This window comes from Somniosus microcephalus, chromosome 16 (genome assembly GCF_052327205.1).
Source record: "Somniosus microcephalus isolate GS21.2 chromosome 16, FLI_Smic_1.0, whole genome shotgun sequence".
NCBI classification, from domain to species: Eukaryota; Metazoa; Chordata; class Chondrichthyes; order Squaliformes; family Somniosidae; genus Somniosus; species Somniosus microcephalus.
In genome coordinates this window covers 95,748,151-95,809,098 of record NC_141002.1, presented here as the reverse complement: position 1 = coordinate 95,809,098, position 60,948 = coordinate 95,748,151, and the positions used below count along the sequence as shown (strand labels likewise).

General features: G+C 45.3%; 1 protein-coding gene across 3 annotated transcripts; it reads left to right on the top strand.

Annotated features, from left to right (window-relative positions):
- The first annotated feature begins 14,719 nt into the window (after positions 1 to 14,719).
- Positions 14,720 to 37,580, top strand: LOC147106404 (uncharacterized). Of its 3 annotated transcripts, XR_015081450.1 has the most exons (4): positions 14,720 to 15,666; positions 17,529 to 17,689; positions 18,771 to 18,970; positions 37,083 to 37,580. XR_015081450.1 is itself a non-coding variant. In XM_086009489.1 (2 exons), exons 1-2 carry the CDS (start codon positions 15,237 to 15,239, stop codon positions 17,582 to 17,584), a joined length of 486 nt encoding a protein of 161 aa, XP_085865615.1. In that variant the 5' UTR covers positions 14,720 to 15,236; the 3' UTR covers positions 17,585 to 18,601. The 3 variants fall into 3 exon arrangements, 2 of the variants coding, with proteins under 2 accessions (XP_085865615.1, XP_085865614.1); XM_086009489.1 differs by lacking the exons at positions 18,771 to 18,970; positions 37,083 to 37,580 and having other exon boundaries at positions 17,529 to 18,601; XM_086009488.1 differs by lacking the exons at positions 17,529 to 17,689; positions 18,771 to 18,970; positions 37,083 to 37,580 and having other exon boundaries at positions 14,724 to 14,811; positions 15,234 to 15,961.
- The last annotated feature ends 23,368 nt before the right edge of the window (positions 37,581 to 60,948 follow it).

Genomic DNA, 60,948 nt, shown 5'->3' with positions numbered 1-60,948 from the left:
ATTCAGGAGAGAAGTTAGGGAACACTTCTTCAGGCAAAGGGTGGTAGAATTGTGGAACTCTCTCCCACGAAATGCAGTAGATGCCAGCTCAACTAATGGCCCAGAAATTCGGGTCTCCACGGGTGAGTACGCACGGGGTACTCACCCGTAAGCCTAATGGAAGTGCCGGTTTCCTGCATGCACTGCGCATGTGCGGGAAACCGGCACTTCCGTTCCCCTGAAAGAAGGGGTTGACAGATGGAACGCATGCGCCGGAGAGGCAGCGCGTGTGCATCAAACTTACGTTTTTTTTGCAGGTTTTTCCCGGGAGGGTAAGTCTCCACAGTTACACTTTTAAAAAGTAGGCGCAAGGCCTGCTTTTAACAAGGTAAGTGGTGAATTAATTAAAATTAAAACATTTTTTCCACAGGTTTATTATTTTTAAATACTTTAAAGAAAGGTAGGTTTATTTTTAGCCCCGTTAGAAAATGTAATTAATCAAAAATTTAAATTATTGTTTAAAATAGTTATTTCATGTAATTTATAGTTTATTTTAAAAATGTGATGTTTTTTTAAAATGTATTTGAAGATTTAGTGATGTTTTGGGGCTTATAGTATTTATAGGTTTGACAGGCGTGAAGCATTCCCTGCTACCATTGGCTCTCCATGGCCCACGTGATCCCAGGGGGCGTATCGAACTAACCGCGCCCCTGGGATACGCAAGCATTGCACGCCGGCAGTTGGTGGAGGCCCAGGATCGGAATCCCACGTGGGCCCACAGCTCAACGGCCGGCGCACAAGGTAAGTGCAGGTCGGAGGCTTGCACCCGCGGGAAGCCTCCAACCTGAATTTCTGGGCCAATAATTTTAAATCTGAGATCAATAGATTTTTGCTAGCCAAGGGTATTAAGGGACACAGAGCCAAAGTGGGTAAATGGATTTGGATACAGATCAGCCTTGATCTCATTGAATGGTACGATGGGCTCGAGGGGCTGAATGGCCTCCTCCTGTTCTTACATCAGTAAGGACAGGAGTGATGGGTGAGTGGGAATTGTTGCGGGACAGGATATGAGCAACAGCATTTTAAATGAGTCGAAGCTTAGAGAGTGAAATCTGCTGCCGAAACCCTCATTCATGCCTTTGTTACCTCTAGACTTGACTATTCCAACACACTCCTGCCAGGCCTTCCATTTTCTATCCTCTTGAGCTCATCCAAAACTCGGCTGCCCGTGTCCTAACACGCCCCAAGTCCCATTCGCCCATTACCCCTGTGCTCACTGACCTACATTGGCTCCCGGTTAAGCAACGCCTCGATTTTAAAATTCTCATCCTTGTTTTCAAATTTCTCCATGGCCTCGCCCCTCCCTATCTCTGTAATCTCCTCCAACGCTACAACTCTCTGAAATAGCTGCGTTCCTTCAATTCTGGCCTCTTGAGTATCCCCGATTTTAATCGCTCCACTATTGGCAGCCATGCCTTCAGCTGCTAAGTCCCTAAGCTCTAGAATTCTTCCCTAAACCTCTCTACTTCTCTTTCCTCCTTTAAGACGCTCCTTAAAACCTACCTCTCATCTGCCCTAATTTCTCCTTATGTGGCTCGTGTCAATCTTTATTTGACAATGCTCCTGTGAAGAGCCTTGGGACATTTTACTTCATTAAAAGCGCTATATAAATACAAGTTGTTGTTGTCATTGAAACAAGCAGAGCACTGGAATAGTCGAGTCTGAAGATGACAAATACTTGGATGATAGTTTGAGCAGAAGATTGGCTGAGGCAAAGGCGGAGGTGGGCAATAGTACAGAGGTGGAAGTGGACAGTCTTTGTGATGTTGAAGATACAGGGCTCAGAAGCTCAGCTTGAAGTTGAATAGAATAAGGTTGCAAACAGTGTGGTTCAACCTGAGGCTGTGCCCGGGGAGGGGGATGGAATCAGTGCCAAGGGTATGAAGTTTGTGGCAGCACCAAAGACGATGGCTTAAGTCTTCCCAATATTTAACTGGAAGAAACTGTGGCTCATTGACGACTAGATATCGGACAAGCACTCAAGCAGCACAGAGGCGGAGGAGGGGTTGTGAAGTGGTGAAGAGAGCTGGTCTATATCAGTGTTTATTTTTCAATATATGAGCCACGCTAGCCTAATCCCAATCCTGTTCTCTCTTCATACATACTTTTTAATCCCTCTTTGTCCAGCAACAAATTTCCAAGTACTTATGGATTCTGTTTTAACAACAGTTTCTGGCAGAAACTTCCATATTCTAACCATCCTCTATGTAAACAATTTTTTCAACTCCCCCCTGCCCCCCTTTAATTCTTTATTCTTAAATCTGTCCCCTCTTGCTACTGCCTTGACGACCAATAAAAACAAATCTGTCGCTATCCTCCTTATCACAGCCCTCATAATCTTGAAGACCTTAATCAGGTCACCCCCAAACTTTTCTACTCCCAATGAAAAACCTTAATTTCAAATCTCCATTCATAACTGTTACACCTCATCCCTGGAAACGTTCCAGTGAATCTACAGACCAATGTCCCCGTGCGACCACACAGTCATCTGCAAGGTCCCGTGCAGGCCGCTCCCCGGCTTTTATATTGTAGATACTGCCCGCGCGCAAAAAATTTGTATGGGCTGCGCATTGGGGGAGGCAGGCCTCGCGGGAGGCAGTGCAGCTTACATTGATTGCTACAGACCATTTCGATCTTGTCATATCCTTTCTATAATGGGCTACCCAAAACTGCGCACAATACTCCAATTTATAATATAACTAAGTGACTATTGACAATGCAACTGACCAGCATTAACGATGACGTCACAATGACTATTGACACCGCAAGCAACCCCGCATCACGCTATTGACAATACGCATTTTAGAGTTTAGGGTTAGTGTTAGATCCGTGGTTCAGTGGATAAATAATTACACGGATGCTGTAATAAACATATAACAGGTCTTTACTGGAGGAGGGTAATCTCTAGACTGGGGTACAGAGGCATGCGCACAGCTTATATACCGGTGTGGTCACTGCCGGTACTACAGTATACAGGAGCTGTAAAAAGTAGTTCTGACTTAAAGCACATACACTACAATTCCTCCCTTTTTAGATTAATAATACCCCCTTAATATTCAAATAACAATTACATTTTTACATGTACATTCAATAACAAAAGTCCATTTATAGATTCAGTCTTTGGGGCGGCTTCCTGACCCTTTCGGGATAGCGCCTTTCCGGAGGTTCTTGTTCTTGGTGCAGAGGCGATTCTGACCCCCTTTCATCGGGTAGTTCATCGGGTTCCACTGCTACTGGGTCTGAAGTAGATACTACCGGTATGTCGGGTTCATCCCCAGGTACTCGAGACATGGGGTTGACGCATTCCTGTGATGCTAAGATCTGATCGACGTGGTGTCTCACAATGTTCTCCCCGACATCCACTGTGTACATTAATGGCCCCTGCCTTGAACATATCGTTCCGGGTTGCCACTTCTCTGTTCGATAGTCCCGGGCCAAGACTGGTTGCCCTACATTGAAGCTCCTTGTCGGCTTCTCGTTGATGTGCTGGAATTGTTTGTCCTCAACATTTCTTCGCACATTTGGTCTGAGCAAGTCCAGACGAGATCTCAACCTTCGGTTAAAGAACATCATGGCTGGGGTCTGGTTGGTAACTGCATGTGTCGCGTTTCGGTAGGCTAATAAGAAATTGTCCATCTTATGCTGTAGTGGAATTTCCTCGTTGCACATGGCCTTTATCGCCTTCTTAAAGGTTTGTACGAACCTCTCAGCCAATCCATTGGTGGCTGGATGATACGGGGCGGATGTGTAATGCCTTACCCCATTCCTTTTCATGAATTTTTGGAACTCGTCGGACACAAACTGTGGTCCATTATCAGAGCAGATCTGCTCTGGCAAACCGTTTCTGGCAAATATGGTCCGCAGGACTGCAATCATTTTCTCTGTAGTGGTTGAAGACATCTTTATCACCTCAGGCCACTTTGAATGAGCATCCACTGCTATTAAGAACATTGAGTCCATGAATGGACCAGCGAAATCAATGTGCACCCATTGCCATGGAGAGGAGGGCCACTCCCATGGGTGTAGAGGGGCATGTGGTGGTGCATTTTGGACCTTCTGGCATCCTAAGCAGCTCTTAGTTAGGTCTTCGATTTGTTGATCGATTCCCGGCCACCACACATAAGCCCTAGCTAGGCTTTTCATTTTCACTCCCCCCAGATGACCTTCATGTAACTCATTTAGCACTCTCTCCCTTAACTTGGGTGGAATCACCACTCTGAATCCACACATCACTGTCCCCTGGCATACTGACAGCTGTTCTCTTCTGGATGAGAATGCTGGCAACAGTGAGTCGCCATGTGTTGGCCATCCCCTCACCGTCAATTCATATACCCGTGACAGCGTCGGATCATTGCGGGTCTCCTTCTCTATATCCGCGTTTGTTACAGGCAATCGTTCAATTATCGATGAGTAAAATATCTCGATAGGGTCCACTGCTGGTGCTTCCTCCACAGTAGGCAGTGGCAGGCGCGATAGCCCATCAGCGTTCCCATGCTGTCTCGTGCCTTTATATTCTATTTCATATTGATTTGCCCCTAGAAACAGGGACCATCTTTGTAACCGCTGTGCAGTCATTACTGGCACGCCCTTCTTAGGATTTTAGGATTAAAGATGGAGTCAGTTGGTGGTCAGTCAGCAAGGTGAACTTCTGTCCATGCAGGTAGTGGTTGAATTTTTTTACTCCCCATACTAGGCTGAGGGCCTCCCTGTCAATCTGGGCGTAGTTGCGCTCGGCTGAGGTTAGTGACCGAGACGCAAAGGCTACTGGCCTCTCCAACCCGTCTGGGAATTTGTACGACAGCACCGCTCCAATGCCGTAGGGTGATGCATCACATGCCAAACGAATTGGTAGTGCTGGGTTGAAATGGGCCAACACCTCTTTTGATGTGATCAATTCTTTACACTTCTGGAAAGCTCGTCTATGTTCGTCATCCCACTTCCATGGTACCCCTGTTTGCAGTAGGGTGTTCAGCGGGTGTAATACCGTAGACAAATTTGGTAAGAACTTGTGGTAATAGTTCACCAGCCCGAGGAACGACCTCAGTTGTGACACATTTTCCGGTGCTGGAGCCTTGACTACTGCCTCTATCTTGTCAGGGGACTTATGTAACCCCTCTTCATTGATGACGTGGCCGCAATACGAGATCTGTTTCTGGAAAAACTTGCACTTGTGGCGATTAGCTCGTAGCCCATATTCCTTTAATCTGGCGAGCACCTTCTCCAAGTTAGCGAGGTGATCACCGTCATTTTCGCCCGTGACCAAGATGTCATCCAAATAACACTGGGTCCCTGGAATCCCTTGCAGGACCTGATCCATCGCCCTTTGCCAGATAGCCGGAGCCGAGGCTACTCCAAACACCAGCCGGTTGTATTGATAGAGACCTTTATGGGTGTTGATCGTAAGGTAATGTTTCAAAGCTTCTTCTACCTCCATTTGCAAGTACGCCTGGGCTAGATCAATTTTGGTGAAGCGTTTACCACCAGATAGCGAGGCGAAAATATCCTCAATTCGTGGAAGCGGATATTGCACCGTGTGAAGGACTGGGTTCACTGTCACCTTAAAATCCCCACAGATGCGGACCTTCTTTCGTTCCCCAGGCATATTACTCAACGACCTCTTCATTACAGGAACGATGGGTGTAGCCCACTTGCTCCAGTCCACTTTGGACAGTACTCCTGAACGTTCCAACCCTTCCAGCTCTGCTTCAACCGCTGGTCTGATCGCATAAGGCACTGGTCTGGCCTTCAGAAACTTTGGGCTTGCATTATCCTCTATTTTAATTGTTGCTGTTATTCCTTTTAGTGTTCCTAGTCCCTCCTGGAACACTTCTTTTGCGTCAGTTAGCATTTTTGACAGTCGTCCAGGTGTGACATCGTCATCCTTTTTGGCCTCCACCTTCAGTGCCTGTATAGAATGCCAATCTAAATGTATCTTCCGGATCCATTCACGTCCTAGCAGTGGTGGTCCTCCATTTGGCAATACATATATATCCATTTTAGGTATTTCCTGACCTTTATATGTCACTTTCACCCTTATTTTTCCTTTGGGGTAGACTTTTTGCCCCGTATACGTCTTCAAGACAATCTCTGTAGCTTTCAAGGGTATGTGTGAAAATAGCCGCTTGTAGTCTCTTTGTTTTATGACTGTTAGAGCTGACCCTGTGTCCAATTCCATTTCCACTTGGACTCCGTCTATCTTGAGTGTAACCCAGATAGTCTGGTGATCCTCCATTTCGGTTACATTATGTAGTTTCAGACAACCCAGCTCCTTGCTTCCGGAGTCTGTGTCACTTTTCTGTTCATCTGAACCACTGTCCATCACCTGGTGTACCTTTTTGTACTTCTCCTGTGGAGATTTCTTACTGTTGGTTATCTTCCCAGACCTGCAGACTCTTGCTATGTGTCCTGCTTTTCCACACTGTCTGCACACTTGGTCCTTGAACCAACAATCCTTCTGGTCATGTGTTGTTCTGCCGTAGCGATCGCACTTCCCTGTTCCATAGGTCATTTCGTTGGTGCCATATTCTTGCGGTCTCCATTGTACCTCTGCAGCGCCCCTTGCGGCTGCTTCGTGTGATACTGCCTTACTGAAAACTTTGTCCAGCGTAAGGTCCTTTTCTGATAGAAGCCGTTTCTGGGTTCCTTCACTTTGTAGCCCACACACAAACTTGTCCCTTAACGTGTCTGCTAGTCCCGCTCCAAACTGGCAGTATTTCGATAGCTTGCGCAGTTCCGTTAGGTACTCAGCATTGCTTTCGTCTTTGTGTTGGTTCCTTTTATGGAACTTAAATTGTTCTGCTATCAGCAGCGGTGTGGGGTTTAAGTGGTCCTGTAGGATTTCTACTATGCTTTCAAAATTCTTGTTTACCGGCTTCTCTGGGGTTATTAGATTTCGCAGTAACCCATAAGTTTTTGCACCCATGGAATTTAACAGAACCAGTGCTTTATTAGCATCTGGCACTTCATTCGCCCTGCAGTACACCTCAATACGTTCCACATATGTCGCCCAATCTTCGACTTCATTGTCGAACGTAGAGATACTGCCACTCTTCGGCATCCTTGGTTGTGCGTTAACTATCACCAATGGTGCCTCCCGCGCTTCCCCTTCTTCTCCGCTGGCACAAAATGGCGTCTCCCGTGCTTTCCTTCCTTCCCGCGCTCGCCCGTCTTCTCCGCTGCGGCTTCGCAAAATGGCGTCTCCCGCGCTCTTCCTTCTTCTCCACGGCTCAATGGCGCCTCCCGCGCTCTCCCTGCTTCTCCGCGGCTCAATGGCATCTCCCGCGCTCTCCCTGCTTCTCCGCAGCTCAATGGCGTCTCCCCTTGCTTCGCCCCGCGGACCCTGATCAGCCCGTGATCCCTGGCTGTGCTCTGTGCGTTCTTCTCTTGATATTTGTCGACGCCGCTCAGTCTAGAACCCAGTTGTTTCTTACCCTCTCTCTCTCCGGTTTGCAGTATTTTTCCTCGACGCCGCTCGGTGATCAACCCCCAGCTGCGCCCTGCTCTCTTCACCCTCTTTCTTACCCCGTCGACGCTGCCCGGCTCTCTCTCTCTGCCATCGGTCGGCTCCAGCCGCCGCTGCTCGGGAAGGGTCTGCTCTGGACCTGTCGTCGGTCTCTTACTGCTCGTTGTGGCTGGGGAACCAAGCCCGGCTCTCCACAGCCTCCCCAGCGAAGTTGGATCTCTGCCTGACTGCTGGGCGGTTGCTCACGGTCGACGCCCGTGTTCCTGGACTCGACTATTTTTTTTTATGTTGCAGGTAGATCGCATCAACACTCGTCGCCACTGTTAGATCTGTGGTTCAGTGGATAAATAATTACACGGATGCTGTAATAAACAAATAACAGGTCTTTACTGGAGGAGGGTAATCTCTAGACTGGGGTACAGAGGCATGCGCACCGGTGTGGTCACTGCCGGTACTACAGTAGACAGGAGCTGTAAAAAGTAGTTCTGACTTAAAGCACATACACTACAGTTAGGAGCAGGGATTGAGGTTAGGGCTAGAAACAGCCACTGATAATGTGTTGCCAATAGCACAAACCACTATTGGCACACCCGCCTGTCCATTGTCACTAGACCCCCTCCTATATTTAAAGTATATAAGTTGCCTCCTTGCTTTTGTGTTCCATGCCTCTAAGATGCAAAAACCAAAGATTCAGATTGACTTTTTATGGCTTTATCTACCAGCCAGCCACCCCGAATTACCTTACGCTTCTCTGAAGTGCCTTGGGACATTAAAGATGCTATATAAATGCAAATTACATGGTTACATAGTATTTACAGCACAGAAACAGGCCATTCGGCCCAACTGGTCTACGCTGGTGTTTATGCTCCACATGAGCCTCCTCCCACCCTACTTCATCTCACCCTATCAGCATATCCTTATATTCCTTTCTCCCTCATCTAGCTTCCCCTTAAAGGCATCTGTGATATTCGCCTCAACTGCTCCTTGTGGTTTTGTTCCTGTATGAACATTCATAGAAACATAGAAACATAGAAGTTAGGAGCAGGCCATTCGGCCCCTCGAGCCTACTCCGCCATTCAATGAGATCATGGCTGATCATCTAAATTCAGTACCCTGTCCCTGCCTTCTCCCCATATCCCTTGATCCCTTTAGTCTTAAGAAATACATCTAACTCCTTCTTGAATATATTTAATGAATTGGCCTCAACTGCCTTCTGTGGTAGAGAATTCCACAGGTTCACCACTCTCTGGGTGAAGAAATTCCTCCTCATCTCTGTCATAAATGGCTTACCCCTTATCATTAGACTGTGACCCCTGGTTCTGGACTCCCCGTCATCGGGAACATCCTTCCTGCATCTAGTCTGTCTAGTCCTGTTAGAATTTTATAAGTTTCAATGAGATCCCCTCTCATTCTTCTAAACTCCAGCGAGTACAAGCCCAATCGACCCAATCTCTCCTCATACGTCATTCCTGCCATCCCAGGTATCAGTCGGGTGGATCTTCGCTGCACTCTCTCCATGGCAAGAACATCCTTCCTCAGATAAGGTGACCAAAACTGCACACAATACTCAAGGTGTGGTCTCACCAAGGCCCTGTACAACTGCAGCAAGACATCCTTGTTCTTGTACTCAAACCCTCTCGCTACGAAGGCCAACATACCATTTGCCTTCTTAACCGCCTGCTGCACCTGCATACTTACCTTCAGCGACTGGTGCACAAGGACACCCAGGTCTCGTTGCACTTCCCCTTCTCCCAATCTATTGCCATTCAGATAATAATCTGCCTTCCTGTTTTTGCCACCAGAGTGGATAACCTCGCATTTATCCACATTATATTGCATCTGCCATGCATCTGCCCAATCACCCAACCTGTCCAAATCATACTGGAGTTTCTCGGCGTCCTCCTCACAGCACACACGCCCACCCAGCTTTGTGTCATCTGTAAACTTGGAGATATTACATCTAGTTCCCTCGTCTAGATCATTAATATATATTGTGAATAGCTGGGGTCCTAGGACCGATCCCTGCGGTACCCCACTAGTCACTGCCTACCACTCGGAAAAAGACCCATTTATTCCAACTCTTTGCTTCCTGTCTGCCAACCAGTTCTCTATCCAAGTCAGTACCTTGCCCCCAATCCCATGTGCCTTAACTTTACACGCTAATCTCTTATGCGGGACCTTATCGAAAGCCTTCTGAAAGTCCAAATACACCACATCCACTGGTTCTCCCTTATCTATTCTACCATTTACATCCTCAAAAAAATTCGGTTGCACCCTAATAGTCCACCCTAGGTAGCTGCCAATGAAGAAATCTTACCAGTAGAAATCATCCGGGATCGACTACACAGACTGTGTCATACGTCTGCGTCCAACGTGACTACTCCTCAATTCGATTTTGGCCCACAATCACTCTCAGCTTCCCATTATTCGATATATTAACCAGCTGAACCTCCTGATTAGACCACGTCATTGGTGGAAACACCACCATTCTCCACATTTCTTTGCCTTTTAACGGTTATTAAATGACTTTTGTAAACTTTCCCTCAATTAATACTAGTTGGGTTGAACTCACTGACCTGCAGCAAATTGTTGCCGTGTGTCTGTGCACTAAACATAAGAACATAAGATGTAGGAGCAGGAGTAGGTCATTTGGCCACTCGAGCCTGCTCCGCCATTCAATAAGATCATGGCTGATCTGATCTTGGCCTCAACTCCACTTTCCTGCCTGCTCCCCATAACCCTTGACTCCCTTACCTTTCAAAGATCTGTCTATCTCCACCTTAAATATATTCAATGACCCAGCCTCCACAGCTCTCTGAGGAAGAGAATTCCAAAGATTCACGACCCTCTGAGAGAAGAAATTCCTCCTCATTTCCGATTTAAAAGGGTGCCCCCTTATTCTGAAATGATGCCCCCTAGTTCTAGATTCCCCCACGAGGGGAAACATCCTCTCTGCATCTCCCCTGTCACAGAATCACAGAAATCACAGAAACCCCACAGTGCAGATAGAGGCCATTTCGGCCCATCGAGCCTGCACCGACACATATCCCACCCGATCCCCGTAACCCCTACACCAACACATATCCCACCCTATCCCCGTAACCCCACGTATTTAATCCCCCTAACACTAAGGGTCAATTTATCATAGCCAATCAACCTAACCTGCACATCTTTGGACTGTGGGAGGAAACCGGAGCACCCGGAAAAAACCCACGCAAACACGGGGAGAATGTGCAAACTCCACACAGACAGTCACCCGAGGCCGGATTCGAACCCGGGTCCCTGGCGCTGTGAGACAACAGTGCTAACCACTATGCCACCGTGTCAAGCCCCTTCAGAATCTTATGGGCTAGATTTTCAGTTGCTTGCGCCAGCAGTTAGCGCCTTAAGAGAAGTGATTTTCGGGCGCTATTCGTGTAGCGCCCGGGCGCAGCGCAGTTTGCGCCCCGCCCCAAATTAAGTTGCCCGTTAGCGCCGGCGCAAAGTTTAGCGGCCGCCCGGATGCGCGCACAGAAAATGACGTCACATCCTCGTGCAACGCCCTTTGGCCGCCCCGAATCCAAACTTCAGTCGGACCGCCCCATTGTGCGGCTGGCGTCCAGAGCGTTTGTAAAATGGAACGCAACACACCCTGGGGAGCGCAAATTAAAGGGCACTCCTCCTGCACTATAAACGGCAGTCTGCATGTGTTGTGTGGAAGGATCCAGTGTGTTGTTGTGAATGGTGTATTTATGTTTCCGGCCACCACCACCACCACCACCACCACCACCACCACCACCACCACCACCACCACCACCACCACCACCACCACCACCACCGAAAAAAACACATGCACCCTTCCCCTTTAAGAGCTCACTGGCACCAGGGTGTCTGCCGTGCGCTGCGCCCGAGCTCGGGCGCTGCGCTCTGCACCGCCGGCTTAGCGCCTAAAGATAGTAGTGGAACGCCTCTTTTAGCGCTCCACCAACCTCTTAGGGCGAAGCCACTGAATTTCCGGCAACGGGGCGCTACTTTGGGGCGGGCGCTAACTTCGGGCGTGCGCTAAGGTTAGCGCCCCAAAACTGTCTATACTGAAAATCTAGCCCAAAGATTCCTCACCTTATAAAGCATTGCTTCACCTTTGTTTTACCTGCCTTGAACTGTACCTGCCCATCCTACCACTCCACGTACCTGCCCACCCTACCACCCCATGTACCTGCCCACCCTACCACCCCATGTACCTGCCCATCCTACCACCCCATGTACCTGCCTACCCTACTACCCCATGTACCTGCCTACCCTACCACTCCACGTACCTGCCCATCCTACCACTCCATGTACCTGCCTGCCCTACCACCCATGTACCTGCCCACTCTGCCACCCCATGTACCTGCCCACCCTACCACCCCATGTACCTGCCCACCCTACCACCCCATGTACCTGCCCACTCTGCCACCCCATGTACCTGCCCACTCTGCCACCCCATGTACCTGCCCACCCTACCACCCCATGTACCTGCCCACCCTACTACCCCATGTACCTGCCCACTCTGCCACCCCATGTACCTGTCCACCCTACCACCCCATGTACCTGCCTGCCCTGCCACCCCATGTACCTGCCCACCCTACCACCCCATGTACCTGCCCACTCTGCCACCCCATGTACCTGCCCACTCTGCCACCCCATGTACCTGCCCACCCTACCACCCCACGTACCTGCCCACCCTACCACCCCATGTACCTGCCCACCCTACTACCCCATGTACCTGCCCACTCTGCCACCCCATGTACCTGCCCACCCTACCACCCCATGTACCTGCCTGCCCTGCCACCCCATGTACCTGCCTGCCCTACCACCCCATGTACCTGCCTACCCTACCACCCCATGTACCTGCCCACTCTGCCACCCCATGTACCTGCCCACTCTGCCACCCCATGTACCTGCCCACCCTACCACCCCATGTACCTGCCCACCCTACCACCCCATGTACCTGCCCACTCTGCCACCCCATGTACCTGCCCACCCTACCACACCATGTACCTGCCCACACTACCACCCCATGTACCTGCCCATCCTACCACCCCATGTACCTGCCCACTCTGCCACCCCATGTAACTGCCTACCCTACCACCCCATGTACCTGCCCACCCTACCACCCCATGTACCTGCCTACCCTACCACTCCACGTACCTGCCCATCCTACCACCCCATGTACCTGCCTACCCTACCACCCCATGTACCTGCCCATCCTACCACCCCATTTACCTGCCTGCCCTGCCACCCCATGTACCTGCCTACCCTACCACCCCATGTACCTGCCTACCCTACCACCCCATGTACCTGCCTACCCTACCACCCCATGTACCTGCCCATCCTACCACTCCATGTACCTGCCTGCCCTGCCACCCCATGTACCTGTCCACCCTACCACCCCATGTACCTGCCCACCCTACCACCCCATGTACCTGCCTACCCTGCCACCCCATGTACCTGCCCACCCTACCACCCCATGTACCTGCCCATCCTACCACCCCATGTACCTGCCTACCCTACCACTCCATGTACCTGCCCATCCTACCACCCCATGTACCTGCCCACCCTACCACCCCATGTACCTGCCTGCCCTGCCACCCCATGTACCTGCCCACTCTGCCATCCCATGTACCTGCCCACCCTACCACCCCATGTACCTGCCTGCCCTGCCACCCCATGTACCTGCCTACCCTACCACCCCATGTACCTGCCCACTCTGCCACCCCATGTACCTGCCTACCCTACCACCCCATGTACCTGCCTACCCTACCACCCCATGTACCTGCCTACCCCGCCACCCCATGTACCTGCCTACCCTGCCACCCCATGTACCTGCCTACCCTGCCACCCCATGCACCTGCCTACCCTGCCACCCCATGTACCTGCCTACCCTACCACTCCATGTACCTGCCCATCCTACCACCCCATGTACCTGCCCACACTACCACCCCATGTACCTGCCTGCCCTACCACCCCATGTACCTGCCCACTCTGCCACCCCATGTACCTGCCTACCCTACCACTCCACGTACCTGCCCATCCTACCACCCCATGTACCTGCCTACCCTACCACCCCATGTACCTGCCTACCCTACCACCCCATGTACCTGCCTACCCTACCACCCCATGTACCTGCCCACCCTACTACCCATGTACCTGCCCACCTGAACTACCTGCCCACTCTGCCACCCCATGTACGTCCCTGCCCTACCACCCCATGTACCTGCCCACCCTACCACCCCATGTACTTGCCTACCCCATGTACCCCCCTTCTACAGTCCTTACCACAATTTGCTGCCCCCTCCCCTGTGTTCTGCAGGTTCTATACTGTGACACAATTTTAACTTCTTTCTCACCTTCTCAAACTTTGCTTTTAAGTGTCAGCTGTGGCTCAGTGGGTAGCACTCTCACCTCTGAATCACTCCAAAGACTTGAGCACAATAATCTAGGCTGACACTCCCAGTGCGGTACTGAGGGAATGCTGCACTGTCGGAGGTGCCGTCTTTCGGATGAGACGTTAAACTGATTGGCTGTCTCCCGTGGCAACATCGTGACCCCGCCTCCCCCCGCTGCCCTGGGCGGCGTGCGCTGCCCTGAGCGGCGTGCGCCGCCCGCGTCTATAAAGCGAGGTTTGCAGAACGCCATCCGTTAGTGAGTCCGCAGGGAGAGACGGAGGGAGCAGCAGGAGGCGAAGCTGCCCTCTCGGGTGGACATAAAAAATCCTGTGGCACTATCTCAAAGAGCAGGGGAGTTATCCCCGGTGTCCTGGCCAATATTTATTCCTCAATCAACATCACAGATTATCCGGTCATTATCACATTGCTGTCTGTGGGAGCTTGCTGTGCGCAAATTGGCTGCCGCGTTTCCTACATTACAACAGTGACTGCACTTTTAAAAAGTACTTCATTGGCTGTCAAGTGCTTTGGGCTGTCCGGTGGTCGTGAAAGGCGCTATATAAATGCAAGTCTTTTCTTTCCAAAAAAATAAAACCGCCTAATATATATTAAAATATAAATATATATTAAATGTAATAATGGACGACCCCCAGATGAAAGGAGGGGGTGGTTAAAAAAAACTCAGGTGCCTAGCAACCGTCATCCGGGCAACTGTTGTGCTGCCAGTGACGTCAGTGGGCGGCTCCTGATTGGCTGTCTCCCGTGGCAACATCGTGACCCCGCCCCCCTCACCCCGGGCTGCGCGCGTCGCCCGCGTCTATAAAGCGAGGTTTGCAGACCGCCGTCGGTTAGTGAGTCCGCAGGGAGAGGCGGAGGAATCAGACGGAGGCGAAGCTGCGTCAGGTACTGACGGCGGCGTAGGCGAGCTTGCATTATAACCAAGAGAGGATTTGATATTTTATTTTTTCCTCTCTCTCGCCCCCTGCAAGAGTTAAGCCGTTTAAGTGTTGACGACCATATTCTGCTGCGCAGGGAAGGGGGATTTTTTTTTGAGGTGGGAGGTTTTTAGGGATCTGAGTGCTTGCTGTGCCCCTTCTCTCACCTGGGTTGTCAAGAAAGCCACCTACTCTCTTGAAACAACTTTCTATTGAGTCCTTCAGGGCTTGTCAGGAAGGCCCAAGGTCCAGTTTGTCTTGTGTGTGTTGCACTGGGCTGCCTACCAAAGGGAGGGCATTGACTTCCAATTAAAGTTGGGATTTTGGGGGGAAAAAAAAAAGTGGTGCTAGTAGATTTTATTTAATTTTTTTTTGTTATTGTCCGTGGAGACCATGGGAGGTAACATTGTAAATGAAGGCTGGAGGAAGCCCCACTCTTGCCCGCAGCGGTCCAAGCGGTGTAGACCCCAATGCTGCTGTGCCCGCCAGCAGAAGTGGAGGAAGAGGAAACAACAACAGCAGCAACAGCAAAAGCAGCAGCGGCAGCGCAGGTTTGCAAGAAGCCGCAGCGCCAACTGCCACGCTGACCTCCGGGCTCTGCTCCGACCCGTTAATGTCGATGGCAAAAGGGCGCCGGGCATGAGAGCCCCGAAGAACACGACGCAGTTTCTCATGCACGAGAAGTACCAAGAACTCAAAAAGCAGGCTGCCGGCTGCCCCAGCTACTGGGAAGAGGAGGGCGACAGTGTGGTAGACTACCTGTCTTACTTTGAACACTCGCGGGGAGGCTTCATGCAAGCCAGTGCTGAATCCCTCCGGAATGGTGAGCATGGACAGTTGTCACAAAGTATGTCTGAGCAGTATTCTTCGTCGGAGAAAGATGTAGACAGAACCGAGACGTTCCTAAAGAGAAACTTTGAAGATATGTATAACAGGTTGGAAGATGATGCGAATTCAGAGGTCTAGTTAAAGACTCCATTTTATTTGACTTATATAACAGACAATTCCAAGTTAGAATTCTCAATTCTGCCAGATCTATCAAACCAAAGACTTTAAATAAAGCAAGTTGTGTGTAGGGCTTTGAATTACTCTTGTAAAATAAAGGTGTCATTTAGATGTTTCTGTCTTTATATATCTATACAAAAAGAATAACATTTTAGAAAAGTAAATTTAAAAGATTATAGATTACCATCTGGAAGTATGACTTTTTAAGCTAGTTCCTAGAAACTAAAGGATCTTTTGAAATAAATTTTATTTCAAATACATCCTCAGTTAGTTTTCTGATCTCCACACTGCAGGTAATGCTGTTCTGACAGTAGATGGGAGATGTGCTGGTGTGAAGTGATTTCACCTTATGAGGAAGTGTCATGAACCACCCTATGTCTGTTGACATGACTGTTATTAGGAAATTCATACTGTAATATTTTCTCCTCTTTTTCCCTGCTCCCCAACCACCTGAATTCAGCCGACATCTATTATTTAAACTGGGTGAGTTGGAAAGGCCACCTACAATGTGCTGATTTCTTGCTTGTAGCCAAAATGGTGGCCTATGTGTGGTCGCAGGTGTGCTTTTCAGCCTACATACCTAAACCTTTTATTCAGCATTGCTGCTTGGATGTTGCCACTAGCTATGTTGGTAAATGCCCTTGAAGCAAATGTTTTTGATTCATGCACTAATTTTGAAAACTTGCCCTCTTAGGGGCCTGATGAGATACGAAGTGATAATTTGATTGAAGGGGTGGGGGTGAAAAGAGAATGTGTTGCACACTAGCCTTGATCTTAACTGGCAGTAAAGCAATAACAATGAATTAAACCAATTTTATTGGTGGATTAAACCAATCTATTTGCCTCTATTTATGCTGGACATACATATTGCTTTTCTTTCCAAGTTTCTCAACAACAACTTGTATTTATATAGTGTCCTTAATGTAGTAAAACATCCCAGGGCACTTCACTGGAGCGTTATCAAACACAACTTGACACCGAGCCACATGAGCTACTAGAGCAGATGACGAAAGGCTTGGTCAGAGGTAGGTTTTAAAGAGGCTCTTAAAGGAGGGAAAGAGCTTTAGGTGGAGCAATTAAAATGTGATGTTCAAGAGGCCAGAATTGGAGGGGAGATATCTCGGGGCAGGGTGGGGGGAGGAGGCAAATGTAAAAATGGAGGTGTTGCAGGTTAGCCAATGTTTGGGATGCATATTTTGCATTGGCATTACTCTATACAATGCAGTGTTGCATGTCAGATGTGACGATGTTTAGACTAGGAACTGAATAATTTGATAGTCTTTCTAAAGACTGGGTAAAATCTTCCTGTAAGTAGTATCTGAGAAAATATATCACTTCCCCAACTTAATTCTCCATTTCAGAATTGGGTTTATAAATAGAAAAAATTCCATTATAAACTTTTTTTTAAATGGTTGCCTGTGTGCCTTATTTTGGCTTTGAAAACTTTCATAAGGATTGAAATCAGTCTTTTGTGTGACTTTTGCTCCCTTTTTAAAATATTTATAGAATAAACCCAAGTGTCTAGTTTGTGCGATTTGAGTTTCCACCACCCCTCCGCGCATCGCATGCCAACTACAGTAGGGCAACAAGGGGATATTGTCTCTTTAATTGTTGTGTGCCTACTATTCGTGTACATCACACCCTTGCATATCGATGCTTACTCGTCTTCTTATCTCACAGCAATGGGACCTCCTGAAAGGCACAAGAGACCTGTCTACAGATGGCTGTTACCCTAGGCAGCCTGTTGCAGTTCAGGACCATGAAAAATGGTTGGGAGCCTGCTGATGACTGTCCCATGATCTGGAGTCCACGCAGCAGGCGGCAGCTGGTGTGATTGCCAGGTAATTGTGCCCACTGGATCTGCTGGCACACACAGCACACTATACCAGAAAAAGCTATCAAAGTTTGTATTGGTTTATGACATGGAAATCCTGTTGCCAAGGCGAAAAGAAAATTGACAATGCAAAGCTTTTGATAGTACATTTTTTAAGATGAGATCCCTGATCTAAATTCTCTAGTGGGCAACTTGTGCAGTTTCAGAAGTGAAGTTGTGTTCAATAAAGGGTGGCAAAAACATATTAAATGAATGAACAAGCCATGCCCTTCATTTTAGGAGGAAATGAATTCCATGTAACCAGTGACTTTTTTTTTTACCTGTGCCGGTCCACTTCTAGCAGCTTCTGGTTTATGTTTTTTTTTAAGTGTCTGCTAGCACTAATGTTAATCCCTTTGGTAACAGTTTCAAGTTGAAGTGACATTTGACACCAGTTCTCACCAATCACTCATGAATGAAGTCTGAGGAACTTGGGTGTTTTTTTAAAAAAAAAAGCAAAGTTGAACTCTGGTTGACCATGCAGGGTTTAAAATTCATTTTAAATACCCATGTGAAAATGCATGGTGTATTAAATGTGGCATGTAAACATGTAATTAAACAAATGTTTCTTTTGTGCTGTATCTCCTTTTTTCATTCTTTCCATTCTCTTTAATAGCAGTAGTTCTTGATGTAGATCAGTCCTGTCTGCAGCTTATTGAATGATTTTATTTTTTCAGACATCCTGGGGGCATGATTTAAGAAATATATCTTTGAATTGGCAACTTCTGTTGGGGCACTTCCTTGTGGCTCCCTGGTAGTTTTCCATATCTCAAGAAGTAACTTGACCTGATTTTGGGCATGTAGGAATTTCAAACCCTGCAATGGCCTCCAACCACTGGCAAGGGAAACTTTTTTAAATAAATAAAGTACTTACAAATAATGAACTTGTGAATCTTGATTTGTCATATTTTAGTGCTATGAATGATTAGCTTTTTAATGTTTGTTATGGTAAGTAGTCTGTCATCGAAATGCTTTAGAAACAGGACCTTGATTAATGCATTGTGTAATTGGTACTGATAGCAGGCCTCTTGTACACAAACATATTTTAGCTGTGACTGGAAGAAACAGACTACTGCTGAGTTACATCCTTGATACTCGAACATCTAATCTTCTGGAACATGGGTTCAAAGCCAGTCCAGAATGATGTGATGTGATGAAAAGCTTTGGAAATTAATAACTGCCTGACATGGGCCCACACCAATCCTGAGGCCACTGTGACTGGCATGTGAACTGAAGAACATTCTCAATGGTGAGTATTGGATTCCTTGATGTTGGGACTGAGGTACATTGTTGGGGCAGAAGAGAGGACATTTTACCATTCTTAGGTTACTGTTTTGCTGTCATTTTCATAGTGATGAAAGGTTGATCATGTAACACTGTTCCTTGGCTGTGACCTGTGTCTTTTGTCACTTTCTGGTTCCCACTCACTGTCCAGGCACACAAGATGGGGCATTTTGAGTGTAGACTGTCTGCCATATAATTGTACCCCAGCAAGCCTGAAACAACTGCAGAGATACAAAGTGTACAGTGTAATTGCCAGATAGACAAACTTTACAAACAATACTCTGCATTTTAAAATGCCCTTTCCTTCGATTAAAGCCTCTGGCAAGTGTTTATATCTATTTGCTCTTTGATGCTATCTTTGTGGGTTATGTTGAACACGTTGTGAACAGAAGAAAACTAACAATGTATTTGAGTTCACATGTGAAATGCCTCTGTTTGCTCTAAAAATGACCAACTCTCTTCACGTCCTAAGCCATTCAGCGTTGCCGGTTGGAAGAGGAAAAGTGAGGAAAAACTGGCGTGTTTAAGATTATGCAAACCTTCATATAATTGCAGTGTTAATATTTAAGATGTGCTTTTTTCTTTCTCCCCACCATGGATACCTGAGTACAATGTCTAAGTTTTTGTCTTCTTGGCAACTATAGGCCCCCTAACAGTAGCTACACTAGGACAGAGTATAAATCAAGAAATAATAGGGGTTTGTAAGAAAGGTACTGTGATAATCATGGGCGATTTTAATCATCTTATAGATTGGACAAATAGCCTTGTGGATGAGTTCATAAAATGTATTCGGGATGGTTTCTTAGAACAATACGTGTGGAACCAACCAGGGAGAAGGTTCTTAGATCTGGAATGTGTAATGAGACAGGATTAATTAAAGATCTCATAGTAAAGGATCCTCTAAGGAAGAGTGATCATAGCATGGTAGAATTTCAGATTCAGTTTGAGGGTGAGAAACTTGGATCTGAAATTAGTGTTCTAAACTTAAAGGCAATTACAAAGGTATGAAGACAGAGTTGGCTAAAGTAGACTGGGAAAATAGATTAAAGGGTAAGACGGTAGATGAGCAGTGGCAGACATTTAAGGAGATATTTCATAACTCTCAGCAAAGGTTTATTCCAGTGAGAAAGAAAGACTCTACGAGAAGGATGAACCATCCGTGGCTAACTAAGGAAGTTAAGGATGGTATCAAATTGAAAGAAAAGGCATACAATGTTGTGAAGATTAGTGGTAGGCCAGAGGATTGGGAAATTTTTAGAAACCAGCAAAGGATGACTTTAAAAAAAAAAAAAAAAATAAAAAAAAAATAGAGAAGATAGATTACGAAAGTAAACTAGCAAAAAATATAAATACAGACTAAGAGTTTCTACAGGTGTATGAAAGGGAAGAGAGTAGCTAAAGTAAACGTTGGTCCCTTAGAGGATGGGACTGGGGAATTAATAATGGGAAACGGAAATGGCAGAGACTTTGAACAAATACTTTGTATCAGTCTTCAACGTAGAAGACACTAAAGCACCCCAATAATTGATAACCAAGGTGCTATAGGGAGGGAGGAACTTAAAACCATGACTATCATTAGAGGAAAAAGTACTAGGCAAACTATTGGGACTAAAGGCTGACAAGTCACCTGGACCTGATGGCCTACATCCTAGGGCCTTAAAAGAAGTGGCTGCAGAGATAGTGGATGCGTTGATTGTAATCTACCAAAATTCCCTGGATTCTGGAGAGGTCCCAGCAGATTGGAAAATCGCAAATTTAATGCCCCTATTCAAGAAAAGAGGGAGGCAAAAAGCAGGAAACTATAGGCCAGTTAGCCTAACATCTGTCATTGGGAAAATGCTGGAATCCATTATTAAGGAAGTAATAGCAGGACATTTAGAAAATCAATACAGTCAAGCAGAGTCAACATAGTTTTATGAAAGGGAAATCGTGTTTGATAAATTTACTAGAGTTCTTCGCGGATGTAACGAGCAGGGTGGATAAAGGGGAACCAGTAGATGTAGTGTATTTGGATTTACAGAAGGCAGTCGATAAGGTGCCACATAAAAGGATACTGCACAACATAAGAGCTCACGGGGTTGGGGGTAATATATTGGCATGGATAGAGGATTGGCTAACTAACAGAAAACAGAGAGTCGGGATAAATGGGTCATTTTCTGGTGGGCAAACTAACAAGTGGGGTGCCACAGGGATCAGTGCTGGGGCCTCAACTATTTACAATCTATATTAATGACTTGGATGAAGGGACCGAGTGTAATGTAGCCAAATTTACTGACGATACAAAGATAGGTGGGAAAGCAAGTTGTGAGGAGGGCAGAGTCTGCAAAGGGCTATAGAGAGGTTAAGTGAGTGGGCAAGAATCTGGCAGATGGAGTATAATGTGGGAAAATGTGAGGTTATCCACTTTGGTAGGAAAAATAAAAAAGCAAATTATTATTCAAATGGAGCAAGATGACATAATGCTGCGGTACAGAGGGATCTGGGGGTCCCTGTACATGAAACACAAAGTTAGCATGCAGGTACAGCAAGTTGGCCTTTATTGCAAGGGGGGGGGGGTGGAGTATAAAAGTAGGGAAGTCTTGCTAAAACTGTACAGGGCGTTGATGAGACCGCACCTGGAGTACTGCGCACAGTTTTGGTCTCCTTATTTAAGGAAGGATATACTTGCATTGGAGGCAGTTCAGAGACGATTCACTAGGTTAATTCCTGAGATGAAGGGGTAGTCTTGTGAAGAAAGGTTGAGCAGGTTGGGCTTATTATACTCATTGGAGTTTAGAAGAATGAGGGGATCTTATGAAACATATAAGATTCTGAGGGGGCTCGATCGGGTAGATGCAGGGAGGATGTTTCCCCTTGTGGGGGAATCTAGAACTAGGGGGCACAGTTTCAGAATAAGGGGCCGCCCATTTAAAACAGAGGAGGAGGAATTTCATCTGAGGGTTGTGAATCTTTGGAAATTCTCTACCCCAGCGAGCTGTGGAGGCTGGGTCATTGAATATATTCAAGGCGGCGATAGATAGATATTTCAGCTACAGGGGAGTCGAGGGTTATGGGGAGCGGGCGGGAAAGTGACATTGAGTCCAAGATCAGATCAGCCATGATCTTTTTGAATGGCGGGGCAGGCTCGAGGGGCCGAATGGCCGACTCCTGCTCCTAATTCTTATGTTCTTATTAGAACTCAAAACTGACCATTTTGCAACTCTTTAAATTTTGAGATTTAGAACTGTAAATGCAAAAATAGTTTCCAATGTAATTCCTTTTGAAACTAACTTGAGATTCCATTGTCTCTTCATTGGCTAAGAGCTTCCAAGCTGGTATGCCTTTTTTTAAAAAAAGTGTAAAGATTTTGATGTTGCCCATAATTACCCTCAATTAGCTTGGGAAGAGGCAAAAAGTACAGGTTCCATAATGTGGTTATGGTACTAGACTAGAGGTTGCGTCAACAGACCATGGAAAGTTGTGAAATTGAACTTGGTAAATCTGGTTAATTTTTGGAAAGCACCAAGAAAAAAATGAAATTGGTGAGACCACACATTGAGTATTGTGTGCAGTTTTGGTCGCCTTATCTGAGGAAGGATGTTCTTGCCATGGAGGGAGTGCAGCGAAGATTCACCAGACTGATACCTGGGATGGCAGGAATGACGTATGAGGAGAGATTGGGTTGATTGGGCTTATACTCGTTGGCGTTTAGAAGAATGAGAGGGGATCTCATTGAAACTTATAAAATTCTAACAGGATTAGACAGACTAGATGCAGGAAGGATGTTCCTGATGGTGGGGGAGTCCAGGACCAGGGGTCACAGTCTAAGGATAAGGGGTAAACCATTTAGGACAGATGAGGAGGAATTTCTTCACTCAGTGGTGAGCCTGTGGAATTCTCTACCACAGAAGGCAGTTGAGGCCAATTCATTAAATATATTCAAGAAGGAGTTAGATATATTTCTCAAGGCTAAAGGGATCAAGAGATATGGGGAGAAGGCAGGGACAGGGTACTAAATTTGGATGATCAGCCGTGATCTCATTGAATGGCAGAGCAGGCTCGAGGGGCCGAATGGCCTACGCCTGCTCCTATCTTCTATGTTTATATGAAACCCAATTGGTTCACTTCCTTCAAGGAAGGGAATCTGGATTTCCTATCTGGACACTCCTTCAGGTGATTCTAGTCCACACTATACTACTTGGTTTGCTATCTCTAGGAAAAAGGAAGACATGTCGGAAGCACTGGTATGGAAGGTGGCATCGTCAGAACAGACGCGGCGGAGACGGAGAAACATGTCTTCCTTTTTCCTCAGCCGAGGATTCCTCTCTACTGTGGTTGACACGGCCCTTGACCGTGTCCATTCTATTTCCCGCCCTTCTGCTCTCACCCCTTCCCCTCCCTCCCAGAACCACGATAGAGTTCCCCTTGTCCTCACCTTTCACCCCACCAGCCTCCACATTCAACGGATCATCCTCCGGCATTTCCGCTACCTCCAAAGTGATCCCACCACCAGACACATCTTCCCCTCATCTCCCCTTTCAGCATTCCGAAGGGACCGCTCCCTCCACGACACCCTGGTCCACTCCTCAGTCACCCCCAACAGCCCTTCTCCTCCTTCACCTGGCACCTTCCTGTGCATGCGCAGGAGATGCAACACATACCCTTTCACCTCTTTTCCCCCCCCCCCTTCCCACTGTCCAGGGCCTCAAACACCCCTTCCAGGTGAAACAGCGATTTACTTGTACTTCTTGCAATTTAGTATACTGCATTCACTGCTCACGATGCGGTCTCCTCTACATCGGGGAGACCAAACGCAGATTGGGCGACCGCTTTGCGGAACACCTCTAAGGGTGACCCTGAGCTTCCGGTCGCCTGTCACTTTAATTCTCCACTTCACTCCCACTCTGCTCTCTCTGTCCTCGGCCTATTACACTGTTCCAATGAAGCTCCACATAAGCTCGAGGAACAGCACCTCACCTTTCGATTGGGCACTTTCCAGCCTGCCGGACTCAACATTGAGTTCAACAATTTCAAACTATAACCCCTGCCCCTGTTTTTCATGCTGTATGATTTTTCCATTCCCATTTGCAACATTTTCACAGCATGTTCTTTCAATTCCAACCCCCCCCCCCACCCCCCCTGTCTCTGCACCTGCTTAATATCTGTTACATTTCCAGCTTTTTCCAGTTCTGATGAAGGGTCCCAGACCTGAAACGTTATCTCTCTCAACGGATGCTGCCTGGCCGGAGTATTTCCAGCATTTTCTGTTACTGCAGATGCTGGAAATCTGAAATATTTTGCTATTGGTGCTTCAAAGAGAAGAACTGCTGCCATCACCTCGGCAACTTGGGATGGTCAATTAACCCAGCCTTGCCAGTGTTATCCAAGAGCAAATTTAAAAACCTTTAATGTTTTGTTTGGCTGCATACAATTAAACTAATGAGGATGCATTTCAGTTGATCCTGGGAGCACTAAGACTGAGAAATTGTACATTGGTTCCTATGGGCCAACAGGTTTCCACAAACTAATCCTCTGAAACCTCCTGCTACAGCAAATTATGGGCAAATCTGCATTTAAACTTCTGCACATTAGACAGTTTTAGTCAATGATGTGATTTTGGGAGAGTTCTCCATTGATGGCATTGGGGGGTGGCGTTCCTTTGGTATTCTATAGTTGTAGACCGAATCTATATATGAAAATGAGATCAGTCAGAATCCTGAAAATGGGAATGAGTAAGAAAATCAGACCGATGTAACCTCACCCCAGAAGTTAAGTTACAAATAGACGCAAGTTATCTCCATATAGATGAGTTTTTTTGGCTGCTTATCACTTTCCCCCATTCTTTAAATGTTTCATCCTTTCTTTCTTACTCCCCCCGCCCCCCCCCCCCCCCAAAAAAAATAAAAAATCACCTTTTTAAAGATATCATCACAAGGTGTCGAGCTCCCATGTATTTTGAAAGGGAGGGGAGAAACTAACTCTTTATTCTCTGTTCTGGCAAGTGGAAAATTAGGTACTTTCCTTTTTTGCAAAAAAAAAATAACAAATTGAATCGAAGCTCGTTTGACTTTGCTATTGCTCCCAGTTAAAATGACTACTTTTCCCTCTGTTCCTTGGCCTCCGTTGCACCTGCTCTGAAATGACCTTTTTCCTGTCAAAGGTGTTCCCCCCCCCCCCCCCAAACACAGTGATCAACAGGTTTCACAGGGCTGTGTCTGGCCCATTTCATGTGCTTCAGGAATAAGCTCATATCTCCTCCAGAACTGGTGCCCCACAAAATGGAATCCTCTTCCTGACTCCCCACGCTTTTGATATTCTTGCAGCAATATGGTGCCTAGAGTTGTATACATTACTCCAGATGTAGCCATACCAGTCCCTTGTACAGAATAGTTTATCAACTGCGAGGAATTGTGTTCTATCCTTCTAGCTATACATAACCGATCCAATTAGCTTTCCATACTTTGGTTTCACATTGCACTTGTGGTTTTCGGGAGCTACCCACTAGCAATCTCTCCTGTGTGGTGTCCTGTACTCTAGAGCCACCTAATTTATATTCCCACTTTAATAATCTCATTAACTTGCATTTGCCAGCATTAAATTCCATTTGCCACTCATCAGTGTATCTTCCAGACCTATTCAGATTATTTTGCAGTTGAAAGAAAGTGCTTGCAATTATGTAGTGCCATATCCTCTTTACAACCAAAGGATTTGGAGCACAGCCACTCGTGTAGGCAAACATGATGTCTATTTTGCACAAGATAAGGCACCACAAATAGCAAGGTAGTGTGTTTGGTATTGGTCGAGGAGGAATGTTGGCCAGGCCATGGGGGCAACTCGCTGCTCTCAGTTTGACTATCTCTGATAATGCAGCACTCAATTCAATTCAATTCAATTCAAATCGCTTTATTGGCATGATAAGTTACATCTTATGTTGCCAAAGCATCAAAATACATTTATGGTTGCGCACATAAGCGCAGTTCTATTCATAGTGTATAAACAGGTATATCCCTGAGTGTATAAATATACATTCGCATTGTTTATATATATTCTTTTCTTAGTTTACTGGTTGTCCCTCTGTTCATGGCAAGCTGTAACATAGTGTGCCGCCAGTGTTATACAGCTTCTCTCCTCTCCCAGTAGGAATGGGAGTTTTTGGTTGTCATTCAGATTTCTGAAATCAGGGCATATTTGTGAGAATTTTTGGTAGAAATTCTCCCTGATGCCCTGATATTTTCCACAGTCTGTCCCTCAACACACTATTGGAAGTGTCAACTTAAATTGTGCTCAATTCCATTGTGGAGTTTGGCCCCATAGCCTCTCCTTTCACGCACCCCTGTCTTCCCCAAAATAATAAAATTGTCATCTACAAACTTAGACCATTTTGCTTCTGTCCTCTGCTACAAATCACTTGTGCATGTACTAAATAACAATAGCCCTAGTACTGATTTCTGTGGTACATAGCTAGTAATCACTTGTCATGTTCGTTTCATTTACCAGCGCCTGATTTAGCCAACTTTCAGAAGCTTGCCTCTTATTCCATGTTTTCTTGTAGTCTAAATTGTTTGTCACACAGTATCAAAGCCTTACTGAAATCTCTATTGTATTCACAGAATTTCTTTAAGTGTCTCTAGTAAACTTGTTGGCCAAGGCACCAAGCCCATAAAATCACATATTACTCCCTCTTACTGTGCCATAACAAACCCCTCTAGTTTAATTAAAGGATGCTTTCTGGTAATTTACCTGCAACTACTTCTAGGCTCAGTGGCCTGTAGTTTCCTTGGTTGTCCCTGTTCTAAGGTGAGTGGTTATGGCTTTGGAACAGACCTTGTGTGTTTAAATCATACAGCAGCAGTTGTGAAATTGAATTCAATAAATCTAGTAATATGCACCAGAAAAAATGTCCACCAAAGCTGTTGCATTCATTAAGACCATAACAACACTTCAAAAATACTTAATTGGCTTCGAGGCCTTTGGGCCGTCCTGAGGTGGTGAAAGACGCTGTATAAAATGCAAGTCTTTCTTGGGGAGACTTATTAAAACACCAGGTCCCATCAGTTGAAGTGTGTTTAAAATCCATCATGAGTACAAACCTGGTTTCTTTCAGAAGATTGAAATAAAGCTCCACTACTAAGAGGGAGCACAGTCACCTATTGTCCAATTTTTTTGAATTGGGGGTGGGGTGAATTTTTTTTTTTTTTTTTAAGAAAGCCCACAGTGCAGATAGAGGCCATTTCGGCCCATCGAGCCTGCACCGACACATATATCCCACCCGATCCCCATAACCCCTACACCAACACATATCCCACCCTATCCCCGTAACCCCACGTATTTAATCCCCCTAACACTAAGGGTCAATTTTATCATCGCCAATCAACCTAACCCGCACATCTTTGGACTGTGGGAGGAAACCGGAGCACCCGGAGGAAACCTGCGCAAACACGGGGAGAATGTGCAAACACCACACAGTCACCCGAGGCCGGATTCGAACCCGGGTCCCTGGCGCTGTGAGGCAACAGTGCTAACCACTATGCCACCGTGATCATATTGCTGAACGCTCGTTCATGTAAGTGGGAACTTGAATGCATTTGACAATTATAGGTGAGAGGTTACAAGTTTAAATGAAATCAAATCCTTCTAATCTTCCAAGAGCAGTTTCATATACCCTGTTTCTTCAACACAATGTATTGGGAGCAAGTGCACGGTATCTTACCAACTTTGCAAATCTTTCATCAAGCCCTACTTCTGAGCTAAGCAGGCTACAGCAGGCAGTTACAGTTGTTGTTGTTAAACTGCAAGTTTTATCAAGTAACTTCTATACAAAGTGAAAAGCTACTTGAAACCTGCAGTACATTTAATAAAATAAAATAAAACATGGGCAGACTTTCCATCCAGATTTGTTTAAATAAATACCTTTGATTTTCCTTACAAGTAGTTCCTTCTTGTACATTTCAGGTCCGCCTTAAATATTCTCCAGTTTCTGTACTGCCTGCTATCCATACAGCAGTGTAACCTGTGGTGGGCAGGGGGGAACTATAGTATCCTCTTGTGCAATCACATGTCCTCGCTTGAGCTTCTCTAATATTTCAGTTGGCAGACTGAAGCAAGTGAGATGAAGCCAGCTACAAATTACAGGAAACTTTTTTTATCCAGCAGACGGGACCGGCGTGGTGCCGGTTTATCAAAGTCCAGATTACAGAGAGTTATAGTTAAAAGGTACGAGAGCTCGTACACAGCAACAAATCCAAGCTTCCCTGTTGCTTAGCAACAGCTGCAAGAAGCCCGACCACAGACCAAGCGTCCCTGTTGCTTAGCAACAAGTGCAGGAACCCCCGATTACACAGCCAAGAATCCAGAAACGGCCACTAATATGAAGAAAAACTTAACTGAACCTACTCCTGAATTTTGCCGGTTAACCGAGATTTCCGGTTGTTTGGGTGCTGGTAAATCGAGAGTTTCCTGTATTAAGCTTTTTTATTTTAGCCAGCAGTAAATATACAGAGTAACAGCTGTTGAACAGACCTTAACTTTACTCCATTTCATTTCACTTGGCAAAAAAGTAAGCCTCGTGTCCTGTCTCTCTCATGGAATGACTGAATTGTTTTTGCCCATTTTTCTTTCTAGACCACTTCTAACTAACCACCTGCACCTTGGCTTTCAGCCTGAGGTTAAAGGCCCGCCTCTCGCAGCCTCCTGTTTTAAATGCTATTGTCTGTATATGATTGTGTATCTTCTCTCTTTTTGCATGCTCAGGAAGTGGTAGGATGGTGCCTCTGACCCTTTCACCTTTTGCCAGCAGGCCTGCCAACCAAACCAGCTATTCCCCTCTCCAAATATAGTCTCAGCCAACACTTGGAACCAGTTTCATGTGAATAGTATCATTCCCACCTATGGATGTTTATTGGGCCATCTGAGAAAAGATAATTAATTGCTTGATGCCCCCAGTCATTGTGGCGACCTCTTCAAAGTCAAGTTCACTTAAACCCTCTTGTCTCGGTGGCTGCAGCCTTTAGCTTTATAAACCAACCTGTGCCAATTCATTGTTAAATTACAACACTTATTCTCCAATCTTTTCTGTGGAGAATTTTTTTTTAAATCCAGAATGTGACACTTATTATACTATTTGAGAAAACATAAATACAAAAGCAAAATACTGCAGATGCTGGAAATCTCAAATAAAAACAGAAAATGCTGGAATTACTCAGCAGGTCAGGCAGCTTCTGTGGAGAGAGAAACAGAGTTGACGTTTCAGGTCGATGACCCTTCGTCAGAACTGGAAAAAGCTGGAGATGGAACAGGTTTTTAAGCGAGGGGAGGAAAGAACAAAAGGGAAGGTCTGATTGGATGGAAGGCAGGAGAGATTAAGAGACAAAAGGGATGATGGTGCAAAGCAAAAGGAGATGGTAATGGGACAAGTTAAGAAATCTGATAAGGTTTTGATTCCAAATAAGTGACCCTGTCAGATCCAGTAAATAATTGCTAGCAGTTATGCAATGACCTGGCTCCCTGGTTGATTTTTCTCCCTCCTGTACCCAGTTCCAATCCCCGTGCAGCAGTTTCCCCTCCACTTTGGCTGGGCCTGTTTGAAGGCAGCTGATTTTGTAATTGCTGCTCAAACACAAGTGTATGTACATCCATGCACTGTGCTTACACATTGACCCAGAAATTCGGGTCCCAACACGTGAGTACGCACTGGGTACTCGCGCGTAGGTCCAACGAAAGTGCCGGTTTCGTGCATGCGCAGGAAACCGGCACTTCGTTCCCCTGAAAGAAGGGGTTGACGGGTCGAACGCGTGCGCCGGAGAGGCAGTGCGTGCACATCGAACTTACACTTTTGCAGGTTTCTCCGGGAGGGTAAGTCTCCAGCAGTTACATTTTTTTAAAAAGCAGGCGCAAGGCTTGCTTTTAACAAGGTAAGTGGTGAATTAATTAAAATTAAAACATTTTTTCCACAAGTTTATTATTTTTAAATACTTTAAAGAAAGGTAAGTTTATTTTTAGCCCTGTTAGAAAATGTAATTAATTTATTCAAAAATTTAAATTATTGTTTAATTATTTCATGTAATTTAGTTATTTTAAAAATGTGATGTGTTTAAAATTTATTTGAAGTTTTAGTGATGTTTTGGGGCTTCTAGTATTTATAGGTTTGACAGCTCTTCCTGTCAAACTTATGAATGAAGCATTCCCTGCTACCATTGGCTCTCCATGGCCCTCGTGATCCCAGGGGGCGCATCGAACTAACTGCGCCCCTGGGGTACGCAAGCACTGCGCGCCGGCAGCTGGAGCAGACCCAGGATCGGAATCCCATGCGGGCCCACAGCTCACCGGCCGGCGCGCAAGTTAAGTGCAGGTCGGGGGCTTACACCCGCGGGAAGCCTCCGACCCGAATTTCTGGGCCATTGTTTTTTTGGTTCTCAGATTTCAGTAATTTAAAAAAAACTTGTTACTTTAATTGGTCAGTAGTGTTCTTGCATGACAAACTGATGCCATGAGTAACAGAAAATGGAACCTTTTTGATTAGACTTTCTCTGTGTATATGTGTGGGTGTGAAGCTCTAATTAGTTCTTGTAGACCTTCAGCTCTGGGGTCTATAATTGGATCATTCTGAGATTTCACAGATCTCTCTTGATGGGTGATTGTCTCATTGGCCCAATTCTGTTTAGTTTAAATTATCAATCGCCTTCACGTTGCTCCACATACTGATGTTTGAAATTAGTAGCAATGCTGTTTTAAACATATTCAAGTTGTCATCCTTGGCTCAGTGATGGCACTCTCGCCTCTGAATCAGAAGGCAGCGGGTTCAAGCCCCGCTCCTAGACTTGAGCACATAATCTTGGCTGCCACTTCAGTGCAGAACTGAGGGACTGTAGGATGCCATCTTTCGGATGAGATGTTAAACCGAGGCCTTGTTCTCTCAGATGGACGGAAAAGATCCAATAGCACTTTCAAAAAAGAGCAAGGGAGTTCTGATCAATATCTATCACAACCAAAACATTTATCTCCTTGCTGTTTGTGGAACCTTGCTGTGTGTAAATTAGCTATTACATTTTCCTACATTACATCAGTGACTACACAAGTACTTCATTGGTTGTAAAGCATTTTGGGACATACCGAGGTCATGAAAGATACTATAAATGCAAGTTTGTTCTTGTTCATTTGTATTCGATGTCTGGTCTGGCAACAGAGGAAAGAAATCAACCTTTTGTCTTCATCGGGAACTTCACTACCACAGCAGCTTGTCTTGTGAATACAGCTATCATCCCCTGTTTCTGCTAATTCTGTGAACCAGAAGTCAGTTCTTGTGTTCTGTAAAGTAAGTATTATGGGTGAATTTTACAAATTGGTCTGCGCACAAAGCTGCATACCACTTTAACAGATCAGAAATGCAGCGAGAGGTCCGCATGATCACATGATGGATGGAAAATCATGTGGACAATGTTCCCAGATTCCCAATGTGTACTCCCATCCCACAGTGCTAAGCCGGGAGCACGCATTTTATAAAATTGACCTTGTGCTGTTGGCAGGCTGGAAGAACTGAAGTTTCTTTCGTTACAGCAAGCTAAGCTGTTGTGGTTGCCAAAATCCAGTTCTTTACTAGTTCCTTACTTATAAACCAATATAGTTCCTTTTGGAATAATTCACTAAATCAATATTGCATGCAGTGCGGTCTATTCTATTACTTGACTTCAATCAATTTGAGTTATATGGCTTTTAGCTTCTAGCTTGGCAAAAAATGCTCCTTTCTGGTCCTATTTTCACAGCAACAATCCCTAATCTAGCACGCAATGGTAACTGCGCTCACACATGATGGGGCTCAGTAGCTAAGTGCACTCTTCTGCTGTGGCACTAAGCTGAACTGGAGTGATTTTTTTTTGTGGTGGGGATGCTATTAATAGCATCCGCCTATTTAACTAAGAGGGGAGAGATCCTTTCCATTAGGTTTGTGTAGGTATTTGGTTGGGCTGTGATGTTGCAACGAAATCGCAAGCAAAAACTCACTAGCTAACCTCTTGTATCAATGGTGGTCACTTGACTGTTATCCTGGAGGTCTACTGGTGTTGTAGAATTGTACTTCTGTTTGCAGGCTATTTGACCATGGAGTGGCATGAGAACAGGACCAGGCTCAGTTCTTATCTATGCATTTCAACCAGGAGTTGCTGGATAACTATCAGAACCATAGAAATTTACAGCCTAGAAGGACCATTCGGCCCATCGTGTCTGCTAGATAAAATTAGGAGCGCAAATCTTGGCAGATTTAACCCTCCCTAAAACATTGATGGCTGATTGTACTGTCCCTACAATAATCATAAGAACATAAGAAGTAGGAGCGGGAGTAGGCCATATGGCCTCTTGGGCCTGCTCCGCCATTCAATAGGATCATGGCTGATCCGAACCTAGACTCGCGTCCACTTCCCTGCCCGCTCCCCGTAACCCCTAATTCCCTTATCTGCTAGGAAACTGTATCCGTTTTAAATTTATTTAATGTCGCAGCTTCCACAGCTCTCTGAGGTAGCAAATTCCATAGATTTACTACCCTCAGTGAAGAAGTTTCTCCTCATCTCGGTTTTGAAAGGGCAGCCCCTTATTCTAAGATTATGGCCCCTAGTTCTAGTCTCACCCATCAGTGGAAACATCCTCACCGCATCCACCCGATCAAGCCCCCTCACAATCTTATGTTTTGATAAGATCACCCCTCATTCTTCTGAATGCCAATGAGTAGAGGCCCAACCTACTCAACCTTTCCTCATAAGTCAACCCCCTCATCTCCGGAATCAACCGAGTGAACCTCCTCTGAACTGCCTCGAGAGCAAGTATATCCTTTCTTAAATATGGAAACCAAAACTTTACGCAGTATTCCAGGTGTGGCCTCACCAGTACCCTGTATAACTGCAGAAAGACTTCCCTGCTTTTATACTCCAACCCCCTTGCAATAAAAGCCAAGATTCCATTGGCCTTCCTGATCACCTGCTGTACCTGCATACTAACCTTCTGTGTTTCATGCACCAGGACCCCCAGATCCCTTTGTACTGTAGCACTTTGCAGTTTCTTTCCATTTAGATAATAACTTGCTCTTTGATTTTTTTCTGCCGAAGTGCATAACCCCTCACTTTCCAACATTATATTCCATCTGCCAAATTTCTGCCCATTCACTTAGCCTGTCTGTCATTTTGCAGGTTTTTTATGTCCTCCTCACTCACCGCTTTCCCTCCCATCTTTGTATCGTCGGCAAACTTGGATACGTTTCACTTGGTCCCTTCCTCCAAATCGTTAATATAGATTGTAAAGAGTTGGGGTCCCAGCACTGACCCTTGTGGAACACCACTAGTCACTGATTGCCAACCCGAGAATGAACCATTTATCCCAACTCTGTTTTCTGTTAGATAGCCAATCTTCCACCCATGCCAGTATATTACCCCCAATCCTGTGATTTTTTTTATCTTGTGCAGTAATCTTTTGTGTGGCACCTTGCCAAATGCCTTTTGGAAGTCCAAATACACCACACCCACTGGTTCCCCTTTATCCACCCTGTTTGTTACATCCTCAAAGAATTCGAGCAAATTTGTCAAACATGACTTCCCCTTCATAAAACCATGCTGACTCTCCGATTAAATTATGCTTATCCAAATGTCCTGTTGCTTCCTTAATAATGGACTCCAACATTTTACCAACCACAGATGTTAGGCTAACTGGTCTATAGTTTCCAGCCTTTTGTCTACTTCCCTTTTTAAATAAGGGTGTTACATTAGCAGTTTTCCAATCTGCTGGGACCTTTCTTGAATCCAGGGAGTTTTGGAAAATTACCACTAATGCATCCACAATCCCTACCGCCACTTCTCTCAAGACCCTAGGATGTAAGCCATCAGGTCCAGGGGATTTATCCGCCTTTAGTCCCATTATCTTACCGAGTACCACCTCCTTAGTGATTTTAATCGTGTTTAACTCCTTCCCCCCCACCCACCCCTCCCCCCTCCCTATAGCCCCCTGTTTGTCCAGTGTTGGGATATTTTTAGTGTCCTCTACTGTAAAGACTGATACAAGATATTCGTTCAGCGTTTTTGCCATCTCCATGTTCCCCACCACTAATTTCCTGGTCTCGTCCTCTAAGGGACCAACATTCACTTTAGCCACCCTTTTTCTTTTTATATAACTGTAGAAACTCTTGCTATCTTTTTATATTTTTTGCTAGTTTACTTTCATTATCTTCCCTTTCTTAATTAATCTTTGTTATTCTTTGCTGGATTTTAAATGCTTCCCAATCTTCTATCCTCCCACTAGATTTGGCTACTTTATATGCCCTTGTTTTCAGTCGGATACTATCCTTTATTACTTAGCCACAGATGGCTGTGTTTTCTTTTACGCCCCTTTTTCCTCAGTGGAATATTTTTCTTAAGTTGTGAAATATCTCTTTGTACACCACTGCTCATGTACCGTCTTGCACTTTAATCTATTTTCCCAGTCCACTTTAGTCAACTCTGCTCTCATACCTTCATAGTCTCCTTTATTTAAGCTTAGTACGCTGGTTTGAGATCCAACTCTCACCCTCCAACTGAATTTGGAATTCAACCATGTTCTGGTCACTCATTCCAAGGGGACCCTTTACTAGGACATTTTTCATTAATCCTGTCTCATTACGCAGGACCAGATCTAAGATTGCCTGCCCCCTGGTTGGTTCAGTAACATACTGCTCAAGGAACCCATCCCTAATGCACTCTATGAACTCTTCCTCAAGGCTGCCCTGCCCAATTTGATTTGTCCAGTCAATATGAAAGTTAAAATCCCCCATGATTATAGCAAGCCCCAACTATTTCCTGATTTATACTCTGACCAACAGAGTTGCAACTGTTAGGAGGCCTATAGACTATGCCCACTAGTGACTTTTTCCCCTTATTATTCCTTATCTCCACCCAAACTGTTTCACTATCCTGATCCTTTGACCCAATATCATTTCTCACTATTGCAGTGATCCTTTATTAACATAGCCACCCCACCTCCCTTTCCTTTCTGTCTGTCCTTCCTAATTGTCAAATACCCCTGGATGCTTAGTTCCCAGTCATGGTCACCTTGCAGCCATGTTTCTGTAGTGGCCACCAGATCATACCCATGTGTAGTTATTTGTACTGTCAACTCGTCTATTTTGTTACGAATGCTGCGTGCATTCAGATAAAGAACTTTTAAAAATGTTTTGTGACAATTTATTCCTGCTTTTACACCCTTTACCACTTTACCTTTATCTTTATACATTCTGTCCCTTCCTGACATGCTCTGGTTTTTAATTCCCCCACTGCTACCTTGCTCTATTGGCCTTTCCGCTGACATTTTTATTTTTTGCTCTTTTGAAACCTCCCCCCCCCACTAATTAGTTTAAAGCCCTCTCTACAGCCCTAGTTATTCGATTTGCCAGGATTCTAGTCCCAGCACTGGCCAAGTGAAGCCTGTCCCAACGGAACAGCTCTCTCCTGTCCCAGTACTGGTGCCAGTGTCCCAAGAAGCAAAACCCATTTCTCCCACACCAGTCTTTGAGCCATGCATTTAACTCTGATTTTATTTACCCTAGCCAAATTTGCTCATGGCTCAGGTAATGAGATTATTACCCTAGTGGTTCTGTTTTTTAATTTGGCCCCTAGCTGCTCATACTCCCTCAGCAGAACCTCTTTCCTTGTCCTATCTGTCGTTGGTACCAACATGGACCACGACAAACTGGATCCTCCCCCTCCCACTCCAAGTTTCTCTCCAGCCTTCGGGACTCTCGCTCTTGGCTGCAAAGAACCCTATCCCCCCTAATGATACTATCCCCTACCACTACAACATTTCTTTTTACTCCCACCACTTGAATGGGCCCCCGATCCACGGTGCTGTGGCCAGGTTGCTCATCCTCCCTGCAGTCCCCGTTCCCATCCCCACAGGGAGTAAGAGCCTCGAACCTGTTGGACAAGAGCAAGGGCTGCGGCTCCTCCAACACTACCTCCTGGATCCCCGTATCTGCCTCACTCATAGTCACACCCTCCTGTCCCTGACCACGGACTACATCTGAATTAGTTAATCTAATTGGTGTGACTACTTCCTGGAACACAGATTCCAGGTAACTCTCCCCCTCCCTGATGTGTCGCAGTGTTTGAAGCTCGGACTCCAGCTCATCAACACGGAGCCGGAGTTCCTTGAGCAGCCAACAGTTTCTGCAAATGTAATCACCGTGAACATCAATGGTGTCCACCAGCTCCCACATATTGCAGCAGTAACGCATCACCTGCTCTCCCATTCTATGTAATTAATTAAATTTATTATTTTTAAATGATATATTTAAGGGCCCTGGTTTACAAACTGTCCCGCTACACCACAGAGCCCTTAAACTATAAGCCACAGAGTTAAAGTTTTTAAAGAGAGAAATACTCACCAACCAATCACTTACCTGCTTTGTGGTGACATCGCACCTCGATTACTTTTTACTTCTCTCCCTCTGAGATTGGAGATTGGTAAGCTGAGGCCTACCCGCGCTCGGGCTCACCTTTTATACTCACCACCGCTCGAGTTCCCGCTGCTGCTGCTCTGAGGCTTATCCGCACTCGGGCTCACCTTTTATACTCACCACCGCTCAAGTTCCCGCCGCTGCCGCTCTGACAGATTAACTAACTCAGCCCGCCTTTGTGGCTCAGGTACCAGGGGTGCCCTGCTGGCTAATCTTTTGCACATAGTATTGAAGTGTTGCATTGAATTATTGTGCTTTGCAGCTACTGCATAAAGACTTCTGCAGTCTTGTCTTGTTTAGTTTCCACCTCAGATTGTAATGGAGATTTTCAGTCTTTGATTTGTTTCTGTAATTTTTTTTCTATTTAAAAGCAACCATTTTTGTCATCTGTGTGCAATGTCTGTCTTCCACCAACGCCCAGCCCTAACCAGTTGTTCAATCCCACTTTGTGTAAACTGCATGTTTTTAGCTTGATGGTGTAACCATTTTTGGAATGCCCAGTTGTGTGTGGTGCTCTGTTGTCTAGCCTTGTTGTCCTTATTGTGTTTCTTTTAAAGGATGTCTTTATTGCGTCCATGTTAGCAGTATACTTTTCCTGCTCCATAAATATTGTGCAAACCTTTACCCCATCTACAAGTCACAAGTAAGGAGTGTGATGGAATACTCTCCTTGCCTGGATGAGTGCAGCTCCAACAACACTCGAAGCTCGACACCATCCAGGACAAAGCAGCCCGCTTGATTGTCGCCCCATCCACCACCTTAAACATTCACTCCCTCCACCACCGACGTACCGTGGCTGCAGTACAAGATGCACTGCAGCAACTCACCAAGGCTTCTTTGACAGCACCTCCCAAACCTGTGACCTCTACCACCTAGAAGAACAAGGGCTGCAGATACATGGGAGCACCACCATCTCCAAGTTTCCCTCCAAGTTGCACACCATCCTGACTTGAAAGTATATCGCCATTCCTTCATTGTCGCTGGTGTGTATGTGCCTTTAAGACAGAACTACTTTTACAGCTCCTGTATACTGTAGTACCGGCAGTGACCACACCTGTATATAAGCTTTGCGCATGCCTCTGTACCCCCAGTCTTGAGACTACCCTCCTCCAGTAAATACCTGTTTAATTGTTAAGTTACAGCATCCGTGTGGTTATTGAAAAACAGCATACCCTCAGAATCACGGATCCGACAGCTGGGACAAAATCCTAGAACTCCTCCCGAACAGCACTGTAGGAGTACCTTCACCACACGGACTGCAGCGGTTCAAGAAGGTGGCTCACCACCCCCCCCGCCCCCCCCTCAAGGGTAATTAGGGATGGGTAATAAATGCTGGCCTTGCCAGTGATGCCCACATCCCATTAAAAAAAAAACACGTATTAGACCCATTTACAACCAAACCATTGTGCTGTAAGGATTTAAAGGTATTGTTACACATGTGCATCATCTTGCAGGATATTTAGTATGTGCTGTACTTTTGACTAAAATAACTTGGGTCATTTGGGGTGATAGATATTAATTTCAATCATACTACCTTTTTAATTCCGTGATCTAATGACCTTGCAGTAATTTATAACGACGCCAGTTGATTCATGCTACATAATTATTCAGGATTTGTGTTGATCTGTGCCATAATAATTGGCTGAAAGGGTGTGTTTTGTAGAAGTCCAACACTAGTAAATCTGTTGGAAATTGGAAACCTGCATAAATAAACATGTCCCTATTGCCATTGTCTGCAGATTAACAAACTTTCCCTACAGGTGGAAAATCATTCTGTAACTGCCTAGAAGTAATCGCGTCCAGATGGAATACATGACTCAAACATTGGAAATGAGCTATAATATTCTTACAAGCATCATAAGATGCAAGGCTACACCCAAGGACAAGATGAATTGAGGAATTAGTAATGAGTGTGGTTGGGGAGTTCATTAAATTTTATTTTGCACTTTTTTGACATAGGGGGGTGAGTCATTTCCAAGCTGAGTACATTTCAGCAACAGAGGGTATTAACAGCTTGGGCTATGAGCAGTAGTCAACAACAGTGAGTTCTTCTAGTGGAACAAGAGGGCATAATCTTAAAACTGGAGCTAGGCCATTTAGGAGTAAAAACTGGAAGCACTTTTTCCCCACACACTTCCCCTGCCAAACCAGAAATGTTGTGGATGCTGGGTCAGTTGATATTTTCAAGACAGATCAATTTAATTTTTTGTTGGGTACAGGCATCAAGGGAAATTGAGTTGAGGTACAGGCCAGCCATGCAATAACTGAATAGCAGAACAGGCTGGAGGGCTGCATAGCCTCCTCCTGTTCCTGTGTTTCACCCCAGCAAGCTGTGGAACTGTGATAATTGGATTAGTCATAGATGTTGGAACTGCTTAATTCTCCTAACCTGTCAAAAAACAAAAGATGATGTTTCGTTTATACAGTATAGTGCCTTTCACATCTTAAGGATGTCGCAAAGCACATTACAACTAATTATAGAAACATAGAAGATAGGAGCAGGAATAGGCCATTCGGCCCCTCGAGCCTGCTCCGCCATTCGATGAGATCATGGCTGATCATCCAAACTCAGTACCCCGTACCTGCCTTCTCCCCATATCCCTTGATACCTTTAGCTCTAAGAAATATATCTAACTCCTTCTTGAATATATTTAAAGACTTGGCCTCAACCGCCTTCTGTGGTAGAGAATTCCACAGGTTCACCACTCTCTAGGTGAAGAAATTCTTCCTCATCTCTATCCTAAATGGCTTACCCCTTATCCTTAGACTATGACCCCTGGTTCTCGACTCTCCGACGATCGGGCACATTCTACCTGCATCTAGTTTGTCCAGACCTGTCAGAATTTTATAAGTTTCGATGAGGTCCCCTCTCATTCTTTTAAACTCCAGTGAGTATAAGCCCAATCGACCCAATCTCTCCTTGTATGTCATTCCTACCATCCCAGGGATCAGCCTTGTGAATCTTCGCAGAACATCCTTCCTCAGATAAGGTGACCAAAACTGCACACGGTATTCAAGGTGTGGTCTCACCAAGGCCCTGTACAACTGCAGCAGGACATCCTTGCTCCTGTACTCAAACCCTTTCGCTATGAAGGCCAACATACCATTTGCCGCCTTCACCGCCTGCTGCACCTGCATGCTTACCTTCAGTGACTGGTGCACAAGGACACCCAGGTCTCATTGCACTTCCCCTTCTCCCAATCTATTGCCATTCAGATAATAGTCTGCCTTTCTGTTTTTGACACCAAAGTGGATAACCTTGCATTTATCCACGTTATATTGCATCTGCCACGCTTCTGCCCAATCACCCAACCTGTCCAAATCATCCTGGAGTTTCTCGGTATCCTCCTCACAGCACACACGCCCACCCAGCTTTGTGTCGTCTGCAAACTTGGAGATATTACATCTAGTTCCCTTATCTACATCATTAATGTATATTGTGAATAGCTGGGGTCCAAGGACCGATCCCTGCGGTATCCCACTAGTCACTGCCTGCCACTCGGAAAAAGACCCGTCAATTCCTACTCTCTGCTTTCTGTCCGCCAACCAGTTCTCTATCCAAGTCAATACCTTGCCCCCAATCCCATGTGCCTTAACTTTACACGCTAATCTCTTATGCGGGACCTTATCGAAAACCTTTTGAAAGTCCAAATACACCACATCTACTGGTTCTCCCTTATCTATTTTCCCAGTTACATTCTCTCAAAATTCCAGTAGATTAGTCAAGCACGATTTACCTTTTGTAAATCCATGTTGACTTTGTCCGATTCTGTCACTGTTTTCCAAGTGCTCAGCTATTACATCCTTTATAATGGACTCTAGCATTTTCCCCACTACCGATGTCAGGCTTACCGGTCTGTAATTCCCCGCTTTATCTCTACCACCCTTTTTGAATAGTGGGGTAACATTAGCTACCCTCCAATCCATGGGTACAGTTCCAGATTCCAGCGAATTTTGGAAGATGATCAGCAATTCATTACTTTAGTCGCTTGTTTTGCGGACAAACCTGCAAGCCACCCACAGAAATAAGATACATGACCAGATGGTGGTGGTGAAGGATAAATGTTGGCCAGGACACTTCGCCCGTTGAATTGTGTCATAGGATCTTTCACATTCACTTGAACAGGAAATGGGGCCTTGGTTTAATAGCTCATTCTAAAGACGGCACCTCTGAGTGCAACACGGATGTGTCAGCCGATAGTACGTGCTTAAATCCTGGAGTGGGACTTGACCCCCACAGCCTACTGACTTGTTTGCAACACAGGAAAATGAAACATTGTGTGACTTGGAACAAATCCTTGTTGTTCAACAGTCTTATCAAGAGGGCTGACCTAGCTGGAGAGAATTTTAAAGGGGCCGTAGACTGGCAGCACAACTTTAGCCACGTCAACTGAATTCTTTTGAGTACAGCCTGCTCCGAAAGATTACATAGCCTGATCGTCACCTCAAGATTCATTGCGTCATCTGTGATGGCCAGTTGATCAAACGAACAGGATCCCTTTTATTAGTGTAATACAGTACATGCATTGGCATTAGTGTGTTCTGGCATGCACAGATTGACAATGTATTATGGGATCCTGCTACCTGACTTAGACCTGCACAATTCATTAGAAGATAGGCGCAGGAGTAGGCCATTCGGCCCCTCGAGCCTGTTCCACCATTTAGTGAGATCATGGCTGATCATCCAAATTCAGTACCCTGTCCCTGCTTTCGCCCCATATCCCTTGATCCCTTTAGCCTTAAGGAATATATCTAAATCCTTCTTGAATATATTTAATAAGTTTGCCTCAACTGCCTTCTGTGGTACAGAATTCCACAGGTTCACCACACTCTGGGTGAAGAAATTCCTCCTCATCTCTGTCCTAAATGGCTTACCCCTTATCCTTAGACTGTGACCCCTGGTTCTGGACTCCCCGCCATCGGGAACATCCTTGCTGCATCTAGTCTGCCTAGTCCTATAAGAATTTTATAAGTTTCAATGAAATCCCCTCTCATTCTTCTAAACTCTAGCAAATATAAGCCTAATCGACCCAATCTCTCTTCATACGTCATTCCTGCCATCCCAGGTATCAGTCTGGTGAATCTTTGCTGCATTCCCTCCATGGCAAGAACATCCTTCCTCAGATAAGGCGACCAAAACTGCACACAATACTCAAGGTGTGGTCTCACCAAGGCCCTGTAGAACTGCAGCGAGACATCCTTGCTCCTGTACTCTAATCCTCTCGCTATGAAGGCCAACATACCATTTGCCTTCTTAACTGCCTGCTGCACCTGCATGCTTACCTTCAGCGACTGGTGCACAAGGACACCCAGGTCTCGTTGCACTTCCCCTTTTCCCAATCTATTGCCGTTCAGGTAATAATCTGTCTACCTGTTTTTGCCACCAAGTGGATAACCTCGCATTTATCCACATTATACTGCATCTGCCCAATCACCTAACCTGTCTAAATCATACTGGAGTTTCTCGGCATCCTCCTCACAGCACACACGCCCACCCAGCTTTGTGTCGCCTGCAAACTTGGAGATATTACATCCAGTTCCCTCGTCTAGATCATTAATATATATTGTGAATAGCTGGGGTCCTAGCACCGATCCCTGCGGTACCCCACTAGTCACTGCCTGCCATTTGGAAAAAGACCCATTTATTCCAACTCTTTGCTTCCTGTCTGCCAACCAGTTCTCTATCCAAGTCAATACCTTGCCCCCAATCCCATGTGCCTTAACTTTACACGCTAATCTCTTATGCGGGACCTTATCAAAAGCCTTCTGAAAGTCCAAATACACCACATTCACTGGTTCTCCCTTATCTATTTTACCAGTTACATTCTCAAAAAATTCCAGTAGATTAGCCAAGCATGATTTACCTTTTGTAAATCCATGTTGACTTTGTCCTATCCTGTCACTGCTTTCCAAGTGCTCTGCTATTACATCTTTTATAATGGACTCTAGCATTTTCCCCACTACCAATGTCAGGCTTACCAGTCTGTAATTCCCCATTGTCTCTCTACCACCTTTTTTGAATAGTGGGGTTACATTAGCTACCCTCCAATCCATGGGAATTGTTCCAGAGTCTATAGAATTTTGGAAGATGATCAGCAATGCATCTACTATTTCTAGGGCCACTTCCTTAAGTACCCTAGGATGTAGATTATCAGGCCCTGGGGATTTATCGGCCTTCAGTCCCATCAATTTCCCTAACACCATTTCCCTACAAATACTGATTTCTTTCAGTTCCTCTCTTTCATCAGACCCTATGTTCCCCAACATCTCTGGAAGGTTATTTGTGTCTTCCTTTGTGAAGACAGAACCAAAGTATGTATTTAATTGGTCTGCTATTTCTTTGTTCCCCATTATAAATTCCCCTGATTCTGACTGCAAGGGACCTACGCTTGACTTCACCAATCTTTTTCTCTTCACATATCTATAGAAGCTTTTACAGTCAGGTTTTTATGTTCCCTGCAAACTTACACTCATTCTATTTTCCCTCTCTTAATTAATCCCTTTGTCCTCCTTTGCTGAATCCTAAACTGCTCCCAATTGTCAGGTTTGCTGCTTTTTCTGGTCAATTTATATGTCCTCTCCTTGGATCTTATGCTATCCCTAATTTCCCTCGTTAGCCGCGGTTGAGTCACCTTTTTTGTTTTATTTTTATGCCAAACAGGGATGAACAAATTCTGTAGTTCATCCATGGGTGCGATCTTTAAATGTTTGCCGTTGCCTGTCCACCGTCAACCCTTTAAGTAATGTTCCCCAATCCATCCTACCCAACTCACGCCTCATACCATCGTAGTTTCCTTTATTTAAATTCAGGACCCTAGTCTCTGAGTCAACTACTTCACTCTCCATCTTAATGAAGAATTCTATCATATTATGATTACCCCTCCCCAAGGGGCCTCGCACAACAACATTGCTAATTAATCCTTTCTATTTACATAATACCCAGTCAAGAGGGCTTGATTTCTAGTTGGTTCCTCGACATGTTGGTCCAGGAAACCATCCCGGATACACTCTAGGAATTCCTCCTCCACAGTATTGTTACTAATTTGGTTAGCCCAATCTATATGTAGATTAAAGTCACCCATGATAACTGCTGTGCCCTTATTGCACGCGTCTCTAATTTCCCATTTAATGCCCAACCTCAGCATTACTGTTTGGGGTTCTGTATACAACTCCCACTAATGTTTTCTGCCCCTTGGTATTTCTCAGCTCTACCCATACAGATTGCACATCATCAGAGCTAATATCCTACCTTACTATTGTGTTAATCTCCTTTTCCTTTTTGCCTGTCCTTCCTGAATATTGAATACCCCTGGATGTTGAATTCCCAGCCTTGGTCACCCTGGAGCCATGTCTCCGTAATTCCAATTACTGTACATCATATCCGTTTACATCTATTTGCGCAGCTAATTCATCTACCTTATTACAAATGCTCCTCGCATTAAGATACAAAGCCTTCAGGCTTGTTTTTTTAACACTTAGTCCTTCTAGAATTATTTTTTACTGTTGTCCTGTTTGATTTACACCCTTGATTTCTCTGCCTTCCACTTTTGCTGTTCTCCTTCCTATCTTTTTCTATCCTTGCTTCCCTTTCCTCTGTCTCCCTGCACAGGTTCCCAACCCCCTGCCATTTTCATTTAAACCCTCCCCAACAACACTAGCAAACACTCCCCCTAGGATATCGGTCCCGGTCCCGCCCAGGTGCAAACCGTCCAGTTTGTACTGGTCCCACCTCCCCCAGAACCCGTTCCAATGTCCCAGGAATTTGAATCCCTCCCCCTTGCCCCATTCCTCTAGCCACGTATTCATCTGAAATATCCTTCTATTTCTACTCTGACTAGCACATGGCACTGGTAGCAATCCTGAGATTACTACCTTTTGAGGTCCTATTTTTTAATTTACCTCCTAATTCCCTATATTCAGCTTTTAGGACCTCATCCCGTTTTTTAATCTATATCGTTGGTACCTATATGCACCACGACAACTGGTTGTTCACCCTCCCCCTCCAGAATGCCCTGCAGCTGCCCCAAGACATCCTTGACCTTTGCACCAGGGAGGCAACACACCATCCTGGAGTCTCGTTTGCAGCCGCAGAAAGGCCTCTCTATTCCCCTTACAATAGAATCCCCTATCGCTATAGCTTTCCCACTCTTTTTCCTCCCGTCCTGTGCAGCAGAACCACCCCTGGTGCCAGGAAGTTGGCTGCTGCTGCCTTCCCCCGATAAGCCATCTCCCTCAACAATATCCAAAGTGGCAAATCTGTTTGAGAGGGCGATGGCCACAGGGGACCCCTGCACTACCTGCCTGCACCTACTACTCTGCCTAGTGGTCACCTATTCTCTTCCTGCCTGTGCAGCCTTTACCTGTGGTGTGACCAACTCCCTAAACGTGCTATCCACGATGTCCTCAGCATTGCGAATGCTCCAGTATGTATCCATTCGCAGCTTCAGCGCCGCAATGCGGTCTGTCAGTAGCTGCAGCTGGATACACTTCCTGCACACATGGTAGTCAGGGACACAGGAAGTGTCCCTGATTTCCCACATAGCGCAGGAGGAGCATGCCACGGGGCCGAACTGTCCTGCCATGACTTACCCTTTAATTAATTTAAATTAAATCAAATCAATACCACTAATTACACTACAATTAAATGATATACTCAAGGCCCTTGGTTACTAGCACTCCCCGATACACGAGACCTTGGAAACTATAACCACAAAAATGAAGACCTTCTAAATTTTCTAAACTATTAATCTTAACTGTCAAACTATAGAGTAGTTTAAATACTCACCTGGCCGTACTCACCCAATCAGCTGCTTCCTCTTGCCTGCGTCACTTTTTGAATCATGACGTGGCTCTGGAACGCCGCTGCTGGTCTATGAAATTGGTAAGCCTCTGTATAAAAAAAAAAGCCCGCAAAAGTGAGTTTAAGTACTCGCTGTACCGCCACTCTGTGCTCCTTCCGACACTGGCCTCTATATAAAAAAAAAAGCCCACACCAGAGTGCAGAGACTGAGGCAGACCAGAACAAGGGAAAGTTGTTGGAGGCATTTCTAACATACAGTGGTGAGTTTCTGGACAAGTCTTTACAGCTATATATTGAGCTGGTTCAGAAATAAAAAGGACAACTGGAATCACCTTAGAAAATAAAGTAGTTTTTTCAAGTGATGGTTTTCTCTAGGATCTTTACTGGTCTACAATTCAGCTAATACTTGAGCTTCTTATTCGAACCAATATGGAGAGTGACAATTGATCTTTCTGCATAGGCTATTGAGCCACCCACGGATTTCCTTCTCTCCCTGCCTCTTGTTCCTCTTTCTTTCAAGTGTTGGCTAAATCTGTTGAAGCAGCTGGGTAGCACGTCATTCAAAGCTGATGCACCCAAGACCACCTTGGTTTGAATCCTCTACATCTCCAGTTTGTCTTCTAAATACCTGTAAATGATGCAATTAAGTGATTTCTATTTTGTAACTTATTTTAGATGAGGTAAAAATATTGCATTATAGCATATAATAGATATTGCAAATGTTTCTTTAAGGTTGCATTTTCCTGTTTGGACATTCATATTCTCCCCTTCCACTGATTTCCACTTGGGCTTATTTTGGGGGGGGGGGGGGGCGGTGAGATTAAAAAATTCCCATTTAAAAAAAAACTAAATTGTAAAGAAACTGGAAACGGCAGCTTAATTTATTTTGTCTGAAATATTTAAACTAGGCCACTAGATAGAGCTCCAACTCATTCAATGTGTTGCGTGTGTTTTATCATTCTTGCACCAAACAATCTTGGTGCCAAGAGGCAAATGAATGGGCAGCACGGTGGCATAGTGGTTAGCACTGTTGCCTTACAGCGCCAGGGACCCGGGTTCGAATCCGGCCTCGGGCGACTGTCTGTGTGGAGTTTGCACATTCTCCCCGTGTTTGCGTGGGTTTCCTCCGGGTGCTCCGGTTTCCTCCCACTGTCCAAAGATGTGTGAGTTAGGTTGATTGGCTATGATAAATTGACCCTTAGTGTTAGGGGGATTAAATACGTGGGGTTACGGGGATAGGGTGGGATATGTGTTGGTGTAGGGGTTACGGGGATCGGGTGGGATATGTGTCGGTGCAGGCTCGATGGGCCGAAATGGCCTCTATCTGCACTGTGGGGTTTCTGTGATTCTGTGATTCTGTGAATGCTTGCAACAGAAGGTTAACATTTGCACCAGCATCTGGTGTACTTTCGCCATTCTTGCTGCTCTTTTTTTTTGCCACTTTTCAAAGCACGAAGACCAGCCTGGCCAAATTCACAAATGTCCTCTGGATACGATGTTATCCCTCCTTGATCTCAACCTCTCTCTAGCATGTTATATAGTTAACAATGCCATCTCTCTCCACCACCCAGCTCAATGGGACATCCTTCACCTGCATCCACTCCTATCTAGCCCAGTGCATTATTTGCCATCTCCACACAGTCACCTTGTGTTCTGTCCTTGCTTCACCCCCCACCCCGACTGTGTATGCTATCAACACCCAGCTCTACCTCTCTCCACTGATTCCTTTGATCCCATACCAAGTTTTAATAACCTTTCCTAATTTTTCTACCTTAACTTGTCATTGTTTAAAAAAAAATCTACAGCCCCCAACACCAGGGTTAAATGTCTCGGAACACTTTCTACACCAGTGGTATTATTGTATGTAAATGTAAGTAGTTGACACAAGGAAGGGATGTGCTGACCAGAATTTGGTGAATTGCCACTTGAGTGCCCCGTCATGCAATCTCTGAATAGCCTGGATACTTGCAGCAACAATCCATTCCGGGACGCAGGCAATTATTGAAGAGCACTTTTTTTTAATGAATGCTGCCATCATTAAAGCAGAACTATCAAAAATGCATTAGGATTAATAGAAACCTAAAGGACAATGGTGTTTCTTGATCCAGGTTACGAAGAGGTACCAGCCTTTAACAAAATATAAAAAGCAGTGTTATTTTCAAAATATACATTGTAAACTTCAACGCTCTGCCCATCCTGTGCTGGGGCAATTTAGTGGCAGTCTGTTGTATGGTGATGTCGGTTGAAGGTAGCTGAATTAATCAGAGCGAATACCCAAAAAGGGGGGGAAAAAATACTATTTTGAATAAATATTCCCTCAGCTCTCATGGTTCCTAAACCGCTCGCTTTAAAGGAAGTGTTTTTTTGTGTGCGCACGCATATGTGGTGTGTGTTGTGGAAGGAAAGTATCTAGATATTAAAGATCTATTCTTCTGGACAAATAACTGATATTTTTGTGATCCCCATGTATGTTCAAGCCCTGTGATATTTCAAATGATGGGCTTTAAGTTATTTTGTTATTTAATATCTACCAGGACTATTTCTGGGAACTCCAGCTCTTTGAAGTGATTTATTTTTATGCAGAGAGACACGGGCAACTGCACTATAATGTATCCTCTTCCAGGGTCTATTACTGATTTTAAAATGTAGGTTTTGCGCTATCTATATCTTCAAGCAACATAATCGGTTGTGTTCAAAAGCTTCCTCTTTCAAACCCACGGGACTTGCACGGTGGTTAATTTTGTACAATGCAAACTGCTGAGATGTTTTTGTTGCTTATTCTGATCAGTAATAGCATGTTGATTGCATCTTGTATCTTCACTATATAGGTTAGTGAGCATGGTAGGGATACCAGATACTTAGTGAACATTGTCATGCTGTTTGTGTGTTGGGTTCCTCTAACATCTGCCCCCTCACTTTTACTTTGGTGTCTGACGCATGAAAATCCAGTCCCCAACATGATTAGCCCAATGGCACTCGTACCATTCAGCAACTTGCTGCTTCACCGAGCTGTACACCAAGTTGGTGCAAGCACTTGCATTGTCCTGATCTCTCTGATTTATCTGCAGTTTTAAATGCAAGCCGGTTTGTGAAGCACAAGGTTTGTCATTTGACCACTTTTCAGGCAAAAGTGGCTTTGCTGCTCTGTGCCGCTGCCTGCTGGTAAATCCAAGAATCTTATTTCCCTGTCAGCAATTCATGGATTTATTTTTTGGGCTAATTCTTTTAAATGACACTGTACATCATCTCACGATGAATATAAGCTACAGTACAGTCAGTGTCAGCCATGGCTCAGTGGGCAGCACTCTCGCCTCTGAGTCAGAAGGTTGTAGGTTCCAAGTCCCACTCCAGAGACGTGAACAGCACAATCTATACTGACACTCCAGTGCAGTACCGTCTTCTGGATGAGATATTAAACCCAGGCCCCGTCTGCCCTCTTGGGTGGATGTAAAAGATCCTGGAGCACTATTTTGAAGAGGAGGGGGCTGCTCCCTGGTGTCCTGATGAATATTTATCCCTCAACCAACATCACAAGCAGAATTCCTGGTCATTATCACATTGCAGTTTGTGGAAGCTTGCTGTGTGCAAATATAATTGGTTGCTGCATTTCTTGCATTACAACAGTGACTACGCTTTAAGTATTTCATTGGCTGTAAAGTGCTTTAGGATGTCCGGTGGTCATGAAAGGCGCTATAAAAATGCAAGACTTTTTTTTCCATAGAAACATAGAAGATAGGAGCAGGAGTAGGCCATTCAGCCCCTCGAGCCTGTTCTGCCATTCAATGAGATCATGGCTGATCATCCAAATTCAGTACCCTGTCCCTGCCTTCTCTCCATATCCCTTGATCCCTTTAGCCTTAAGAAATATATCCAACTCCTCCTTGAATATATTTAATGAATTGGCCTCTACTGCCTTCTGTGGTAGAGAATTCCACAGGTTCACCACTCTCTGGGTGAAGAAATTCCTCCTCATCTCTGTCCTAAATGGCTTACCCCTTATCCTTAGATTGTGACCCCTGGTTCTGGACTCCCCGACCATCGGGAACATCCTTCCAGCATCTAGTCTGTCTAGTCCTGTTAGAATTTTATAAGTTTCAATGAGATCCCCTCTCATTCTTCTAAACTCCAGCGAGTATAAGCCCAATCGACCCAATCTCTCTTCATACGTCATTCCTGCCATCCCAGGTATCAGTCTGGTGAATCTTCGCTGCACTCCCTCCATAGCAAGAACATCCTTCCTCAGATAAGGCGACCAAAACTGCACACAATACTCAAGATGTGGTCTCACCAAGGCCCTGTACAACTGCAGCAAGACATTCTTGTTCCTGCACTCAAACCCTCTCGCTACGAAGGCCAACATATCATTTGCCTTCTTAACTGCCTGCTGCACCTGCATGCTTACCTTCAGCGACTGGTGCACAAGGACACCCAGGTCTCATTTCTCCCAATCAATTGTCATTCAGATCTGCCTTCCTGTTTTTGACACCAAAGTGGATAACCTCGCATTTATCCACATTATATTGCATCTGCCCAGCTTCTGCCCAATCACCCAACCTGTCCAAATCATACTGGAGTTTCTCGGCATCCTCCTCACAGCACACACGCCCATCCAGCTTTGTGTCGTCTGCAAACTTGGAGATATTACATCTAGTTCCCCCGTCTAGATCATTAATATATATTATGAATAGCTGGGGTCCAAGGACCGATCCCTGCGATACCCCACTAGTCACTGCCTGCCACTCGGAAAAAGACCAGTTTATTCCAACTCTGCTTTCTGTCTGCCAACCAGTTCTCTATCCAAGTCAATACCAGCAATGCATCTACTATTTCTAGGGCCACTTCCTTAAGTACCCTAGGATGTAGATTATCAGGCCCTGGGGATTTATCGGCCTTCAATCCCGTCAATTTCCCTAACGCCATTTCCCTACAAATACTGATTTCTTTCAGTTCCTCCCTTTCAACAGACCCTATGATCCCCGACATCTCTGGGAGGTTATTTGTGTCCTCCTTTGTGAAGACAGGACCAAAATATGTATCTAATTGGTCGGCCATTTCTTTGTTCCCCATTATAAATTCCCCTGATTCTGACTGCAAGGGACCTACGCTTGACTTCACCAATCTTTTTCTCTTCACATATCTATAGAAGCTTTTACAGTCAGTTTTTATGTTCCCTGCAAGCTTACTCTCATACTCTAATTTCCCCCTCTTAATTAATCCCTTTGTCCTCCTTTGAATCCTAAACTGCTCCCAATCCTCTGGTTTACTGCTTTTTCTGGCCAATTTATATGTCCTCTCCTTGGATCTTATGCTATCCCTAATTTCCCTCGTTAGCCACGGTTGAATCACCTTTTTTTTTATTTTTATGCCAAACTGGGATGAACAAATTCTGCTGTTCATCCTTGCGGTCTTTGAATGTTTGCCATTGCCTATCCACCATCAACCCTTTGAGTGACATTCCCCAATCAATCCTACCCAACTCGGCCTCATACCATCGTAGTTTCTTTATTTAAATTGAGGACCCTAGTCTCTGAGTCAACTACTTCACTCTCCATCTTCATGAAGAATTCTATCATTGGCCCAGAAATTCGGGTCTCCACGGGTGAGTACGCGCTGGGTACTCACCCGTAGGCCCGATGGAAGTGCCGGTTTCCTGCATGCACTGCGCATGCGTGGGAAACCGGCACTTCCGTTCTTCTGAACGAAGAGGTTCAGAGGTCGAATGCGTGCGCGGGAGAGGCTGCGTGTGCACATCAAACTTGCGTTTTTTTTACAGGTTTTCCCGGGATCGTAAGCCTGCAGGATTTAGAAATGTAAAAAGCAGGTGTAAGGCCTGCTTTTTACAAGGTAAGTGGTGAATTAATTAAAATTAAAACACTTTTTCCACAGGTTTATTATTTTTAAATACTTTAAAGCTAGGTAAGTTTATTTTTAGCCCCGTTAGAATATAAAATTATTTTTTTCACAAATTTAAATTATTGTTTAAAATAGTTATTTCATGTAATTTATAGTTTATTTAAGTGATTTTTTAAAATTTATTTGAATGTTTAGTGCTATTTTGGGGCTGTAGTTTTATAAGTCTTGACAGCTCTTCCTGTCAATCTTATGAATGGCGCATTCCCTGCTCCGATTGGCTGCCCATGGCCCGCGTGATCCCAGGGGACGCATCGAACTAACTGCGCCCCTGGGATATGCAAGCACTGCGCGCCGGCAGCTGGACCAGGCCCCGGATCGGAATTCCACGGGGCCCTACAGCTCAACGGCCGGCGCGCAAGGCAAGTGCAGATCGGGGGCTTACACCCGCGGGAAGCCCCCGACCCGAATTTCTGGGCCATTATGCTCGCTCTGACCCAAGGGGCCTCGTACAACAAGATTGCTAATTAATCCTTTCTCATTACATAATACCCAGTCTAAGGTGGCCTGATCTCTAGTTGGTTCCTTGACATATTGGTCCAGGAAACCATCCCATATACACTCCAGGAATTCCTCCTCCTCAGTATTGTTACTAATTTGATAGCAAAATACTGCAGATGTTGGAAATCCGAAATAACAACAGAAAATGCTGGAAAAACTCAGCAAGTCAGGCAACATCCGTGGAGAGAAATTTGAGTTGACGTTTCGGGTTTGACCCTTCTTCAAGTTTTTCCAGCATTTTCTGTTGTTACTAATTTGGTTAGCCCAATCTATATGTAGATTAAAGTCACCCATGATAACTGCTCTGCCCTGATTGCACGCTTCTCTAATTTTCCTTTTTAATGCCATCCCCAACCTCCGCATTACTGTTTGGAGGTCTATATACCACTCCCACTAACGTTTTCTGCCCCTTGGTATTTCTCAGTTCTACCCATACAGATTCCACATCATCAGAGCTAATATCCTTCCTTACAATTGTGTTAATCCCCTCTTTAACCAGCTATGCTACCCCACCTCCTTTTCCTTTTTGCCTATCTTTTCTGAATATTGAATACCCCTGGATGTTGAGTTCCCAGCCTTGACCACCCTGGAGCCATGTTTCCGTAATCCCAATCATATCATATTCGTTTACCTCTATTTGCGCAGCTAATTCATCGACCTTATTACGAATGCTCCTTGCATTAAGACACAAATCCTTCAGGCTTGTTTTTTTAACGCTCTTGGACCTTTTAGAATTATTATTTACTGTGGCCGTGTTTGATTTAAACCGTTGATTTCTCTGACTGCCACTTTTGTTTTTCTCCTTCCTGTCTTTTGCTTTTATCCTTGTTTCCCTTTCCTCTGTCTCCCTGCTCAGGTTCCCAACCCCCTGCTTTTAAAATTTAAACCCTCCCCCAGAGCACTAGCAAACACTCCCCTTAGGACATCGGTCCCGGCCCTGCCCAGGTGCAAACCGTCCGGTTTGTACTGGTCCCACCTCCCCCAGAACCGGTTCCAATGTCCCAGGAATTTGAATCCCTCCCCCTTGCACCATTCCTCTAGCCACGTATTCATCTGAAATATCCTTCTATTTCTACTCTGACTAGCACGTGGCCCTATTTCAAAGAATAACAGGGGAGTTCTCGTGTCCTGGCCAATATTTATCACTCAACCAACACCACCTAAACATTTTCTGGTCATTTAGCGCCTTGCTGTACTTAAATTGCCTAATGCATTTCCCTAATTACAACAGTGACTACACTTCAAATGTACGCCATTGGCTGTAAAATGCTTTGGAACGTCCGAGGCCATTCAAGGTGCTATATAAATGCAAGTCTTTTTTCAAACATTTTGAATACACTGGAGATCTTGGGCCTCCTCTTTAGTTGCTGAAGACAGAGAAAATATCTGCACAGAAGACAAGTTGAACGTATCAAGCAGTATTTTTAACCCGGTACTGTAGGTTCCACGACTCCCGGTGTTGTTTAATAGAAATCACAGACTAGCCACTAGCAACACTGTTTTGGCCACTTGCACTAATTTTAGTAGAAAACTCCTCTCACACAATAAAGGTAAATGTACTTCACGTGCATATTTACTTAGCAAACATCTACCATTGTTCAGTACCAAGCTTTGCAGTCTTTCTCTTTCACCAAACTTTGGAATTCTGCCCGGCCTGAATTTATCTTAGTGCAGCTTCTAGGTTTTTGCAAGCGGTACTTTGCCTTCAATGATTGCCGAAAATGTTGACTCGCCCCTGCTCTCCTGACTTGCCCTCGCTCTTCAGAGATGGTTGGATGCTGCTTGCCCTTTACCTTGACGTGCCCGGTTGCAGCTGCTTGTTATTGATTGGGCTTGCTTTCTTCTGGCCTGGAGCGGTTATTCCAATCGGTCGTGCTAACTCTCCATACAATGTTGGCGTTTCCATGGTGCTGAGGTAACGGCGTTGCGCACCATTTTTAGCAGATGAGCAGTAAAGCGCACACAATGATCAAAAAACTCTCTGCTTTTCCTCATACCATTTTACCAACAAACGCTCAGATTAAAGTACCCTTGCATACACCATACAAATGAGTATTGAGATCACATGCCCAATGACGGTATCTTTTTATTTGCTAATCAAAAATGCAGTTGGCCACATCTGGATTCCCAATTACTTTTTTGAAGTGTAGTCACTGTTGTAATGTGGGAAATGCGGCAGCCAATTTACACACAGCAAGCTCCCACAGACAGCAATGTGATAATGGCCAGATAATCTGTTTTCGTGATTTTGGTTGAGGGATAATTGTTGGCCAGGATACTGGGGAGATCACTCCTGCTCTTCGAATAGTGCCATGGGAATCCCTTGCGTCCACCTGAGCAGGCCTCAGTTTAATGTCTCATCCGAAAGACGGTGTCTCTCACCGTGCAGCACTCCCTCTGCACTGCGCTGGAGTGTCGGCTTGGATTGTGTGCTCGTGTCTCCTGGAGTGGGACTTGATCCCACTACCTTCTGACTCAGGCAAGTGCTATCACTGAGTCACGGCTGCATGTCACTTTCAAAAGAAAAAGTACTTCATTGGCTGTAAAGTGTTTTGTGACATCCTAAGGTCATGAAAGGCACAAGTCTTTTTCATGTTAGTATAACCAGCCAGACATTGGTAAATCTGCTTGCAGGAATACAGATACAGGGAGTGCTAATAGACTGACTTTATCCGCATAAGTGGAGTATAATTTAGTCCACGGATTGCTGGATCGCAGCACTTCAGCTGTCAGCGGCAGGGAGGAGACATTGAAGAGAGGACGTGTGCTGTTGTGAACAGCTTTGATTTTTAAAGAAGAAATCGATTGGGAAGGAAGGAGGGAACCTCTTCTGTAATGAACATCGGTTAGTTAACCTGGAACTAATGGTGTCGAATGGTTCCGTGTTGATTCCAAGTGCGAAATTTAAGAGAAAAGATTGAAGTTGGCCATTTTACCCTTTTTGGGAGCATTTTCAAAATGATGGTACAGTACTCTAGTTTTAAAAAGTTAAACTTACGAAGTTGCGATATCTTTTGTTCAAGGAATTCTGTGGCCGAGCTGGCCGTCTCGGCTCAGCGGGTAGCACTTGTGCATCTGTCTCGGAAGGTCCGTGGATTCGAGCCCCACTCCAGGGTTCACAATGCGCTTGCATTTCTGAGGCGCTGCACAGTTGGAGGCGCTCTCCTTCGGATGAGATGCTAAACCGAGGCCCCATCGGCCCCCTCAAGTTGGACGTAAAAGATCCCATAGCAGTCTAAGAGGAGCAGGGGAATTCCTCCCAGAGTCCTGGCCAATACTTATCCTTCAAGCAGCACCACCAAAACGTTATCCAGTCATCACATTGCTGTTTGTGGGGCCTTGCTGTCTGCTGCCAGGTTTCCCCATGTTACAACAGTGACTACATTTCAAAACCGTACTTAATTAGCTAGGAAATGCTTTGGGAGTTCCTGAGGACAGGAAAAGTGCTATAAAAATTCCAAGCCTGTCCGACCTTCCATCCACAGTAGAGCATGGAACACTTTTTCCCTTTTTGCTTCCATTGTCCGCATCACCCATTCCAGTGAAGCCCCTCTCTGCTGTGTATAACTGAATCATTGACCTATTGAAAACAGGTTTACAATTTCATTGCATACAGCACACACGGGGAAATTTTCTTTTTTTTTTTCCCCTCCCCAAGTTGAACGTAAGGTGGAGCTCCCTTTTACGCTGCCCTTTCAATACACCTTGCCTCAATCTAGGACTATCCCTCCGTGCATCAGTGTGCTGCCTCTCTTCCTGCATTAACCAGATGTCTGAGCCAGGTTGTACCCAGTTTGTTGAGGTACACTCATGCCCACTAGGAACTGCATTTAGATCATGTTTCTTCATTTATAGTATTCTTAAAATGCTAATTTTATTTTTTTTAATCCAAATTGCCTCTTAATTACAAAATCCATTACTGTCAGGAGTTTAGGTCCATTGTCTGAAGGGAAAATGCTTCCTTTTAATGAGTTTTTATTTACAATATTTTTGCTAGAATCTAGGATATTAAATATTGGCAGAATTATGTTATAGTGCCATGTAGGTAGGCTGCTTTCTGTTTTGTGGATGAATTATTTTATACTGTCACGTTATAGTGCAAGTGTATCGGTGCAGTAGCGTATAGACCTTGACCCATCTAAATTATTCTGGATTGGTGCAAAATCCATTTAGCAATGTAATAATGTTTTGGTATGAAACTCATATCTCTTTCCAAGCTCTTGTGTTTTTGTTCTGCTCAAACTATCGAATCAGTCAAAGTGACATCAGAACTGGTATTGTGCGAACCTTTGCTGTTGCTATGGCGATGAACACAATCCGGTTTTGACTCATTCACAGCCGTGCAAAACTTTCAGGTGTGAAAATATGAAATCGGGAAAAAAAACCTTTTAACGAAGGTTGTGATTCATTTCTGGTTATTACAATAACTTGCATTTATATAGCACTCTTAAACATTTAAAAAAAAGACCCAATGTGCTTCAGTCATAAGGAGAAAAGAAAATTGACATTGAGCCAAAGACTGAAATATTAGGAGGGGTAACCAAAATCTTAGAGGTATCTTTAAGGAAGGCCTTAAAGAAAGAGAGGGAAATGGATAGGGGGAGAGGTTTAAGAGGAGAATTCCAGAGCATGGGGTCAAGGCAGCTGAAGGCACCAGACAGACGCCAGTGATGGGGTAAAAGGAAGCTGGAGTCGGGAGGAACGTCCGGGACGGATTGTAGCACTGGAAAGATTTAAATGTAAGGATAAGCAATTTAAATTTGAGGCATTGGAACAGGGAGCCAGTGAAAACTGGTTATAGACGAGCGGGACTATTGAGCTGTTTAATTTGTGTGATTCCATCTAATGTTTTGTTGCATGCTTTAACTTGCCGATGGTCATAATTTAAAATGTGAAGAAGCACTAAATTGCATGTTACTTCTTGGATGGCAGCCGCCTTTACCACTCAGCCTTGATGCCAGATAAAATGGTATCCTCTGCAATTGATCGTAGTGGATTATCCATCTTGGCCTCTTTTTAACCAATCTGCAAGGTTTGACACTCCATCCTGCTCCATTAAACAGCTCTGCGTTTTGAAGGTAGGAAGGTAACCATGCAAGGTCAATGCATATCTCAGCAATGGCTTCTCTCCTCTGCACGATCAGAGTCCCTCAATGATCCTCCTCTTGATCTACCTGTTGCCTCTCGGCACCATCAGCTTTCCTCTGCATGCCAGCGACACCCAGCTGTATCTCCACCACTTCTGCCGACCTCCTGCCTGTCTCTGTCTCTGTATACTGTAATCCACGACAAGGCCTTCGACAACGTGGACCACTTTCCATACCTCGGGAGCCTACTGTCAACAAGGACAGACATCGATGACGAAGTCCAACACCGCCTTCAGTGTGCCAGTGCAGCCTTTGGTCGCCTGAGGAAGAGAGTGTTTGAAGACCAGGACCTCAAACCCGGCACTAAGCTCATGGTCTACAGAGCAGCAGTGATACCCGCCCTGCTGTATGTCTCAGAGACATGGACCATGTACAGCAGGCACCTCAAAGCACTGGAGAGGTACCACCAACGCTGTCTCCGCAAGATCCTGCAAATCCATTGGCAGGATAGGCGCACCAATGTCAGTGTTCTTAGGCCAACATCCCCAGCAACGAAGCTTTGACCACACTCATCAGCTCCGATGGACGGGTCACATTGTCCGCATGCCCGATACGAGACTCTCAAAACAAGCACTCTACTCGGAGCTCCGGCACGGCAAGAGAGCCCCAGGTGGGCAGAAGAAATGCTTCAAGGACACCCTCAAAGCCTCCTTGAAAAAGTGTAACATCCCCACCGACACCTGGGAATCCCTGGCCCAAGACCGCACAAAGTGGAGGAGAAGCATCCGGGAAGGCGCCGAACACCTCGAGTCTCTTCGCCGGGAGCAAGCGGAAGCCAAGCGCAGGCAGCGCAAGGAGCGCATGTCAACCCAAGCACCCCACCCACCTGCCCCTTCAACCACCGTCTGCCTGTCACCTGCAAACTCATTTTTAATGTGGAAGCGAGTCATCCTCGGTTCCGAGGGACTGCCTAAGAAGAAGACTGTCTGACAAGTCTCTGATGAGTCCACCTCCTACCGCTCCGTGTCGTAAAAGACTGAAGCCGCAAGCTCCATCTCCTTCGATGGTCATACTGAACCAAAACATGGGCAGCACGGTGGCATAGTGGTTAGCACTGTTGCTTCACAGCGCCAGGGACCCGGGTTCGAATCTGGCCTCAGGTGACTGTCTGTGTGGAGTTTGCACATTCTCCCCGTGTTTGCGTGGGTTTCCTCCGGGTGCTCCGGTTTCCTCCCACAGTCCAAAGATGTGCGGGTTAGGTTGATTGGCTATGATAAATTGACCCTTAGTGTTAGGGGGATTAAATATATGGGGTTACGGGGATAGAGTGGGATATGTGTTGGTGTAGGGGTTACGGGGATCGGGTGGGATATGTGTCGGTGCAGGCTCGATGGGCCGAATGGCCTCTATCTGCACTGTGGGGTTTCTGTGATTTCTGTGATTCACAACCTTGGTGTCCCATTTGGCTACCCCTCTGAACCTCCCTCCCTAGCTTAGCGTCCATTTTACACCCATCAGTGGAGCACCGTATTGCCCCTCTGAATCTCAGCCGTGGCTCAGTGGGCAGCACCCTCGTCTCTGAGTCAGAAGGTTGTGGGTTCAAGTCCCACTCCAGAGACTTGAGCACAAAAGTCTAGGCTGACACGCCCAGTGCAATGCTGAGGGAGTGCTGCACTGTCGGAGGTGCCGTCTTTCACATGAGACGTTAAACCGAGGTCCCGTCTGCGCTCTCAGGTGAACGTAAAAGATCCCATGGCCACTATTTCAAAGAAGAGCAGGGGGAGTTATCCCCGGTGTCCTGGCCAATATTTATCCCTCAACCAACATCACTAAAAACAGATTATTTGGTCATTATATTGCTGTTTGTGGGAGCTTGCTGTGTGCAAATTGGCCACCGTGTTTCCTACATTGTAACAGTGACAATACTTCCAAAGTACTTCATTGGCTGTAAAGCACTTTGGGACTTCCTGAGGTTGTGAAAGGCACTACAGAAATGCAAGTCTGTCTTTTCCCTAGCTCAGCTTCTATCTGCTTAAATGTGAAGCACCATGGGATGTTTTGTTGCATTAAAGGTACTGTATGAATTCAAGTTTCCTATATCAATGCAACTTACTAGTTTGGCCCTCCTTTCTTTAACAGTAATTTAAGTAACATGCCATTTCATTTCTCCCCTCTAGATGGTGCTGTGTTTCAAGTGGCAAAGCGAAGATTTTTTTATATAACCTACTCCTTTTTCAATTTGTAGCATTGCATTTGTATTCACAGAAGCTTCCCCCAGATTGCAATAGCAGTATTGTATATCTACATCGCCAATCTCCCCAGTTTCCTCCTCATTAGCTGGCATTCAATCTCATGCTTTCCCTTGATGGGAATTGATTGTATTTGAAGATGGTTCGATCTTGGTAGACCTTATCAAGTTTGCAAGTTTAAATGGTAAAATTATTTTCAAAACCTATTAAATCATCATCATAGCTGTTTGGGGTTGGTTTAAGATATTGTATTTTGGAAATTTGAGGTTAGACAGCAAAACTTGTATTCTGGTGACTTCCAGTATGTTGAGCAGATATGAAAGCACATTGGTTTTCTACCTACCTTTTTTTTGAGCCAGGGTTCCCACTGTTGATTCCTGTCCATAGACTTCTGATAAGTGGCATGTGTAGACGTTGGATAAGGATAGAATTGTTCCACCAACACTCATTAGAAAGCCTTACGAGATTAGGCATTGCCACGGGGGTGAGGTAAATTTCGGCACAGCGGCTTTGTATACCACCGTGAGTCTGTGCCGTCAAAAAGGGAGGGCAAGAGGGGGAAAGTTTTACTGCTCCATGTTTTAGTAAAGTACATTTACATTTCCCTAGCCTGCAAATTTGAAATCACTTGCAGTTTTTAAAAAAAATCCTAGGACAATGTTGATGTGCTTCGAGGTTGAAAAGTGTTGGCTATCTTTGCGAAAATAGCTTTTATTTGTTGCAGCTTCGCCTTCTGCCATTGCTAAACAATACGAGGACTCGGATGCATTCTGCTTATGAGGTAGAAAAGAAACCTACAGGGTTAATAAGTCTTTACCATTATTTGTGAAGGTTACATGACTGACGTCATAGTCACAAGTGGGTGGTTTGTGTATTCACAGGGCTTGCTTTGGTTTTTGACCATTTCTGCCTCTATATAGGAAGGAGTACACAAACAGCACTCCTGGAATCAGTCACCACTGTTGGAGGAACAAACAAGCTTGCATTTATATAGCGCCTTTCATTATTTATGGGCATCCCAAAGTGCTTGACAGACAATAAAGTACTTTTGAAGTGTAGTCATTGTTGTAGTGTAGAACCTGTACCTTCACAAAGAGTCATGGTGTGGAGATGCCGGTGTTGGACTAGGGTGGACAAATGTAAGAAGTAACACAACACCGTCCAGCAGTTTTATTTGAAATCACAAGCTTTTGGAGCGCTGCTCCTTCGTCAGGTGAAGTGGAGAGATGCATATAGGCACAGCTTATATAGTCAGAGAATAATGCCAGGTGATTACAGGTAATCTTTCTAACTGCCATTTATCACACCTCGGCAGAGAGATAGTCACAGCAATCAAAGGTGTGAATGGTGTCCAAACAGGTTAGTCAGGAAAACATTACATCAGAGAACAATGAGGTGGGGTCACAAGGCGTCAAATGTTGCAGATGCTGCGGTCTGTATGAAAAACAAAAAACAGACAAAAAAACTTTTTTTTTGCTGGAAATCATAGCAGGTCCGGCCGCATCTGTGTAGAGAGAACAAGCCAACGACGACTCGAGTCTGGGTGACCTTACGTCAGGTGGGGTTACATGTAGCGTGACATGAACCCAAGATCCCGGTTGAGGCCGTCCTCATGAGTGCGGAACTTGGCTATCAGTTTCTGCTCTTCGATTTTGCGTTGTGTCTCTCGAAGGCTGCCTTGGAGAACGGACACCGCGCAACAATCGCCAGGCAGGAGTGTTCCCTCCCAGTCAGGGAACACTTCAGCAGTCAAGGACATTCAGCCTCCGATCTTCGGGTAAGCATTCTCCAAGGCGGCCTTCGAGACACACGACAACGCAAAATCGTAGAGCAGAAACTGATAGCCAAGTTCCGCACTCATGAGGACGGCCTCAACCGGGATCTTGGGTTCATGTCACGCTACATGTAACCCCACCTGATGTAGGGTCACCCAGACTCGAGTAGTCATTGGCTTGT

Bases quoted from the DNA above. Each gene is read 5' to 3' on its own strand.
- LOC147106404 (XM_086009488.1), top strand. From the start codon at position 15,237: ATGGGAGGTAACATTGTAAATGAAGGCTGGAGGAAGCCCCACTCTTGC.